This window comes from Triticum aestivum, chromosome 5D (assembly GCF_018294505.1).
Source record: "Triticum aestivum cultivar Chinese Spring chromosome 5D, IWGSC CS RefSeq v2.1, whole genome shotgun sequence".
Classification (NCBI taxonomy): domain Eukaryota; kingdom Viridiplantae; phylum Streptophyta; class Magnoliopsida; order Poales; family Poaceae; genus Triticum; species Triticum aestivum.
In genome coordinates this window covers 58,780,891-58,852,979 of record NC_057808.1, presented here as the reverse complement: position 1 = coordinate 58,852,979, position 72,089 = coordinate 58,780,891, and positions in this window count along the sequence as shown.

Here is a 72,089-nt window from a genome sequence, read left to right as displayed (position 1 = left end):
CTTTAGTCGAAACGGATTCGATGAAAAGGGTCCTTATGAAGGGTAAATAGAAATTGGCATATCACGTTGTGGTTTTGGCATAGGTAAGAAACGTTCTTACTAAGAAACCTATAGCAGCCACGTAAAAACTTGCAACAACAATTAGAGGACGTCTAACTTGTTTTTGCAGCATATGCCTTGTGATGTGATATGGCCAAAAGGATGTGATGAATGAAATATATGTGATGTATGAGATTGATCATGTTCTTGTAATAGGAATCACGACTTGCATGTCGATGAGTATGACAACCGGCAGGAGCCATAGGAGTTGTCTTTATTTTTGTATGACCTGCGTGTCATTGAACAACGCCATGTAAATTACTTTACTTTATTGCTAAACACGTTAGCCATAGAAGTAGAAGTAATCGTTGGCGTGACAACTTCATGAAGACACGATGATGGAGATCATGGTGTCATGCCGGTGACGAAGATGATCATGGCGCCCCGAAGATGGAGATCAAAAGGAGCAAAATGATATTGGCCATATCATGTCACTATTTGATTGCATGTGATGTTTATCATGTTTTACATCTTATTTGCTTAGAACGACGGTAGCTTAAATAAGATGATCCCTCGCAATAATTTCAAGAAAGTGTTCCCCCTAACTATGCACCGTTGCGAAGGTTCGTTGTTTTGAAGCACCACGTGATGATCGGGTGTGATAGATTCTAACGTTCGAATACAACGGGTGTAAGCCAGATTTACACACGCAATACACTTAGGTTGACTTGACGAGCCTAGCATGTACAGACATGGCCTCGGAACATGGAAGACCGAAAGGTCGAGCATGAGTCGTATAGAAGATACGATCAACATGAAGATGTTCACTGATGTTGACTAGTCCGTCTCACGTGATGATCGGACATGGCCTAGTTGACTCGGATCATGTTTCACTTAGATGACTAGAGGGATGTCTATCTGAGTGGGAGTTCATTGAATAATTTGATTAGATGAACTTAATTATCATGAACTTAGTGTGACACCCAAATTATTTTATTTGGATTTTTTTTCAAAAGATTTTATTTGACTTGAGGGAGGTGATTCAATTTTTTTTCTTCAAAGGAACTCTCCCTCTCAAATACTTTTTTTATGGCAAGAGTTTTATTTGGATTCACCCAAGATTTGTTTTTGGTCTTGGAGGTTCTTGCTTTTTATTTGGACTCAAGACAAAATGCTTTTCATTTGGGGAAAATGACTTTTGAAAATCTCTTTGAAAATGCACTATGGCTTTTGGAATAATCCTTTACCACTTTCAACAATTCTCCCTTGCCATGGCCTTAGTGCAAATCCACTCTCCTAACCCTCCCCTCATCTTTGGATCATGTTTTGCATCAAAGCCAGCAAGTTGGACCTCCCCCTATGATTATTTTTTCCATTTAAAACTTATCAAATAAATTTCTGCCTTCTACTCTAGCCCTTGGAGATTTACAAAGGAGCTACCATCTCTGCTTTGATTTTTGCCCCCAAACCAATTCCCCTTCCTAGTCTTTTGAACCCTCAACCAAGATCCATGAAGATCCACTGGTCTTCAGTTCAAATTTTTCAAACTACACTTGCTGCAAGTTTGGACCAGATTTGACAAATTTGGTGAAATTCATTCAAATCCTTCTCCAAAAATTCCAAGAAAAATCAGGCAGCCTCTGGGTGCATTGAGTGGTCACCTCACCAAGTCCCAGCCCCAGGAAATTTTTTCTCATTACCAAATCATTCTGTCGAACACCTGCAATGCATTGTCAAAATCAGGTTCAGTAAAGTTCAGAGAACATTTCAGTGCTACTGTCGTTTTCTTCAGAACTTGTTGTCGATCTCGATAGTGCCCCGATGTCGCCTTGCTCCCCATCCTCTCCCCCTTGTCCCCGCACCGCACGAGCGCCTGGAGCCTTGCGGACGTCGGCGTCGAGCAGGAAGAGGTGCGCCGCCCCGTGACCGACGGCAGCGGCGGCTTTGCGGCCGCCAGAGGGAGGCGCGGCGCAGACGGCGCCACCCAGCGCCGCCCAAGCCACCGGAGCTCGCCGCGTGGCCTTCCACTCCCCAGAACACGCTGCCACTCTCGTCGTGAACCGCAGGGCGCGGAGCGTGCTCTCTGCCGCCGTCGTGCCCGTGCGGCCACCCCACCGTGGACCGACGCCATTACGCCAAGACCAACTCAGTTTAGCAGTGGAACAGCACCAGTGGACCTCACTGATGCTGCCTGGCCACTCAAACCACCTGCTCATCCACGACATCACCGTAATTGCTCGCCGGAGATTCTCCGTTCACGGCCACCCCCTCGATCCGCCTATAAATAGAGGCCCCGAGCTTCAACTCAAACCCACACCATCCCTGCACTCCGCCTAGAGCACGCCTAGCCACTGGAAGAGCCCCGAGGAGGTCTCCTTCCTCGACTCCGGCCGCCGCGACCCGCCACGGGATCCAGCTCGATTCGCCCCCGTGCGTGCACCTCCGCCTCCCATGCCGTGCCAGTAGCTTCCCTATGCATCCACTCTTCTGACCCGCGCTTCAATTCGAGGTTCGCAGCTCACCACCGGAGTTCCCCACCATCACCCGAGCCACCGTCCGCCGGAGAAAGTGTCGCCGTCGACGTGGTGCTCTCCGACGGTCGAGTCCACCACCCACCGATGCGGAAGGACACGCTGAAGCTCTTGGTACCCTCCGATCCCCTAACTCGCCGTGGTTCGACGCCGGCGTCCACCGCAGTCTTCGGGCGCCGGCGAGCTTTTTAAACCTGACATGTGGACCCCCATGTCAGCCTCTGTTCTTTTCTCCCTCGAACCGTTTTCTGTTGGCGCCTTCGGGAAAAATACGCTTTCCCTCTTTAGCTAGCGCATTTCTTTCCGAAGCGTTTTCTGGTTTCTCAGTTTAAACCCTGGAACTTTTCTGTTTCATTACAGATGAGTCCCTGGACAGAAACCTTTATAACTTTTTAATAAAAAGGGGTTTTTGAGTGATTCTTTTTCTGACAGTCTTAAAATTTTGTCTAGTTTTTTATGGGATTTATTTGGAAATTTTTTGGAGAAGTTTCTGTGCACGCGTTGGTTTTCACGTTAGTACCCGTTTTCGTTATGCCGTAGGTTCCGGAAGAGGTGACGGAGCCGCGAACTTCGCCGAGCTAGACTCGGACTTCTCCGAACCAGGCAAGCATGTTTGAACCTTTGATATGATAGGTGTTTTACATGTTTGCGTGAAAGTTTGTGCGTGGCATATGAGTGTCGGTGAGTACCTCGTTGCTTGTGAGGCAACTACCCGCATGTCCCAAAGTTGCGATGATCTCTGATGAGAGATGGCCTAATCATGTGGTGACATGAAGGGCAGCAAGGTGGTACTGTTGTAGCATACCAGCCTTGCGTTATCCGACAAATTCCGATGTTAACGTGGACGGAATCACGTTATCGTTCTTTTCCCTTCCGTGCTACCACGTGTTTCTTTGCCAAGATGCGGTTTAGTAAGTTGGTAACCTCTTTCCGTGTACACACCAAACAGAGGGGCCGGGATGATGGTTCCTTGGCCCAGGATTAAAGCCAGTCATCCCGTCAGGGGGCATGGGTGTTTCCGGTTGGGACCGAGAGGGGGGGCACCCCCTTAGAGCGCGCGTATAGAAATTTTGATCCCATGCTACGCGAGGTTGTAGCCTCCCCGTCTCAAGGTTTTTCTTGAACGTTGCTGAGGGTGATCCTTGGCTTCGGAAGATTGAAAGGGTGTGTACTGGTTAGACGCGTTTCTTCCAAAACACCGTAAAACGGAACTAGTCCCTATGACTACTGAAATCCGTTGGCTGTGGTTAAGTACAAACTCTGCAGAGTCAAATCCTTCCAAGTCATCGTATCCATGATCAAGTAGAGTAATCAGTACATCTATATCTATCCTCGTGGAAATATATTCCCGGTGAACAAGCTTAAGTGGTAAACCCAATTTAATTGTTATTCCTGCGGATGGACTAACCTTATTTTTGTTTCGTAATGGTGATAATTCATGTTCTCAAGCTACTGTATTATTAAGCTACAATATAAGCCCTTTATGTGATGTCGCTCAGACGTCCGACTGTGGCATGCACTGCCTTCATTTTCTGTTGTAAGCCCTTTATGTGGTGTCGCCCCGACGCCCGACTGTGGCATTATTATTCTTGCAGTTTCCTCTCGAGGAGTCATTCAGACCCTCGTTTGGCACCAGTATTACTATTCCGCAGTTTCCTCTCGAGGAGTCATTCAGACCCTCGTTTGGCACCAGTATTACTATTCTGCAGTTTCCTCTCGAGGAGTCATTCAGACCCTGGTTTGGCACCAGTATTATTATTCTTGCAGTTTCCTCTCGAGGAGTCATTCAGACCCTCGTTTGGCACCAGTATTACTATTCTGCAGTTTCCTCTCGAGGAGTCATTCAGACCCTCGTTTGGCACCCAGTAATTATTATCTCTATGTCTGAAGGCACTGGTTAACTTGTTCATATGCTTAATGTTTACATTTGTTATATCTTATGTCCGAACTGTCTTGCGAGTACTTTCATAGTACTCACCTGGCTTGTTGATTTGGCCAGATGTTGACGAAGGCGATCTCTTGGATGAAGAGTTTGATAGCGCGTCCGACGCCTAGAGGAGTCCCAGTCAGTCCTGCGCGATCCCGGATATTGGTCACTTGTATTATATACGCTTCCGCCACCCGCAATAAGTCTCCTCGAGCCTCACTCCGACGCTCGAAGAGCTGTAGTCTTCAGGAGTCATATCACTTGCTTCGCGGTGATATTTCCACCACCGTTATTATCGTGAGTTAGTAGTTATGCCACCCTATCCGCCGCCTTGTTTTATCGGCGTGCATGTAATAAATTGTTGGGCAGTCCCCGCTCAACCTTGTATTATATTCAGTACTCCTGGTATTTTTCTTCTGTGACCAAGATATTGTCTACCAGTGAGAAGGAATTCTTCCTTACTGGTCCGTAAAAGGGATTGGTCTCTCAATAATTATTTTATTGAAAAACCGGTCGTGACACTTAGTCTAAAAATCTTTACAATATGTCTTGTAGATCAAATGGCCCACGCTAATGTTGCCCTCAACTTCAACGCGTTCCTAGAGAAAACCAAGCTGAAAGATGATGGCAGCAACTATACGGACTGGGTCCGGAACCTGAGGATCATCCTCATAGCTGCCAAGAAAGATTATGTCCTAGAAGCACCGCTAGGTGACGCACCCATCCCAGAGAACCAAGACGTTATGAATGCTTGGCAGCAGCGTGCTGATGATTACTCCCTCGTTCAGTGCGGCATGCTTTACAGCTTAGAACCGGGGCTCCAAAAGCGTTTTGAGCAACACGGAGCATATGTGATGTTTGAAGAGCTGAAAATGGTTTTCCAAGCTCATGCCCGGGTCGAGAGATATGAAGTCTCCGACAAGTTCTTCAGTTGTAAGATGGAGGAAAATAGTTCTGTCAGTGAGCACATACTCAAAATGTCTGGGTTACACAACCGCTTGTCTCAGCTGGGAGTTAATCTCCCGGATGACGCGGTCATTGACAGAATCCTTCAGTCGCTTCCACCGAGCTACAAGAGCTTTGTGATGAACTTCAATATGCAGGGGATGGAAAAGACCATTCCTGAGGTATATTCAATGCTGAAATCAGCGGAGGTGGAGATCAAAAAGGAACATCAAGTGTTGATGGTGAATAAAACCACTAAGTTCAAGAAAGGCAAGGGTAAGAAGAACTTCAAGAAGGACGGCAAGGGAGTTGCCGCGCCCGGTAAGCCAGTTGCCGGGAAGAAGCCAAAGAATGGACCCAAGCCTGAGACTGAGTGCTTTTATTGCAAGGGAAGTGGTCACTGGAAGCGGAACTGCCCCAAGTACTTAGCGGATAAGAAGGCCGGCAACACCAAAGGTATATGTGATATACATGTTATTGATGTGTACCTTACCAGCACTCGTAGTAGCTCCTGGGTATTTGATACCGGTGCGGTTGCTCATATTTGTAACTCAAAGCAGGAGCTGCGGAATAAACGGAGACTGGCAAAGGACGAGGTGACGATGCGCGTCGGGAATGGTTCCAAGGTCGATGTGATCGCCGTCGGCACGCTACCTCTACATTTACCTACGGGATTAGTTTTAAACCTCAATAATTGTTATTTAGTGCCAGCTTTGAGCATGAACATTGTATCTGGATCTCGTTTAATGCGAGATGGCTACTCATTTAAATCCAAGAATAATGGTTGTTCTATTTATATGAGAGATATGTTTTATGGTCATGCCCCGCTGGTCAATGGTTTATTCTTAATGAATCTCGAACGTGATGTTACACATATTCATAGTGTGAATACCAAAAGATGTAAAGTTGATAACGATAGTCCCACATACTTGTGGCACTGCCGCCTTGGTCACATTGGTGTCAAGCGCATGAAGAAGCTCCATGCTGATGGACTTTTAGAGTCTCTCAATTATGAATCATTTGACACATGCGAACCATGCCTCATGGGCAAAATGACCAAGACTCCGTTCTCCGGAACAATGGAGCGAGCAACCAACTTATTAGAAATCATACATACTGATGTGTGCGGTCCAATGAGTGTTGAGGCTCGCGGAGGCTATCGTTATGTTCTCACTCTCACTGATGACTTGAGTAGATATGGGTATGTCTACCTAATGAAACACAAGTCTGAGACCTTTGAAAAGTTCAAGGAATTTCAGAGTGAGGTTGAGAATCAACGTGACAGGAAAATAAAATTCTTACGATCAGATCGTGGGAGGGAATATTTGAGTCACGAATTTGGCACACACTTAAGGAAATGTGGAATAGTTTCACAACTCACGCCGCCTGGAACACCTTAGCGAAATGGTGTGTCCGAACGTCGTAATCGCACTCTATTGGATATGGTGCGATCTATGATGTCTCTTACCGATCTCCCGCTCTCATTTTGGGGCTATGCTTTAGAGACTGCCGCATTCACTTTAAATAGGGCTCCGTCGAAATCCGTTGAGACGACACCGTATGAATTATGGTTTGGGAAGAAACCTAAGCTGTCATTTCTAAAAGTTTGGGGATGCGATGCTTATGTCAAGAAACTTCAACCTGAAAAGCTCGAACCCAAGTCGGAAAAATGCATCTTCATAGGATACCCTAAGGAAACCATTGGGTATACCTTCTACCTCAGATCCGAAGGCAAGATCTTTGTTGCCAAGAACGGGTCCTTTCTGGAGAAAGAGTTTCTCACGAAAGAAGTGAGTGGGAGGAAAGTGGAACTTGATGAGGTGATAGTCACCCCTTCCGAACCGGAAAGTAGCACAGTGCGGGAAGATGTTCCTGTGGTGCCTGCACCGACTAGGGAGGAAGTTAATGATGATGATCATGAAGCTTCAGATCAAGTTACTGCTGAACTTCGTAGGTCCACAAGGACACGTTCCGCACCAGAGTGGTACGGCAACCCTGTCATGGAAATCATGTTGTTAGACAACAGTGAACCTTCGAACTGTGAAGAAGCGATGGCGGGCCCGGATTCCAACAAATGGCTTGAAGCCATGCAATCCGAGATAGGATCCATGCATGAAAACGAAGTATGGACTTTGACTGACTTGCCCGATGATCGGCGAGCCAAAGAAAATAAATGGATCTTTAAGAAGAAGACAGACGCAGATGGTAATGTGACCATCTATAAGGCTTGACTTGTCGCTAAGGGTTATCGACAAGTTCAAGGGGTTGACTACGATGAGACTTTCTCACCCGTAGCGAAGCTGAAGTCCGTCCGAATCATGTTAGCAATTGCCGCATTCTATGATTATGAGATATGGCAAATGGACGTCAAAACGACATTCCTTAACGGCTTTCTTAAGGAAGAATTGTATATGATGCGGTCGGAAGGTTTTGTCGATCCTAAGAATGCTAACAAGGTATGCAAGCTCCAACGCTCCATCTATGGGCTGGTGCAAGCATCTCGGAGTTGGAACATTCGATTTGATGAGATGATCAAAGTGTTTGGGTTTACACAGACTTATGGAGAAGCCTGTGTTTACAAGAAAGTGAGTGGGAGCTCTGTAGCATTTCTCATATTATATGTGGATGACATAGTGTTGATGGGAAATGATATAGAATTCTTGGGAAGCATAAAGGCCTACTTGAACAAGTGTTTTTCAATGAAGGACCTTGGAGAAGCTGCTTATATATTAGGCATCAAGATCTATAGAGATAGATCAAGACGCCTCATTGGTCTTTCACAAAGTACGTACCTTGACAAGATATTGAAGAAGTTCAATATGGATCAGTCCAAGAAGGGGTTCTTGCCTGTATTGCAAGGTGTGCAATTGAGCACGGCTCAATGCCCGACCACGGCAGAAGATAGAGAAAAGATGAGTGTCATCCCCTATGCCTCGGCCATAGGGTCTATTATGTATGCCATGCTGTGTACCAGACCTGATGTAAACCTTGCCGTAAGTTTGGTAGGAAGGTACCAAAGTAATCCCGGCATGGAACACTGGACAACGGTCAAGAATATCCTGAAGTACCTGAAGACGACTAAGGATATGTTTCTCGTTTATGGAGGTGACGAAGAGCTCATCGTAAAGGGTTACGTCGATGCTAGCTTCGACACAGATCTAGATGACTCTAAGTCACAAACCGGATACGTGTATATTTTGAATGGTGGGGCAGTAAGCTGGTGCAGTTGCAAGCAAAACGTTGTGGCGGGATCTACATGTGAAGCGGAATACATGGCGGCCTCAGAGGCAGCACAAGAAGCAATCTGGGTGAAGGAGTTCATTACCGACCTAGGAGTTATTCCCAATGCGTCGGGCCCGATGACTCTCTTCTGTGACAACTGGAGCTATTGCCCTTGCCAAGGAGCCCAGGTTTCACAGGAAGACCAGGCATATCAAGCGTCGCTTCAACTCCATTCGTGAAAGTGTTCAAAATGGAGACATAGATATTTGTAAAGTACATACGGACCTGAATGTAGCAGATCCGTTGACTAAACCTCTCCCTAGAGCAAAACATGATCAACACCAGAACTCTATGGGTGTTTGATTCATCACAATGTAACTAGATTATTGACTGTAGTGCAAGTGGGAGACTGTTGGAAATATGCCCTAGAGGCAATAATAAAATGGTTATTATTATATTTCCTTGTTCATGATAATTGTCTATTGTTCATGCTATAATTGTGTTATCTGGAAATCGTAATACATGTGTGAATACATAGACCACAACATGTCCCTAGTGAGCCTCTAGTTGACTAGCTCGTTGATCAACAGATAGTCATGGTTTCCTGACTATGGACATTGGATGTCATTGATAACGGGATCACATCATTAGGATGATGATGTGATGGACAAGACCCAATCCTAAGCATAGCACAAGATCGTGTAGTTCGTTTGCTAGAGCTTTTCCAAATGTCAAGTATCATTTCCTTAGACCATGAGATTGTGCAACTCCTGGATACCATAGGAGTGCTTTGGGTGTGCCAAACGTCACAACGTAACTGGGTGGCTATAAAGGTGCACTACGGGTATCTCCGAAAGTGTCTGTTGGGTTGGCACGAATCGAGACTGGGATTTGTCACTCCGTATGACGGAGAGGTATCTCTGGGCCCACTCGGTAATGCATCATCATAATGAGCTCAATGTGACCAAGTGTTTGGTCATGGGATCATGCATTACGGTACGAGTAAAGTGACTTGCCGGTAACGAGATTGAACAAGGTATTGGGATACCGACGATCGAATCTCGGGCAAGTAACGTACCGATTGACAAAGGGAATTGTATACGGGATTGATTGAATCCTCGACATCGTGGTTCATCCGATGAGATCATCGTGGAACATGTGGGAGCCAACATGGGTATCCAGATCCCGCTATTGGTTATTGACCGGAGAGTCGTCTCGGTCATGTCTGCATGTCTCCCGAACCCGTAGGGTCTACACACTTAAGGTTCGGTGACGCTAGGGTTGTAGAGACATTAGTATGCGGTAACCCGAAAGTTGTTCGGAGTCCCGGATGAGATCCCAGACGTCACGAGGAGTTCCTGAATGGTCCGGAGGTGAAGAATTGTATATAGGAAGTCCAGTTCCGGCCACCGGGAAAGTTTCGGGGGTCACCGGTATTGTACAGGGACCACCGGAAGGGTCCCGGGGGTCCATCGGGTGGGGCCACCTATCCCGGAGGGCCCCATGGGATGAAGTGGGGAAGGGAACCATCTCCTGGTGGGCTGGTGCGCCCCCCTTGGGCCTCCCCTGCGCCTAGGGTTGGAAACCCTAGGGGTGGGGGGGCGCCCCACTTGACTTGGGGGGTAAGTCCCCCCCTTGGCCGCCGCCCCCCTTGGAGATGGGATCTCCTAGGGCCGGCGCCCCCCAGGGGCCCTATATATAGAGGGGAGGAGGGAGGGCAGCAACACCCCAAGCCCCTGGCGCCTCCCTCTCCCTCCCGTGACACCTCTCCCTCTCGCTGAGCTTGGCGAAGCCCTGCGGAGATCCCCGCTACTTCCACCACCACGCCGTCGTGCTGCTGGATCTCCATCAACCTCTCCTCCCCCCTTGCTGGATCAAGAAGGAGGAGATGTCTTCCCCAACCGTACGTGTGTTGAACGCGGAGGTGCCGTCCGTTCGGCGCTCGGTCATCGGTGATTTGGATCACGACGAGTACGACTCCATCAACCCCGTTCACTTGAACGCTTCCGCTCGCGATCTTCAAGGGTATGTAGATGCACTCTTTTCCCTCCCGTTGCTAGAAGACTCCATAGATTGTTCTTGGTGATGCATAGAAATTTTTTAATTTCTGCAACGATCCCCAACAAGATCTTTGTTGCTAAGAATGGATCCTTTCGAGAGAAGGAGTTTCTCTCGAAAAAAGTGAGTGGGAGGAAAGTAGAACTTGATGAGGTAATTGTACCTTCTCTCGAATTGGAAAGTAGCTCATCACAGAAAATCGTACCCGTGATGCCTACACCAACTAGTGAGGAAGCTAATGATCATGAAACTTCAGATCAAGTTACTACGGAACCTCGTAGGTCAACCAGAGCACATTCTGCACCAGAGTGGTATGGTAATCCTGTTCTGGAAGTCATGTTACTAGACCATGATGAACCTGCGAACTATGAGGAAGCGATGATGAGCCCAGATTCCGCAAAATGGCTTGAGGCCATGAAATCTGAGATGGGATCCATGTATGAGAACAAAGTATGGACTTTGGTGGACTTGCCCGATGATCGGCAAGCCATAGAGAATAAATTGATCTTCAAGAAGAAGACTGACGCTGATGGTAATGTTACTGTCTACAAAGCTCGACTTGTTGCGAAAGGTTTTCAACAAGTTCAAGGAGTTGACTACGATGAGACCTTGTCACCTGTAGCGATGCTTAAGTCTGTCCAAATCATGTTAGCAATTGCCGCATTTTATGACTATGAAATCTGGCAAATGGACGTCAAAACTGCATTGGATGTCTTAAAGAAGAGTTGTATATGATGCAACCGGAAGGTTTTGTTGATCCTACAGGTGCTAACAAAGTGTGCAAGCTCCAGCGATCCATTTATGGACTGGTGCAAGCCTCTCGGAGTTGGAATATACGCTTTGATGAGGTGATCAAAGCATATGGTTTTATACAGACTTTTGGAGAAGCCTGTATTTACAAGAAAGTGAGTGGGAGCTCTGTAGCATTTCTAATATTATATGTGGATGACATATTGTTGATTAGAAATGATATCGAATTTCTAGATAACATAAAAGGATACTTGAATAAGAGTTTTTCAATGAAAGACCTCGGTGAAGCTGCTTATATATTGGGCATCAAGATCTATAGAGATAGATCAAGACGCTTAATTGGACTTCCACAAAGCACATACCTTGATAAAGTTTTGAAGAAGTTCAAAATGGATCAATCAAAGAAAGGGTTCTTGCCTGTCTTACAAGGTGTGAAGTTGAGTCAGACTCAATGCCCGACCATGCAGAAGATAGAGAGAAAATGAAAGTCATTCCCTATGCTTCAGCCATAGGTTCTATCATGTATGCAATGTTGTGTACGAGACCTGATGTGTGCCTTGCTATAAGTCTAGCAGGGAGGTACCAAAGTAATCCAGGAGTGGATCACTGGACAACGGTCAAGAACACACTGAAGTACCTGAAAAGGACTAAGGATATGTTTCTCGTTTATGGAGGTGACAAAGAGCTTGTCGTAAATGGTTACGTTGATGCTAGCTTTGACACTGATCCGGATGACTCTAAGTCACAAACCGGGAACGTATTTGTATTGAATGGTGGAACTGTCAGTTGGTGTACTTCCAAGCAAAGCGTCGTGGTGGGATCTACGTGTGAAGCGGAGTACATAGCTGCTTCGGAAGCAGCAAATGAAGGAGTCTGGATGAAGGAGTTCATATCCGATCTAGGTGTAATACCTAGTGCATTGGGTCCAATGAAAATCTTTTGTGACAATACTGGAGCAATTGCCATAGCAAAGGAATCCAGATTTCACAAGAGAACCAAACACATCAAGAGACGCTTCAACTCCATCTGTGATCAAGTCAAGGAGGGAGACATAGAGATTTGCAAAATACATACGGATCTGAATGTGGCAGACCCGTTGACTAAGCCTCTTCAACGAGCAAAACATGATCATCACCAAGACTCCATGGGTGTTAGAATCATTACAATGTAATCTAGATTATTGACTCTAGTGCAGGTGGGAGACTAAAGGAAATATGCCCTAGAGGCAATAATAAAGTTGTTATTTATATTTCCTTATATCATGATAAATGTTTATTATTCATGCTAGAATTGTATTAACTAGAAACTTGATACATGTGTGAATACATAGACAAAACACAATGTTCCTAGTATGCCTCTACTAGACTAGCTCGTTAATCAAAGATGGTTAAGTTTCCTAACCATAGACATGTGTTGTCTTTTGATGAACGAGATCACATCATTAGGAGAATGATGTGATGGACAAGACCCATCCTTTAGCTTAGCATAATGATCGTTAAGTTTTATTGCTATTGCTTTCTTCATGACTTATACATATTCCTTTGACTATGAGATTATGCAACTCCCGAATACCGGAGGAATACTTTGTGTGCTATCAAACGTCACAACGTAACTGGGTGATTATAAAGATGCTTTACAGGTATCTCCGAAGGTGTTTGTTGGGTTGGCATAGATCGAGGTTAGGATTTGTCACTCTGAGTATCGGAGAAATATCTCTGGCCCTCTCGGTAATGCACATCATGATAAGCCTTGCAAGCAATGTGACTAATGAGTTAGTTGCGGGATGATGCATTATGGAACGAGTAAAGAGACTTGCCGGTAACGAGATTGAACTAGGTAGGAAGATACCGACGATCGAATCTCGGGTAAGTAACATACCGATGACAAAGGGAATGACGTATGTTGTCATTATGGTTTGACCGATAAAGATCTTCGTAGAATATGTGGGAACCAATATGAGCATCCAGGTTCCGCTGTTGTTTATTGACCGGAGATGTGTCTCGGTCATGTCTACATAGTTCTCGAACCCGTAGGGTCTGCACGCTTAATGTTCGATGACGATTTGTATTATGAGTTATGTGTTTTGGTGACTGTCGTGGAATTGTCACGGCAGATGTCCTCAAGCTAGGACTTAGTCATGGAGCCATCGCCGCTAGGAAGCTTGAAGGGGTTAACGGGACAAGGAACACGAGGGTTTATACTGGTTCGCCCCCTTACGGTGAAGGTAAAAGCCTACGTCCAGTTGAGGTGGTATTGATTAGGGTTTCGATGACCAGGGAGCTTAACTGCTATGCCCGGCTCTCGATGAGATCTCTCTTGTCCCGAAACCGCTGCCGGGTCGTCCCTTTATATAGAGAGGTTGACGCCCAACAGCCCTCAGAGTCCCGGCCGGCTCATAAAAGTGTCCGGCTCGGACTCTTAACTATTCTTGCCTTATACTACAAGTCTCACCATACGGCAGTTTATCACTACGGGCTTTAAGCCATCTCCGGGTCTTAAGCCCATCTTTGGCCCACCGTCTTCAAGTTTGGCGCCGGGCTTCAAGTGATGACCCTTACGAGTAACCCGGCCTCTTCTGACGGGTGACTCTAAGGTTTATATCCTCAACATTAGGCCCCAGATTGATTTGAGCCGGCTCATGTCAATCTTCAACTCTTTCGACAGAAAATCTCCGGCTTACAATTGTGTGAAGGCCATAACCCGGCGTGACGTCATCCTCTGGACTCCGGGTAATCCGTCATGACGTCATCTTCCATTAAATCCATTTTTTACTGCACCAGATCCGCAACGGATCTTATCTTTACCGCCATCCCGAAAATCGAGGCGCCTCTCGGGCGAGATAACCGCGCCGTGGCCTCCTCGTTTCTCGGGCCCACTTATGAGTCTGGCCTTATAAGTAGCCCGACCCTCGGGTCTTCTCATTCTCCCCCTTCTGTCGTCTCCTTCCTCTCGCTGCTCCCGTGCTGCTCGAGCTCCGCCGCCGTCGCCGCCGCAATAGAACTCCGCATCCTCGTCGTCCTTGGCCGCTGCATCACCCTGAACCGTGCAGAGAACCGCGGCGAACCCCTGCATCCGTAAGTTCCTTCCTTCTCGTAGGATAGATCTACGTTAAGCTCCTGCTGTTCTTCCCGTGTTCTTCGCCGTCGTCCGGGAGTTCTTGGTAGTTTTCATCTTTACTGCCTCTCCTTGATCTTAAGATAGTATAGAACTAACACGACGGCTGTTTAGCACCCATTTCAAATGCAAATAGATCCCCTTTTTACTGCATAGATGCTTCGTTCGAACCCGCAGACTTCTTCTGCGTCCGTTTTTAGGTCTAGGAATTTTCCTTTTCAACCGACCGTTTTGATCCAAATTATTTACTGCGATGTGTGAAACCTGTTTTCACCACACTTAGTAAAAAACTACACCTGTCGAGTCGTGGCGGTTTACGCTTCCGGCTTAAAGATGCCACGTACTGTAAAAATTTCCGGCTCATCTGCAGCAAGGCTGTAGATAATTGAATGGCTCTCAATACCTCGGGCGGCTTAAATAACCCGACGCACCTAGATATATGTGATTAGTCCCCTCCATAAGCCGCCACTTTAACATTGAACTGTAAATTTCCTCCGGCTTATAATTAAACCGGGCATGTTTCCTTTTATCATAGGCTTCCGACTTTCACCATGCCTCCCAAAGCTCCTAAAGCATCCATCACTTGCAATTGGATGAGGTCCAATGTCACCGACGAGACCTTAGCGGATTTTGTAAAGTCGGGTTACCTGCCTAAGAAGGACGTCATGTCCTACCGTGCCCCTGACCCGTCAGAGGAGAGACCACAGCCAAAGGACGGGGAGGTAGTGATTTTTGCGGATCACATGAGCCGGGGCTTCGCACCGCCCGGCTCAAAGTTCTTTAGAGACGTGCTGAATTTCTTTGACCTGCGGCCACAAGACATAGGACCCAATTCTATGTCCAATATATGCAACTTCCAAGTGTTCTGCGAAGTCTATCTTGGAGAGGAGCCCAGCCTGCTGCTCTTCAGAGAGTTCTTCTACCTGAACCGTCAGAACGAGTGCGCCAACGGGCCAAGCTTGGAACTTGGCGGCATCTCCATTCAGCGACGGAGAGACTGCCTTTTCCCTTACGCCGAGCCGCCGAGTCACCCAAAGGACTGGAACCAGACGTGGTTCTATTGCCAAGACACGTCGCCGGCTGACGAGAGCCCGCTGCCCGGCTTTCGCCCTTCACGTCTGGAACCAACTCACCCTCTGTCTGACAAGTTAACTCAGGCGGAGCGGCAACCTCTGCTCCCCACCATTAACAAGATCAAGGCTCTCCTGGGCAATGGTCTCAATGGAATTGACCTGGTCCGAGTCTGGATCTCCTGGCGGGTGATCCCATTGAGCCGCCGCCCCGGCTTAATGTGCGAGTACACGGGCTGAAAGGATGACCCCCTGAGACACAGCCGCAACGATCTTCCTGAAGACGTTGCTGAGGATATGACCAAGGCTCTCTTGAACGAGAGCTTGGCAGACTGCGGGAGGACCGGTTAAGCCCCTTCTGCAAGACCAACCCGGCCCCAGCGGTAAGCCGCTAATCTGAACATCTTATTTTCTTCTGTATATAGCTTTCATCTGAACCTTAGGAACTCGTCATTGTATTTTTCAGGCGGATGACAAATTCTGGAAGGTCAAATATGACCACGAGGCGGCCAAGAAAGCCAGGAAGGCGAAGAAAGCCGCCAAGAGAGCCGCTCCCCGCAAGAAGGGAAGTAGGCCTACTGCTTCAGAGCTGCTGCAACTAAGCGACAACTCCGAGTCAGAGGTAACCCCTGAACCTGTAAGCCCTTGTTGTATTCGTTGTTTATTTTTGTCCACCTTATCAATACTGTTCATCAACAGGATGACACCGGAGCAAGTAACCCGGTGGTTGAAGAGGTAATGTCACTTTCCTCTGACTCGGAGCCCTTGCCAAGGCTGAAAGTCCGAAGGGTAACCCGGAAAGTAAGATTTTCACATCCTTTAGCTTATCAAGATCCTCAATTTCTTTTGAAGCGACAGACTCATGAGAGCCGGCGGCACACCCGGACCAACAAGGACGCTGACCTCTCTTCCGGCTTACCCGACGCATCGAGGAAACGCCGAACCGAGGTTATCTCCAACTTGTACCCTTTTCATCCTTTGGCGGGTGTTATACGTCAACCGCTCAATTCTTCTGATTCAAACTATCAGGAAACCTCACCCTCCTCTGGTGACTCAATGCAATCAAGCCTGCCGGCCTTCAAGACCGTACCCGGGTAACAATGATCATCTCTTTGTTATGCTTATCTTTGCTCATACCTTTGTACTAACCTTTTTTGTCCTTTCAGTGCCCAGGCAAAGCTCAGCAAGCGGGCGAAGAAGAACAAGCCGGTCGAAGAACCGGACTTGCCTGAACCGGAGGTTGCCGCTCAAGAACCGCCAGTTGCCTCTGCCCCTTCAGCTCAAGAACCTCAAGAAACTTCTGCTAACCCGGAGACCTCCAGCTTGGCTCACCCGGTCAATGACCCGGACGTGGTAATCACCCGGATGGAGTTAGTTGAGCCGGGGAGACCTACCGCGCTGGCCAAGTGCTCCGCCAAGGAGGAGTTGCTAGGGCGCCGCCGGACTAATCTGGACCTCACCGACTACGCCAATCTGAACATCGGAGAGATCGTCTCCGGCTATGTCAGTCAGGTGCACAAGAGCCGGGACTTAGAAATCGACATGGTGAATCAGATTCAGCAAAAGTCTGAGGTACCACTCTTCTTGCTTACTGCATAATTATCTTTACCATACTAGCCCCCAAGTCGACGACTTATGATTGAAATATGCTGTAGACTTAAGTTCCGGCTTACTTCCATGAACCGGTAATGTGTAGATAGGAACGTTCGATATGCATTAGCCCCCAAGTGCCAAGTGTCTTTGCTTGGAAAGTGCTTGGGACTTTAAAATTGCATAATAACTGTTCATCCTATAACCCGGAAATTATGCAGGCTGCTTGCAAGAAGTTTGAAGCTGATATCTCCGATCTGAAGACCCGCCTGAGGACGCAAGAAACTGAGACCCGGAAGGCCAATGCCAAATTTGTGTCCAGTATTGCTGCGCAAGAAAAGCTGAAGACGGACATTGACGCTGAATGGAAAGCTTGGGCCAAAGAAAAGGCTACTCTGGTGAACCGGGCCGAACAGGCGGAGAAGGCTCTGACAGAGAAGGCCGCCGAACTCTCCGGCTTAAAGCGCCAAGTGTCCCAGATGGTTGCCGCAATCTTCGGTAAGTCATTTCACCGGCTTTCATCAAGTTTATAATCTTTATATCTCATAACTCATCCTTGTCGGCGGCTTATCTTATTCTGTTAAACAGGTCCCAGAAGCGCCAACCTCAACCAAAGTGTGGTAACTAAGTTGAAGGCCGTGTACACCCTGGTGGAGCAACTCTACACCGGGTCACAGCGTGCTTTGGCTGTGGTGGCCCTATCCAATGAGGTGCCGACTCACCTGGCGGAAGTTCTTCGCCGGCTCGCCGTTCTTCCTCAACGTGTCCAAGAGCTGCGACGGGCCTCTGCAAGAGCAGGAGCCATAGCTGCTCTGAGCCGGGCCAAGGCGTTCCTTCCAGAACTAGACCCGGCGGACATCGCTCTGGGCTACCCCAGTTTGAAGGAAGACGGCACCCCCTTCGACCAAAGGGACTTTGCAGCCTGCGTGAAGATCGTACGCCCGGTGGCCACTCTGATTGGCAATGATACGGATCTGTCTAAGTACCAGCCGGGTTACGATTCAGAGAATCAGAGGATCCCCACACCGTGCTATGAAGCCATCAGCTTAGTCCCGCCGACTCGGAAGCACACCTTTGCCCCGGAGATTGACCCGGCCGGGTTAATTGATGAGGAAGCTCAATTTGAAGCTCTGAGCGGCATTGACTGGAAGTCGTCAACCTTCCAGGTCTTGGGAACAGCCGGAGGAGCGGAGAGGGATGAGCCGGAAACTTCAACCCAGCAAACGTCTTAACTCTGTAGGCGGTTTTATTTGAAACAATGCTTCACCTTTTTGGACTCGATGAGTCTTGTAATAGAATAGGATCAACACTTTAACTGTACCATGCCATCGTGCACGTGTTGAATGCTGAATTCTATGAAAGTTGCTTCCTCATATTTCTCCGGGTCATAGTTGATCATTCATGTTCCTTAAGCTTAAATAGTTGTCTGTAACAGCCTGCAAGCACACTTCCGGCTTAGATAACCCGGGCAATAAGGTTGGTACCTCAATTCCGGTTTACCAGTCTTAATAACACCGATTGTGTTCGACTAGCACTGTAAATCAAAGTTAAGCCGGCAAAGTGAGACCCGCCGTGCACACTTGAAATAATCGGAAGAGCTCGCTATAAATCAGAAGAACTTAGGGGCTTCCGGTTCGAATACGACCAGAGACCTGTCCCAAAGGGGTTATGCTAGGATTCGAATGCGATCATATAGCCCCCAGTGGGTGTGGCGATGCCAATCAAGAGGGTATCGACAGCTATGTTCTCTTTGGTTCGAATATGACCCATGTTTGAACAGGAAGCCCCCAAATGACTTTAAAAATTGTTTAACGACGCTGATTCGAATACGATCCACGTCGGTTCCCAAAGAGGTTAAACTATGATTCAAATATGATCAAAGAAAACTCCCCAATGAGCTCGGCACTTTGCCAATCAAATGGGTATCGACAGCTATGTTCTCTTCGGTTCGAATACGACCTATGTTTGAACAGGAAGCCCCCAAGTGACCTTATTGCCTACGGCTAGATTCGAATACGATCATAAGCCGGATCCTCCTTCAAGTTATCATGTGATCTTGCAATGAAAACAACACGTGCACATTTGGAGGAGGGAGAAGGACAGAGGTCCTGCTTTATTGCTTATCATAATATATACATGGCTTAGAGAAATATGTACATTATGAGAGCCGGTGGCTCAAGTGTAGTAAGGCCGAAGCTGAGCTATATTCCACGGCCGACGGGTCTCTTCCTCCGACTTATGTGAATCTTTGTGCTCCCGAATGTCAATGAGGTAATATGACCCGTTGTGCAAATTCTTGCTGACCACAAAGGGCCCTTCCCAAGGCGGGGATAGCTTGTGCGCATCTATTTGATCTTGGATGAGCCGGAGCACCAGATCGCCTTCCTGGAAGACCCGGGATTTAACCCGGCGACTATGATAACGGCGCAGGTCTTGTTGGTAAATCGCTGAGCGAGCTGCTGCCACATCACGCTGTTCGTCCAACAAGTCAAGAGCATCTTGGCGCGCCTGTTCATTATCCGCCTCAACATAAGCCGCCACTCGAGGCGAGTCATGACGGATGTCACTGGGGAGGACTGCTTCTGCCCCATAAACCATGAAGAAAGGCGTGAAACCTGTAGACCTGTTAGGAGTAGTGTTGATGCTCCATAACACGGAGGGCAACTCCTCCACCCAACAACCCGGCGTCCGTTGCAAAGGGACCAAAAGCCGGGGCTTGATACCCTTCAAGATCTCCTGATTAGCCCTCTCAGCTTGACCATTGGATTGAGGATGAGCCACTGATGAAACATCAAGTCGGATATGCTCTCGTTGACAAAACTCCTCCATGGCGCCTTTGGATAGATTGGTACCATTGTCAGTTATAATGCTGTGCGGAAAGCCAAAGCGAAAAATCACCTTTTTCATAAATTGAACCGCCGTGGCTGCATCACACTTGCTAACTGGTTCGGCTTCAACCCACTTTGTAAATTTGTCAACTGCCACCAAGAGGTGGGTCTTCTTATCCTTGGACCTTTTAAAAGGCCCAACCATATCAAGCCCCCAGACCGCAAAGGGCCAAGTAATTGGGATCATCCTCAGCTCCTGAGCCGGCACATGAGCCCGTCGCGAGAACCTTTGGCAACCATCACATTTACTGACCAAGTCCTCCGCATCAGCATGAGCCGTCAGCCAATAAAAACCATGACGAAAAGCCTTGGCCACAAGAGACTTTGAGCCGGCGTGATGGCCACAATCCCCTTCATGAATTTCACGCAAGATGTCTTGACCTTCCTCAGGGGAGACACATCGCTGGAACGCTCCCGTAACACTGCGGCGATGCAACTCACCATTGATAACAACCATTGACTTAGACCGCCGGGTTATTTGTCTGGCCAAAGTTTCGTCCTCAGGCAAATCTCCCCGGGTCATGTAAGCCAGATAGGGCACTGTCCAGTCCGGGATGATGTGGAGAGCCGCCACCAGCCGTGCCTCCGGGTCAGGGACAGCCAAGTCTTCCTCTGTGGGCAACTTAACAGAAGGGTTATGCAGGACGTCCAGGAAAGTATTAGGCGGAACCGGTTTTCGCTGAGAGCCCAGCCGGCTTAAAGCATCAGCTGCCTCGTTCTTCCTGCGATCGATGTGCTCTACTTGGTAACCCTGAAAGTGCCCAGCAATGGCATCAACTTCGCGGCGATAAGCCGCCATGAGAGGGTCTTTGGAGTCCCACCTTCCTGATACTTGTTGAGCCACCAAGTCTGAGTCGCCGAAGCACCTTACCCGGCTCAAGCTCATCTCCTTAGCCATCCGAAGACCGTGGAGCAAGGCCTCGTACTCAGCCGCATTGTTAGTGCAAGGAAACATCAACTGTAGCACATAATGGAACTTGTCACCCTTAGGGGAAGCCAACACGACTCCAGCCCCCGAGCCCTCCAATTGCCTGGACCCATCGAAGTGAATAGTCCAGTATGTGTTATCCGGCTTTTGCTCGGGAACTTGTGATTCTGTCCAATCATTGATGAAATCCACCAAGGCCTGAGATTTAACAGCAATGCGTGGCACGTATTTCAGACCATGAGGTCCGAGCTCTATAGCCCACTTAGCCACTCTCCCTGTGGCCTCTCTGTTTTGAATGATATCACCAAGAGGGGCAGAACTGACCACAGTGATGGGATGACCCTGGAAATAATGTTTAAGCTTCCGGCTCGCCATGAACACACCATAAACAAGCTTCTGCCAATGTGGATACCGCTGTTTGGACTCGATGAGCACTTCGCTGACATAGTAAACCGGCCGCTGAACCGGATGCTCCTTACCCTCCTCCTTGCGCTCCACCACCACAGCCACACTGACGGCTCGTGTGTTAGCCGCCACATACAGTAATAAAGGCTCCTTATCAACCGGAGCAGCAAGGACTGGGGGCTCTGCCAGCTGCCTCTTCAAATCCTCAAAAGCAGTATTAGCTGCATCATTCCAGACAAAGTCATCAGTTTTCTTCATCAACTGATATAATGGCATGGCCTTCTCACCCAAACGGCTTATAAACCGGCTTAAAGCAGCGATGCGACCCGCCAAGCGCTGGACGTCATTTATACACGCCGGCTTAGCCAGGGAGGTGATGGCCTTGATCTTCTCCGGGTTAGCTTCAATGCCTCTGTTAGAAACCAAGAAACCCAAGAGTTTGCCTGCAGGAACACCAAAAACACACTTGGCCGGGTTAAGCATCATCTTGTAGACCCGGAGATTATCAAAGGTTTCCTTCAGATCATCTATCAAGGTTTCCTCCTTCCTGGATTTAACCACAATATCGTCCACATAAGCATGAACATTGCGCCCAATCTGGTTATGAAGACAGTTCTGCACGCAACGCTGATAAGTCGCCTGTGCACTCTTGAGTCCAAAGGGCATGGACACATAGCAGAAGGCTCCAAAGGGAGTGATGAACGCCGTCTTCTCCTGGTCCTTAACTGCCATTTTAATCTGATGATATCCAGAATAAGCATCCAAGAAACTTAAGCGCTCACAACCCGCCGTAGCATCAATGATTTGATCAATACGGGGAAGGGCAAAAGGATCAGCCGGACACGCCTTGTTCAAGTCCGTGTAGTCCACACACATCCGCCAGGTGCCGTTCTTCTTGAGTACGAGCACCGGGTTAGCTAACCACTCTGGGTGAAAGACTTCAACAATAAACCCGGCCGCCAAGAGCCGGGCCACCTCTTCACCAATAGCTTTCCGCCTCTCTTCATTAAACCGCCGAAGGAACTGCCTGACCGGCTTAAATTTCGGATCAACATTGAGAGTGTGCTCAGCGAGTTCTCTAGGTACACCTGGCATGTCAGAAGGCTTCCATGCAAAAATGTCCCTATTCTCACGGATGAACTCGATGAGCGCGCTTTCCTATTTTGGATCCAGATTGGCACTGATGCTAAACTGCTGAGATGAATCTCCTGGAACGAAATCAACAAGTTTAGTCTCATCAGCCGACTTAAATTTCATTGCCGGCTCATGCTCCATAGTTGGATTTTTCAGAGAGGTCATATCTGTTGGGTCAACGTTGTCTTTGTAAAACTTCAACTCCTCTGTTGCGCAGACAGATTCTGCATAAGCTGCATCGCCTTCCTCACACTCCAGGGCCACCTTCCGGCTGCCGTGAACCGTAATGGTCCCATTGAGACCCGACATCTTGAGCTGCAGATACACGTAACATGGCCGTGCCATGAACTTGGCGTAAGCCGGCCGCCTAAATATGGCATGGTACGGACTTCTTATCTTGACCACCTCAAAGGTCAATTTTTCCACCCTGTAGTTGTGCTCATCTCCAAAGGCCACTTCCAACTCGATCTTGCCGACTGGATAAGCCGACTTACCAGGTACCACACCATGGAAAATAGTGTTTGACTGGCTGAGGTTCTTATCAATCAACCCCATACGACGGAAAGTCTCATAATAGAGGATGTTGATGCTGCTGCCTCCATCCATGAGCACCTTAGTGAACTTATATCCTCCCACCTGAGGAGCCACTACCAAGGCCAAGTGACCCGGATTATCCACCCGGGGAGGGTGATCCTCCCTACTCCACACTATAGGCTGCTCAGACCACCGTAAATAGCGTGGAACCGCCGGCTCAACAGCATTCACAGCCCTCTTATGAAGCTTCTGATCTCGCTTACACAGACTGGTGGTAAATACATGATACTGTCCACCACTAAGCTGCTTTGGATTGGTCTGATAACCCCCTGCTGCTGTTGATGACCCTGGCCAGACTGTTGATTAAAGCCCCCTTGACCATTCTGAGGATTGGAATTTGAGCCGCCGCCCGGGCCATGAAAGCCGCCGGCGCCTGAGCCACCGCCCGGGCCATTGTTGCCGTTAAAAGCGTTGGAATTCTTAAAGGCCTTCATGATTGCACAATCCTTCCACAGATGGGTAGCTGGCTTTTCTCTAGAGCCATGCCTCGGACAGGGCTCATTCAACAGCTGTTCCAGCGTCGGGCCTGACCCGCCGGCTCGGGGAGGGGGCCTCCCCTTGCATCGGTTATTACCTTGTGAACTGGCGTTGGCTACGAACTCTAGGCTGCCATCGGCCTTGCGCTTGCCACCTCCTTGGTTCCCCGGGTTATGCTGAGGACCCTTGCCATTGCTGTTCTTCTTTCCCTTCCCTGTCCTTTCATCATCTGAAGCGGGGTCCTTGGTACCATCAGAATCGGCGTACTTGACGAGAGCCGCCATCAGTGTACCCATATCATTGCAGTCGCGCTTAAGCCGCCCGAGTTTCATCTTCAGGAGCACGAAACGACAATTCTGTTCCAACATTAAGACTGCAGAGCCGGCATCCATCTTATCAGAGGAATGTATTATCTCCTTAACCCGGCGAACCCAATGTGTCGTAGACTCACCCTCCTGCTGCTTACAGTTAGTCAAATCCACAATTGACATAGACTGCCTACAGGTATCCTTGAAGTTTTGGATGAACCGGGCCTTCAGCTCAGCCCAAGACCCGATGGAATTCGGTGGTAGCCCTTTCAACCAAGTGCGGGCAGTCCCATCTAACATCATGGTGAAGTACTTGGCCATTGCCGCTTCACTGACCTCCAGCAGTTCCATGGCCATCTCGTAACTCTCGATCCAGGCTGCGGGTTGTAAGTCAGCCGTGTAATTAGGCACCTTCCTAGGGCCTTTGAAGTCCTTGGGTAGACGTTCATTGCGGAGAGCTGGCACTAAACAAGGGACACCTCCAGTCCTGGTAGGGATACCCACGTCGACGGAAGTCGTCGGATAAGCCGGGGGAGTCTGGTAAGCCGTCAACTGAGGCACCTGCTCCGCCTCTTGCCGCGCTCTGTCTTGGTCTGCTGCGTGAAAGGCTCCGTTATGAGCCGGGCCATGGCCAGGGGGCGGGTCATGGCGTCGGACATTACTTGAGCCGGTCGCTGAGACCATGTGTCTGCTGTAACTCGGGCTCCGGCCTGGACGAGGGGTCGAGTGGATCCTGTCCCGGCTGTAAGAGTACGCCTCTTGCTGCGCCAGTGCTGTCTGAAGGAGTTCCCTGACCCGGCGGGTTTCAATAGCCGTCGGAGAGTCGCCGTCAATTGGGAGGGCCGCCAGCCGTGCTGCTGCGGCAACCATGTTCTCCAGCGGGTTAGCATAATGACCCGGTGGTATTGGCACATACTGAGGCGGGGCAGGGTTCACCCGGGGAGGCCCCATCACTTGTGGCTGAACAGGGGTCCCAGACCCGGGCACTATGATCCCTGTGGGTTACTAGACCCTGCACCTGGCGTGTTGAAGAGGTTTCGAGGATCGTAAACCGGAGGGAGTCGAGATTGGGCCTTTTGATGCCTCCTTCTCATGACCTCATTGGACGCGTTCTGATCCATCGTGAGCCGGAAGGACTGCGCCTGAATCAACTGAGTTTGGGCGTCGAGAGCCGCCCTCTCCGCAGCCATCCTGATCCCTTCCGCTGCCAGATCCTCCTTGGCTTTCACTAGATCTAACTTTAACTGCGCCACCTCCGCGTCATGCTGAGCTTGATCCGCCGGGTCAACCGCGGCGGTCAACAGGGCCGTCATCTTGTCCGTGAGATCCATCAGCACCTGAGCCGGCGAGGGCACCGGGTTTCCCGCTCCAGCAGCAGGGTTCTGAACGGGCTGCGCACCGGCCATGAAGATTCCAACCCGGCTCGGCGGCTCAAACGGGTCCGGAATACTGTCACCATCGGAACAACCCATGAGCCTGCCATCTTGAAGTTGATACAACGAGTTTGACTCATCTGTAGGACGACTCGCCGTCAGAGCCGGCGGCCGTCTCATCACCAGATCCAGATCTGTCAGAGTGCCCTCCATGGACACATCCCACAAAAGCATGCTTCAAGGCAGGCAGGGCCCGGGCGGGTCGTGCGCGCTGAGCCGTCTCGATGAGATCGGCGCAGAGATCCGGCTCAGGGCCCGGCTCACCAATCTTGCCAATGAAAACATGAATTCCGCCGAAGGGGACCCGGTACCCGTACTCAATTGAGCCGGCGTCGGGGCCCCAGTTTGCATCGTCGATGTAGAGCTTGCCGCGACGACTCTTGGTCATCCGGCCCACAGCGTATCCCTTGAGCCCTTCGAAGCTGCCCTTCAAGAACTCAAATCCACCGTGCGCTGGCCCCACGGTGGGCGCCAACTGTCGTGGAATTGTCACGGTAGATGTCCTCAAGCTAGGACTTAGTCGTGGAGCCATCGCCGCTAGGAAGCTTGAAGGGGTTAACAGGAGAAGGAACACGAGGGTTTATACTGGTTCGGCCCCTTACGGTGAAGGTAAAAGCCTACATCCAGTTGAGGTGGTATTGTTAGGGTTTCGATGACCAGGGAGCTTAACTGCTATGCCCGGCTCTCGATGAGATCTCTCTTGTCCCGAAACCGCTGCCGGGTCATCCCTTTATATAGAGAGGTTGACGCCCAGCAGCCCTCAGAGTCCCGGCCGGCTCATAAAAGTGTCCGGCTCGGACTCTTAACTATTCTTGCCTTATACTACAAGTCTCACCATACGGCAGTTTATCACTACGGGCTTTAAGCCATCTCCGGGTCTTAAGCCCATCTTTGGCCCACCGTCTTCAAGTTTGGCGCCGGGCTTCAAGTGATGACCCTTACGAGTAACCCGGCCTCTTCTGGCGGGTGACTCTAAGGTTTATATCCTCAACAGTGACCGAAGATTGTTCTGTGTCTCGGATGAGATCACGGACATGACGAGGAGTCTCGAAATGGTCGAGAGGTAAAGATTGATATATTGGACGATAGTATTCGGACACCGGAATGGTTCCGAAGTGTTTCGGGTACGTATCGGAGTACCGGGGGGTTACCGGAACCCCCCCGGGGAAGATATGGGCCATATGGGCCATAGGAGGGAGGCTAGGAAGCCCACAAGGGGGTGCCCCCCATGGGGAGTCCGAGTTGGACTAGGGGAGGGGGCGCAGCCCGAGGGAGTCCTGGATTGGGGGGTCCCCGGGCGTCCGGGCTATGTGGTATGGGCCGGACTAATGGGCTGTGAAGATACAAGAATGAAGGCCTTCCCCCGTGTCCGGATGGGACTCTCCTTTGCGTGGGTGGCAAGCTTGGCATTCGGAAGATTCCTTTCTCTGTAAACCGAATCTGTACAACCCTAGGCCCCTCCGGTGTCTATATAAACCGGAGGGTTTAGTCCGTAGAGGCAATCACAATCATACATGCTAGACATCTAGGGTTTAGCCATTACGATCTCGAGGTAGATCAACTCTTGTAACCCCTATACTCATCAAAGTCAATCAAGCAGGAAGTAGGGTATTACCTCCATTAAGAGGGCCCGAACCTGGGTAAACATCGTGTCCCCCGCCTCCTGTTACCTTCTGTAATGCCCCGGATCCGATGCGCCAGGTGTCTGCCAGTTATTTGCCGTACTTTCCATGTCGTGTGTTTGCATGTTGCATTTTGCCATGTCATCATCTGCATTGCATCATCATGTTTTTCAAAACTTGCATCCGAGCATTTTCTCCGTTGTCCGTTTTGCAATCCGGCACTCCCACCTCCTCTGGCGCATCCCTCTTGTTTCTTTTCGTGAGCGGGTGTTGAACGTTTTCGGAATGGACCGAGTCTTGCCAAGTGGCCTTGGTATACCACCGGTAGACCACCGGTCAAGTTTCGTTCCATTTGGAGGTCGTTTGGTACTCCAACGGTTAACCGGGTAACCGCAAAGTCCGTTTGTGTGTTGCAGCAAACCCCCCCTCAAAACAGCCCAAAACCCCTCTAAGTCTTTGCCATGCTCTCGGTCATTCGATCACGATCGCGTGGGCGAAAACCGCACCCCGTTTGGACTCTCCTAGCTCCCTCTGCCTATATATTTGTACCTCCCTCCGAAATTTCGCGGATGAAACCCTAGCCTCCTTCCACCTCGCGCCACCGGACAAAACCTCCCCGCCCGGACATGTCCGCCGTCAACTGCGCCGCCGCGCCCGGCGAATCCGCCGCCGCCACATCACCCCGCGCCTCCTCTCTCTCCTCCCCGCCGCCGTGGCCCGCGGAGCCCATCCGGGGCCCGCGTGGGCCCGAGCCGCCGCCGCCCCGAGGCGCTCGCCTTCGCCCGCGCCTGAGGCGACCCGCGCCACCTCGCCGCTGCCACCGCCCGCCGGCGCCGCCCCAGTGCGCCTCGCCGCCGCCGCATCTCGCCTCGCCTCCATGGCTGCCGTCGCCTTGCTCGTCCGCGCCCGCGCGCGCGCCGCCGTCCGCCGCCCGCCGCCGCCAACCGCCGCCGCCGGTGTCCCCCTCCTCTCCCCGCCGGCGCCTCCTCTCCCCGAGCTCCGGCCCGAGCCCGAGCCCTCGGCCCGATCTGGATCTGGTCAACGCCGAAGGTTGACCCCGAGACCCCCCTCAAATTTCGCCAAGTCTTGAAACTTTTACATTCTGGTGAACTTTTCATCATGCTATAACTCCATGCATACTGCTCCGATTCATGCATGTTATATATGAAAATGTTCGTCTCGAGGTGCTCTTCATTTTGATCCATTGTGCCATGTTCGTTTGAGTCCATCTTGATGCCCAAATCTCTGGTGCAAGAGTGCTAGTTGCTGTTATCTGCTGTCTGTTATCAGAACTTGGTGATCTGTTATTTTTGTTGCATTTAATCTGTGCATCTTATGAGTATGAGCTCTACATGTGTTTTGATGTTTGCCATGCCATCTTTACAGAGGTGTATGCCATGTATTTTTGTGATCTCTGTGGTGACTAGCACAAGCATGCAAACTAGGCTCCGTGATGTTTCTGATTTCAGGGACTTGGTAATTTTACTAAGACTGTGACTGCTGTTATTTTGTTGCTATGTATCCATATGGCTACAGAGAGATGCATGCTTATTTTGGAGATGTTCAGTAAGGATGTTTTGTAGATATTGTTGTAATTGATCCATCCATGCCCTTGTTTGCAATTATGGAGTGCCATAGCATGACTCAATCTTGCTCTACTTTTGTTATAAAATGTTCCTGGCAGATTGTTTACATGTTATTCAATTTTGCCAAGCTTGTTGTAGTTGATCCTTTCATGCTATGTTTTTGCTTTTGCCATGGATAGCTTCTTAAACATGCCATATTGCTGTAGGTATGCTTGTTTTGTGATGCATTGCTTTGTGATGTGTGCATCAAGCTCTCAAAGATGCCCTCATATTGTCTGTTTCTGCCATGCTCTGTTTCCTGCTAAGTCTGAAACCTGATAACGAAACTTGCTATGTTTACCTAGTTGCCATCATATCTTCTGTGCCTTTTTGGCTCATGTTCAGTAAGGGACATTTATTATATGCTTTGAGTAGATTCATGCCATGCCTTGGTTTGCTATTATATGTTCCTGTAGCATGTTGTTTTATAGCTCTAAACATTGCAACCTGATGTTATTTCTGCCATGTCCAGTAATTTCTGCCAAGTCTGTGACCTGTTATTATTTGCAATCTTGCCATGTCCTTTTGAGCATGTTCTAGTGATTTCTGGAGATAGCTCAGTGTTCATGTTTTGTTGTGCTTTACCTGTAAATCATGTCCATACCATTTGTTTTCATGTTGAGTTGCTATAGCATATTGTTTTGATGCTTGCTAGATGCCTAGTTGCTGTTTTGGACAGATTGTTGCTATGACTTGTTTGGAGTGTATGTGTTGCACCGTTGCTCCGTTTGGAGTGTGCTCTATATGAAACTTGCTTAGTTTTGCATGTAGTTTCATATTCTCATGTTGCATCTTTGTTTTGAGGTGTTTGCTTGATGTTTGTATGCTTTTTGCATCAATGCCATGTTTAACTTGTTTTGCTCATATCTTCTAGACCGTAGCTCCGAATCTAATGAACTTTATATATAACTTGACTAGAATTTCGTGTAGAACATCTTGGTGCATCTTAACTTGCTGGTTAACAACTTGAACATAAGGTTTATTCAGTTCTGGACCAATTTCGAAATTTGCATATGAGGACTTACCGGAATTGTTATATGTTGTTTCCGGCCTCATTTAAACTTGCTTTGATGTGTTGATTTTGTATGCATCATCTCTTGTCATGAGTAGCTTCATGTAGCCTTGTCATGCGTCATACTTGGTTGAGCATCATGCCTTGTTCATGTGTGGTGTGTTTACCATGTTGTGTGTTTCTTCTCGATAGTTCCCATTTCGTTGCGATCGTGAGGATTCGTTCATCTACGCTTGGTTCGTCTTCGTGGCTTCATCTTCTTCATGGACTCGTTTTTCTTCCTAGCGGGATTTCAGGCAAGATGACCGTCACCTTGGATCTCATTACTATCATTGCTATGCTAGTTGCTTCGTTCTATCGCTATGCTGCGCTACCTATTCACTTGCTTTTCAAGCCTCCCAAATTGCCATGAACCCCTAACCTTTGTCGCCCTTCCTAGCAAACCGTTGTTTGGCTATGTTACCGCTTTGCTTAACCCCTCTTATAGCGTTGTTAGTTGCAGGTGAAGATGAAGATTGCTCCATGTTGGATTATGTTTATGTTGGGATATCACAATATCTCTTATATTATTAATGCATCTATATACTTGGTAAAGGGTGGAAGGCTCGGCCTTATGCCTGGTGTTTTGTTCCACTCTTGCCGCCCTAGTTTCCATCATACCGGTGTTATGTTCCTTGATTTTGCGTCCCTTACGCGGTTGGGTGATTTATGGGACCCCCTTGACAGTTCGCTTTGAATAAAACTCTTCCAGCAAGGCCCAACCTTGGTTTTACTTTTGCCTCACCTAGTCTTTTTCCCTTGGGAGTCGCGCTCTCGAGGGTCATCTTTATTTACCCCCCGGGCCAGTGCTCCTTCGAGTGTTGGTCCAACCTGTCAGTCGCCGGTGGCCACCAGGGGCAACTCTGGTCTGGCCTACCGGAAGCTTGGACAATCCGGTGTGCCCTGAGAACGAGATATGTGCAGCTCCTATCAGGATTTGTCGACACATTCGGGCGGCTTTGCTGGTTTTGTTTTACCATCGTCGAAATGTCTTGTAACCGGGATTCCGAGACTGATCGGGTCTTCCCGGGAGAAGGAATATCCTTCGTTGACCGTGAGAGCTTATAATGGGCTAAGTTGGGACACCCCTGCAGGGTATTATCTTTCGAAAGCTGTCGTGGAATTGTCACGGCAGATGTCCTCATGCAAGGACTTAGTCGTGGAGCCATCGCAGCTAGGAAGCTTAAAGGGGTTAAACGGGACAAGGAACACGAGGGTTATACTGGTTCGGCCCCTTACGGTGAAGGTAAAAGCCTACGTCCAATTGAGGTGGTATTGATTAGGGTTTCGATGACCAGGGAGCTTAATTGCTATGCCTGGCTCTCGACGAGATCTTACTTGTCCTGAACCGCCGCCGGGTCGTCCCTTTATATAGAGAGGTTGACGCCCAGTGGCTCTCAGAGTCCCGGCCGGCTCATAAAAGTGTCCGGCTCGGACTCTCAACTATTCTTGCCTTACACTACAAGTCTTGCCATACGGCGGCTTATCACTACGGGCCTTAAGCCACCTCCGGGTCTTAGGCCCATCATTGACCCGCCGTCTTCAAGCTTGGTACTGGGCTTCGCGCGATGACCATTATGAGTAACCCGGCCCCTCCTGGCGGGTGACTCTAAGGGTTATATCCTCAACATTAGGCCCCAGATTGATTTGAACCGGTTCATGTCAATCTTCAATCCCCTTGAAAGAAAAAGTTTCCGGCTTACATCTATGCGAAGGTTTTAACCCGCCGTGACGTCATCTTCTGGATTCCTGATAACCCGCCATGACGTCATCTTCCATTAAGTTCATTTCTTTATTCCATTAAATCCCAACGGATCTTATCTTTAATGGTCATCCCGAAGATCGAGGCGCCTCTGGGGTGAGATAATCACGCCGTGACCTCCTCGTTTCTCGCGCCCACTTATGAGCCTCACCTTATAAATAGCCCGGCCCATGAGCCTCCAGTCACTCGTCGCCTCCATCTTCTTCCTCCTCTCGCCACTGTGCTGCCGCCCGAGCTCTGTCGCCACCGCCGCCGCGGGTTTCCTCATCTTCACCAACTCAGGTCGCTGCATCAACCTGACGTGACCAGAGAAACGCGACGAACCCCCGCCATAACTCCGCACCTGTAAGTCCCTGCACCTCTCCACTGTAGATCCGCATTAGGGTTCCACTGTTCTTCGCGAGTTCCCTGTAGTTCTGCCACTAAGGTCATGTTTCGATCCAGGAGTAGCACAGAGCTCCTGCGGTAGTTGTTGCACATCCATTTTGACACTAGTAGATCCCCTTTGTTTGAAATAAGGTCCCATTCTGAATCCATGAACTTCTGCTGCGTCAGTGCTAGGTCTAGAAAATTTTCTCTTTAGCCGACTGTTTTGATCCAAAATAATTACTGCGATCTGTGAAACTTGTTTTCACCACACTTAGTAAAAAACTGCATCTGCTGAGCTGTGGCGGCTTATATTTCCGGCTCAAAAGAAGCCACGCGCCGTAAAATTATCCGGCTCAAAAGAAGCCACGCGCCGTAAAATTTTCCGGCTCATTTATGATAAAGCTATAGACAATTTGAATTACTCTCGATACCTTCGGCGGCTTAGATAACCCGATGCACTTAACCATATGTCATTAGGCCCCTCTCATAAGCCGCCATGTTGAGCATTAAACTGTAAACGTCTGCCGGCTTATAATTGAACCGGACATTTTCCTTTTGTCATAGGCTTCATCTTTCACAATGCCTACCAAAGCTCCCAAGGCACCCATCACGTGCAACTGGATGAGGTCCAATGTCACCGACGATACCTTAGCTGATTTCGTAAAGACGGGTTACTTGCCCAAGAAGGAAATCATGTCTTATCGTGCCCCTGACCCGTCGGAGGAGAGACCTCAACCTAGAGATGGTGAGGTGGTAATATTTGCTGATCACATGAGCCGGGGCTTCGCACCGCCCGGCTCAAAATTCTTTAGGGATGTTCTGAACTTCTTCGATCTGCGGCCGCAAGACATAGGACCCAATTCTGTGTCAAATATATGCAACTTCCAAGTATTCTGCGAAGTCTATCTTGGAGAAGAGCCCAGCCTGCTGCTCTTTAGAGAGCTATTCTATTTGAATCGCCAGAATGAGTGCGCCAACGGGCCGATCCTAGAACTTGGTGGAATCTCCATTCAACGCCGGAGAGACTGCCTCTTTCCTTATGCTGAGCCGCCCAGCCATCCAAAGGACTGGAACCAGACGTGGTTTATTGCCAGGACACTTCTCCAGCTGACGAGAGCCCTCTGCCCGGCTTTCGTGCCCTGCGTCTGGAGCCAAATCACCCTCTGCCAGACAAACTATCTCTGGCGGAGCGTCAACCTCTGATCCCCACCATCAATAAGATCAAGGCTCTCCTGGGAAATGGTCTCAACGGTATTGATCTGGTCCGGGTTTGGATCTCCTGGCGGGTGATCCCTTTGAGCCGCCGCCCCGGCTTAATGTGTGCTTACACGGGCCGGAAGGATGACCCTCTGCGGCACAGCCCCAATGATCTTCCTGAGGACGTTGTGGACGACATGACCAAGTCTCTCCTGAATGAGAGCTTAGCCGACTGTGGGAGGACCGGCTTGAACCCCTTCTGCCAAGCTAACCCGGCTCCGGCGGTAAGCCACTGACCTGAATACCTTGGTTTTCCTTTGAGTAATTTCCATCTGAACTTTTAAGAAATCTTTGTTGCATGTTTCAGGCTAATGACAAGTTCTGGAAGGTCAAATATGACCATGAAGCGGCCAAAAAGGCTAGGAAGGCTAAGAAAGCCGCCAGGAGAGCCGCTCCCCGCAAGAAGGGAAGCAGGCCTACTGCCTCAGAGCTGCTTCAGCTAAGTGACAGCTCCGAGTCAGAGGTAACCCCTGAATCTGTAGGCCCTTGTTTTGTTTCTTGTTTATTTCTATCCACCTTATCAATACTGATCATCAGCAGGATGACACCGGAGCAAGTAACCCGGTGACTGAAGAGGTAACGACACTTTCCTCCGACTCGGAGCCCTTGCCAAGGCTGAAAGTCCGAAGAGTAACCCGGAAAGTAAGATTTTCACATCCTTTAGCTTATCAAGATCCTCAATTTATTTTGAAGCAAAAGATTCATGAGAGCCGGCAGCACACCCGGACCAGCAAGGATGCAGACCTCTCCTCCGGCTTACCCGAGGCATCAAGAAAGCGCCGGACTGAGGTTATCTCCAACTTATACCCTTGTCATCCTTTAGCGGGTGTCACTCGTCAACCGCTCAATTCGTCTGATTCCAATTATCAGGAAACTTCACCTTCCTCTGGTGATTCTATGCAATCTACCCTGCCGCCTTTCAAGACCGCGCCCGGGTAATGATGATCATCTTATGTTGTACTTATCTTACTCATGCTTTCGTACTAACCTTTTGTCTTTTCAGTGCTCAAGCAAAGCTCAGTAAAAGAGCGAAGAAGAATAAGCCGGTCGAAGAGCCGGTCCTAACTGAACCGGAAGCTTCAGCTCAAGAGCCGCCCGCTGCCTCTGCTCCTGAAGCAACCGCTCCAACCGACGAGCCAATCACAGAGACTTCTGCTAACCCGGAGATCTCCAGCCCGGCTCAGCCGGCCTATGACCCAGACGTGGTAATCACCCGGACGGAGTTTGTCGAGCCGGGGAGACCCACTGCACTGGCTAAGTGCTCTGCCAAAGAAGAGTTGCTAGAGCGTCGCAGGGCCAGGCTGGACATCACCAACTACGCTAACTTGAGCATCAGAGATATCATCTCCGGCTATGTCAATCAGGTACACAGCAGCCGGGACCTGGAGATTGACATGGTGAAGCAGATACAACAGAAGTCTGAGGTACCACTCTATTGCTTACCACATAGTCATCTTTACCATACTAGCCCCCAAGTCTACTACTTATGATAGAATATGTTGTAGACTTAACTTCCGGCTTACTTCCATGAACCGGTAATTTGTAGATAGAAACTTTCGACATGCATTAGCCCCCAAGTGCCAAGTGTCTTTGCTTGGAAAGTGCTTGGGACTTTAAAGTTGCATAATAATTATTCATACCATAACCCGGAAATTGTACAGGCTGCTTGCAAGAAATTTGAAGCTGATATATCTGAGCTGAAGAACCGCCTGAAGTCTCAGGAAACTGAGACCCGGAAGGCCAACGCCAAATTTGAATCCAGTGTTGCTGCTCAAGAGAAGCTGAAGAAGAAGTTTGAAGCTGAAAGGAAGACTTGGGCCGAAGAAAAGGCTGCTCTGGTAAGCCGGGCCGAACAGGCAGAGAAGGCTCTGACGGAGAGAACCGCCGAACTCTCCGGCTTAAAGCGCCATGTGTCACAGATGGTCGCCGCAATCTTCGGTAAGTCATTCTGCAGGCTTTGAACAAGTTTACAGTCTTTATGTCTCATAACTCCGATCATTGCTAACGGCTTATCTTACATTGTTAAACAGGTCCCAGAAGCGCCAACCTCAATCAGAACGTGTTGACCAAGCTGAAGGTCGTGTAGACCCTGGTGGAGCAACTGTACACCGGGTCACAGCGCGCCTTGGCCATTGTGGCCCTATCCAATGAGGTTCCGACTCACCTGGCGGACGTACTTCGCCGGCTTGCCGTTCTTCCTCAGTGTTTCCAAGAGCTGCGACGGGCCTCTGCAAGAGCCGGAGCCATAGCTGCTCTGAGCCGGGCCAAGGCTTTCCTCCCGGAGCTAGACCCGGCAGAGATCGCACTTGGATATCCCAGTCTGAAGGAAGATGACACTCCCTTTGACCAAAAAGATTTTGCTGATTGTGTGAAGATTGTGCGCCCCGTGGCTACCTTAATTGGAAATGACACCGACCTCACCAAGTATCAGCCGGGTTATGACTCGGAGAATCAGAGGATCCCCACTCCACGCTACGAAGCAATCAGCTTGATCCCTCCGACTCGTAAGCATACCTTCGCCCCGGAAGTTGACCCGGCCGGGTTAATTGACGAGGAGGCTCACTTTGAAGCTTTGAGCGGCATTGACTGGAAATCGTCAACTTTCCAGGTCATAGGAACAGCCGGAGGAGCGGAGAGGGATGAGCCAGAAGCTTCGACCCGGCAAGCATCTTGACTCTTTAGGCGGCCCATGATTATGCTTGTTAAACAATGCTTCACCCTTTTGGACTCGGGGAGTCTTGTAATAGAGTAGGACCAACATTTTAACTTTGTCGTGCCATCGTGCACGTGTTGAATGCTTAACTCCATTGAAGTTGCTTCCTTATATTTCTCCGGGTCATAATTGATCATTTATTTTCCTTAAGCTCGAATAGCTGTCTTTAACCATCCCGCATAGAAAAACAAGTCACAAGTCTCTAGGCGGCTTACCGCCCTGAGAATCATAATCACATACCTATAACCCGGAATATGAATCTAAGTCACCAAAGACTGGCCCTCAATTATATCCTTGATGTAACCATAATAGCATACTTACAGGCCTTCAAGTATACTTCCGGTTTATGTAACCCGGATAATAAGGTTGGTACCTCAACTCCGGTTTACCAGTTTTGATAATGCTTATTGTGTGTGACTAACACTGTGAATCAAAGTTAAGTCGGCGGAATAAGAACCGCCGTGTACACTGTTGATACAACCAGAAGAACTTGTTGTAAATCAGAAAATCAAAACTTAGGGGCTTCCAGTACGAATACGACCAGAGACCCGTCCCAAAGGGGTTAACCTAAGATTCGAATGCGATCATATAGCCCCCAGTGGGTTTGGCGATGCCGATCAAGAGGGTACCGACAGCTATGTTCTCTTTGGTTCGAATACGACCCATGTTTGAACAGGAAGCCCCCAAATGACCTTAAAAGTTGTTTAACGACGCTGATTCGAGTACGATCCACGTCGGTTCCGAAAGGGGGTTGAGCTATGATTCAAATATGATCAAAGAAAACTCCCCAATGAGCTCGGCACTTTGCCAATCAAGTGGGTATCGACAGCTATGTTCTCTTTGGTTCGAATACGACCTATGTTTGAACAGGAAGCCCCCAGGTGATTATATTGCTTACGGCTAGATTCGAATACGATCATAAGCCAGATCCACCTCCAAGCAACCATGTGATGTTGTAATGGAAATAACACGTCTACCTTTGGAGGAGAAAAGGACAGAGGTCCTGCTTTATTATTTAACATGATATATACATGGCTATAGAAATATGTACATTATGAGAGCCGGTGGCTCAAGTGTAATAAGGCCGAAGCTGAGCTATGTTCCACGGCCGACGGGTCTCCTCCTCCGACTTGCGTGAATCTTTATGCTCCCGAACGTCAATAAGGTAATATGACCCGTTGTGCAAGTTCTTGCTGACCACAAAGGGTCCTTCCCAAGGCGGGGATAGCTTGTGTGCATCTGTTTGATCTTGGATGAGCCGGAGCACCAGATCACCTTCCTGGAAGACCCGGGACTTAACCCGGCGACTGTGATAACGGCGCAGGTCTTGTTGGTAAATTGCTGAGCGAGCTGCTGCCACGTCACGCTGCTCGTCCAACAAGTCAAGAGCATCTTGGCGCGCCTATTCATTATCCGCCTCAACATAAGCCGCCACTCGAGGCGAGTCATGACGGATGTCACTGGGGAGGACTGCTTCCGCTCCATAAACCATGAAGAAAGGCGTGTAACCCGTAGACCTGTTAGGAGTAGTATTGATGCTCCATAACACGGAGGGTAACTCCTCCACCCAACAACCCGGCGTCCGTTGCAAAGGGACTAAAAGCCGGGGCTTAATGCCCTTCAAGATCTCCTGATTGGCTCTCTCAGCTTGACCATTGGATTGAGGATGAGCCACTGATGAAACATCAAGTCGAATATGCTCTCGTTGACAAAACTCCTCCATAGCGCCCTTAGATAGATTGGTGCCATTGTCAGTTATAATGCTGTGTGGAAAGCCAAAGCGAAATATCACCCTTTTCATGAACTGAACCGCCGTGGCTGCGTCACACTTACTAACTGGCTCTGCTTCAACCCACTTTGTGAACTTGTCAACTGCCACCAAGAGGTGAGTCTTTTTATCCTTGGACCTTTTAAAAGGCCCAACCATGTCAAGCCCCCAGACCGCAAATGGCCAAGTAATTGGAATCATCCTCACCTCCTGAGCCGGCACATGAGCCCGTCGCGAGAACCTCTGGCAACCATCACATTTACTGACCAAGTCCTCCGCATCAGCATGAGCCGTCAGCCAATAAAAACCATGACGAAAAGCCTTGGCCACAAGGGATTTTGAGCCGGCATGATGGCCACAATCCCCTTCGTGAATCTCACGCAAGATTTCTTGACCCTCCTCAGGGGAAACACAACGCTGGAACGCTCCCGTAACACTGCGGCGATGCAACTCACCATTGATAACAACCATTGACTTAGACCGCCGGGTTATTTGTCTGGCCAAAGTTTCATCCTCAGGCAAATCTCCCCGGGTCATGTAAGCCAAGTATGGCACCGTCCAGTCCGGGGTGATGTGGAGAGCCGCCACCAACTGTGCCTCCGGGTCAGGGACAGCCAAATCTTCCTCTGTAGGTACCTTAACAGAAGGGTTATGCAAGATGTCCAGGAAAGTATTAGGCGGCACCGGTTTTCGCTGAGAGCCCAGCCGGCTTAATGCATCAGCCGCCTCGTTCTTTCTGCGATCGATGTGCTCTACTTGGTAACCCTGAAAGTGTCCAGCAATGGCATCAACTTCACAGGGATAAGCCGCCATGAGAGGGTCCTTGGAATCCCACTTGCCTGATACTTGTTGAGCCACTAAGTCTGAGTCGCCGAAGCACCTTACCCGGCTCAAGCTCATCTCCTTAGCCATCCGAAGACCATGGAGCAAGGCCTCGTACTCAGCCGCATTGTTAGTGCAAGGAAACATCAACCGTAGCACATAATGAAACTTGTCACCTTTAGGGGAAGCCAATACAACTCCAGCCCCCGAGCCCTCCAATTGCCTGGACCCATCGAAGTGAATAGTCCAATATGTATTATCCGGCTTTTCTTCGGGCACTTGTAGCTCTGTCCAATCGTTGATGAAATCCACCAAGGCTTGAGATTTAACAGCAGTGCGTGGTACGTATTTCAGACCATGAGGCCCAAGTTCTATAGCCCACTTAGCCACTCTTCCTGTGGCTTCTCTGTTTTGGATGATATCTCCAAGGGGAGCAGAACTAACCACAGTGATAGGGTGACCCTGGAAATAATGCTTAAGCTTCCGGCTTGCCATGAACACACCATAAACAAGCTTCTGCCAATGTGGATACCGCTGTTTGGACTCGATGAGCACTTCACTGACGTAATAAACCGGCCGCTGAACCGGATGCTCCTTACCCTCTTCCTTGCGCTCCACCACCACAGCCACACTGACGGCCCGTGTGTTAGCAGCTACATACAGTAATAAAGGCTCCTTGTCAACCGGAGCAGCAAGGACTGTGGGCTCCGCCAGCTGTCTCTTCAAATCCTCAAAAGCAGTATTAGCAGCATCATTCCAGACAAAGTCATCAGTTTTCTTCATCAACTGGTACAATGGCATGGCCTTCTCACCCAAACGGCTTATAAACCGGCTTAAAGCAGCGATACGACCCGCCAGGCGCTGGACGTCGTTTATACACACCGGCTTAGCCAGAGAGGTGATTGCCTTGATCTTCTCCGGGTTAGCCTCAATGCCTCTGTTAGAAACCAGGAAACCCAAGAGCTTGCCTGGAGGAACACCAAAAACACACTTGGCCGGGTTAAGCATCATCTTGTAAACCCGAAGATTATCAAAGGTTTCTCTAAGGTCATCGACTAGAGTCTCTTTTTCCCTGGATTTAACCACGATATCATCCACATAGGCATGAACATTGCGCCCAGTCTGGTTATGAAGACAATTCTGCAAACAATGCTGGTAAGTCGCCTGTGCGCTCTTGAGTCCGAAAGGCATAGACACATAACAGAAGGCTCCAAAGGGAGTGATGAATGCCGTCTTCTCCTGGTCCTTAACTGCCATTTTAATCTAATGGTATCCAGAATATGCATCCAAGAAACTTAAACGCTCACAACCCGCCGTGGCATCAATGATTTGATCAATACGAGGGAGAGCGAAAGGATCAGCCGGACATGCCTTGTTTAAGTCCGTGTAGTCCACACACATCCGCCAGGTGCCGTTCTTCTTGAGCACGAGCACCGGGTTAGCTAACCACTCTGGGTGAAAGACTTCAACAATAAACCCGGCCGCCAAGAGCCAGGCCACCTCCTCACCAATGGCTTTCCGCCTCTCTTCATTAAGCCGTCGAAGGAATTGCCTGACCGGCTTAAATTTCGGATCAACATTGAGAGTGTGCTCAACGAGTTCTCTAGATACACCTGGCATGTCAGAAGGTTTCCATGCAAAGATGTCCCTGTTCTCACGGATGAACTCGATGAGCGCGCTTTCCTATTTCGGATCCAAATTGGCACTGATGCTGAACTGCTGAGATGAGTCACCTGGAACGAAATCAACAAGTTTAGTATCATCAGCTGACTTAAATTTCATGGCCTGCTCATGCTCCGTGGTCGGCTTTTTCAGAGATGTCATATCCGTTGGGTCAACATTATCCTTGTAGAACTGCAGCTCCTCTGTTGCACAAACAGACTCTGCGTAAGCCGCGTCGCCTTCCTCACATTCCAAGGCCACCTTTCAGCTGCCATGAACCATAATGGTCCCATTGTGACCCGGCATCTTGAGCTGTAAGTATACGTAACACGGCCGTGCCATGAACTTGGCATAAGCCGGCCGCCCAAATATGGCATGGTACGGACTTCTTATCTTGACCACCTCAAAGGTCAATTTTTCCACCCTGTAGTTGTACTCATCTCCAAAGGCCACTTCCAATTCGATCTTACCAACTGGATAAGCCGACTTACCAGGCACCACGCCATGGAAAACAGTATTGGACTGGCTGAGGTTCTTATCAATCAACCCCATACGACGGAAGGTCTCATAATAGAGGATGTTGATGCTGCTGCCTCCATCCATGAGCACCTTAGTGAACTTATATCCTCCCACCTGAGGAGCCACCACCAGGGCCAAGTGACCCGGATTGTCAACCCGGGGAGGGTGATCCTCCCTACTCCACACAATAGGCTGCTCAGACCATCTTAAATAGCGTGGAACCGCCGGCTCAACAGCATTCACAGCCCTCTTATGAAGCTTCTGATCTCGCTTACACAGACTGGTGGTAAACACGTGATACTGTCCACCGTTAAGCTGCTTTGGATTGGTCTGGTAACCCCCCTGCTGCTGTTGATGACCCTGGCCGGACTGCTGATTAAAGCCCCCTTGGCCATTCTGAGAATTAAGATTTGAGCCGCCGCCCGGGCCATGAAAACCGCCAGCGCCTGAGCCGCCACCCGGGCCATTGTTGCCATTAAAGGCATTGGAATTCTTAAAGGCCTTCATGATTGCGCAATCTTTCCATAGATGAGTAGCTGGCTTCTCCCTAGAGCCATGCCTTGGACAAGGCTCATTCAACAACTGCTCAAGCGTTGGGCCTGAACCGCCGGCTCGGGGAGGTGGCCTCCCTTTACGTCGCTGGTTGTTACCCTGTGAGCTGGCATTAGCCACAAACTCCATGCTGCCATCCGCCTTACGCTTGTTACCTCCTTGATTTGCCGGGTTATGCTGAGGGCCCTTGCCATTGCCGTTCTTCTTTCCCTTCCCTGTCCTTTCATCATCTGACACGGGGTCCTTGGTACTATCAGAGTCGGTGTACTTGACGAGAGCCGCCATCAGCGTACCCATATCATTGCAGTCGCGCTTGAGCCGCCCGAGTTTCATCTTCAGGGGCAGGAAACGACAATTCTGCTCCAACATCAAGACTGCAGAGCCGGCATCCATCTTATCTGATGAATGTATTATCTCTTTGACCCGGCGAACCCAATGTGTCGTAGACTCACCCTCCTGCTGTTTACAGTTAGTCAAATCCACAATTGACATAGACTGCCTACAGGTATCTTTGTGTTTTGGATGAACCGGGCTTTCAGCTCAGCCCAAGACCCGATAGAATTCGGCGGCAGCCCTTTCAACCAAGTGCGGGCAGTCCCATCTAACATCATGGTGAAGTACTTGGCCATCGCCGCTTCGCTGACCTCCAGCAATTCCATGGCCATCTCGTAACTCTCAATCCAGGCTCCGGGTTGTAAATCAGCCGTGTAATTGGGCACCTTCCTAGGCCCTTTGAAGTCCTTGGGTAGACGTTCGTTGCGGAGAGCTGGCACTAAACAAGGGACACCTCCAGTCCTCGTAGGGATACCCACGTCGACGGAATTCGTCGGATAAGCCGGGGGTGTCTGGTAAGCCGTCAACTGAGGCACCTGCTCCGCCTCTTGCCGTGCTCTGTCTTGGTCCGTTGCGTGAAAGGCTCTGTTATGAGCCGGGCCATGGCCAGGCGGCAAGTCATGGCGTCGGACATTACTTGAGCCGGTCGCTGAAACCATGTGTCTGCTATAACTCAGGCTCCGGCCTGGACGAGGGGTTGAATGGATCCTGTCCCGGCTGTAAGAGTACGCCTCTTGCTGCGCCAGAGCTGTCTGAAGGAGTTCTCTGACCCGGCGGGTTTCAACAGGGAGAGTCGCCATCAATTGGAAGAGCCGCCAGCCGCGCCGCCGCGGCAACCATGTTTTCCAGCGGGTTGTCATAATGACCCGGTGGTATTGGCACGTACTGAGGTGGGGCGGGGTTCACCCGGGGAGGTCCCATCACTTGGGGCTGAATTGGTGCCCCTGCCCCGGGCACTATGATCTCCGGCGGGTTACTAGACCCTGCAGCTGGCGTGTTGAAGAGGTTTTGAGGATCATAAACCGGAGGGAGTCGAGATTGGGTCTTCTGATGCCTCCTTCTCATGACCTCATTGGATGCGTTTTGATCCATCGTGAGCCGGAAGGACTGTGCCTGAATCAGCTGAGTCTGGGCGTCGAGAGCCGCCCTCTCTGCAGCCATCCTGATCCCCTCCGCCGCCAGATCCTCCTTGGCCTTTGCTAGATCCAGCTTTAACTGTGCTACCTCCGCGTCATGTTGAACTTGATCCGCCGGAGCTACCGTAGCGGTCAACAGGACCGTCATCTTATCTGTAAGATCCATCAGCACCTGAGCCGGTGAAGGCACCGGGCTCCCTGACCCGGAGGCGGGGTCTTGAACAGGTTGCGCTCCGGCCATAAAGATTCCAACCCGGCTCGGTGGTTCAAAGGGGTCCGGAATGCTGTCACCATCGGAACAACCCCTGAGCCTGCCATCTTGAAGTTGATACAACGAGTTTGACTGATCCGTGGATGACTCGCCGTCAGAGCCGGCAGCCGTCTCATCGCCAGATCCAGACCCTTCAGAGAGTCCTCCATGAACGCATCCCACAAAAGCGTGCTTCAAGGCAGGTAGAGCCCGGGCGGGTCGTGCACGCTGAGCCGTCTCGATGAGGTCGGCGCAGAGATCCGGCTCAGGGCCCGGCTCACCAATCTTGCCAATGAAGACATGAATTCCGCCAAAGGGGACCCGGTACCCGTACTCAATTGAGCCGGCGTCGGGGCCCCAGTTTGCATCGTCAATGTAGAGCTTGCCGCGATGACTCTTGGTCATCCGGACCACAGCGTATCCCTTGAGCTCTTCGAAGCTGCCCTTCAAGAACTCAAATCCACCGTGCGTTGGCCCCACGGTGGGCGCCAACTGTCGTGGAATTGTCACGGCAGATGTCCTCGATGCTAGGACTTAGTCGTGGAGCCATCGCAGCTAGGAAGCTTAAAGGGGTTAAACGGGACAAGGAACACGAGGGTTATACTGGTTCGGCCCCTTACGGTGAAGGTAAAAGCCTACGTCCAGTTGAGGTGGTATTGATTAGGGTTTCGATGACCAGGGAGCTTAATTGCTATGCCTGGCTCTCGACGAGATCTTACTTGTCCCTAAACCGCCGCCGGGTCGTCCCTTTATATAGAGAGGTTGACGCCCAGCGGCTCTCAGAGTCCCGGCCGGCTCATAAAAGTGTCCGGCTCGGACTCTCAACTATTCTTGTCTTACACTACAAGTCTTGCCATACGGCGGCTTATCACTACGGGCCTTAAGCCACCTCCGGGTCTTAGGCCCATCATTGACCCGCCGTCTTCAAGCTTGGTACTGGGCTTCGTGCGATGACCATTATGAGTAACCCAGCCCCTCCTGGCGGGTGACTCTAAGGGTTATATCCTCAACAAAAGCCGTGCCCGCAGTTATGTGGCAGATGGGAATTTGTTAATATCCGGTTGTAGAAAACTTGACACTGGACCTTAACTTAAAACGCATCAACCGCGTGTGTAGCCGTGATGGTCTCTTCTCGGCGGAGTCCGGGAAGTGAACACGGTTTCTAGGTTATGTTTGACGTAAGTAGGAGTTCAGGATCACTTCTTGATCATGGCTAGTTCACGACCGTTCCTTTGCTTCTCTTCTCGCTCTTATTTGCGTAAGTTAGCCACCATACATGCTTAGTCGCTGCTGCAACCTCACCACTTATCCTTTCCATACCCATTAAGCTTTGCTAGTCTTGATACCCATGGTAATGGGATTGCTGAGTCCTCGTGGCTCACAGATTACTACAACACCAGTTGCATGTACAAGTTATGTGATGATCATGACGCGAGAGCGATGTTTACTTGTTTTGGAGTTTTCCTTCTGCTTCTTCTTCGATCAGGGGATAGGTTCTAGGTCGGCAGCCTGGGATAGCAGGGTGGATGTCGTTGGAGTTTCTGTTTGTGTTTCATCCGTAGTCGGATGTTGATCTCATGTATGATGTATTGATGTATTGATGTATTCTTGCGGCATTTGTATGCCTTGTATGTATCCCCATATATTATGTAATGTTGATGTAATGATACCCACCTTACAAAAGCGTGTCAATATGCGGTTCTATCCTTGGTGGGACCTTCGAGTCTCTTTAGGATAGTATCGCATATTGGGCGTGACACCTTCGATCCTCAGACGCATAGTTCGGGACCCCCTACCCGAGATCGGCCGGTTTTGACACCGACATTGGTGCTTTCATTGAGAGTTCCACTGTGTCGTCGACAGAAGGTTCGATGGCTCGATCGATCGTCTATAATGATGCTGTTTCGGAGGAGACTTTCCTCCCCGGTCAAATTTTCGTATTCGGCGGCTTTGTGCTGCGTGCCAACTCGATTGGCCACCTTGAGCAGATCGACAGCTACGCCCCTGGTCATCAGATCAGTTTCGGGAACCTAATTATGTCGCCGATATCCAAGGAGACTTGATCTTCGAAGGGTTCGCGGCCCCGATTGCTGCTCTGGCCTTAGATCCAGAGCAGACTGTCAGGTCCGAAGACAGGAGTTTAGAGCCCGCCGGACTCCCTGCAACTATGGAACTTGCTACCGGAGATCCGGAGGGGACGGCGTTATCGGCAAACCCAAAGACGAACTGAGCTCCTCTTGTTGCTAAAGTGCCGGACTCTCCCTTGGACTCTAAATTCGAACTTTCAAGGTCTGCGTCGAGCGGGCGCGGCCAGGAGGCTCTCACCCCGGTCAGCCCTGCGGACTCTCGCTTCTTTGTCTGAACCTCGCTCCTAAACGACGCTCTGGACTTAATGCGATCGCTCGCCATTACAGAGGAATCGCTTCCGAATTACGCCCAGCCCGGACTAGGGGCTGAGAGCGGGGAATTGTACGCCCCACCCACCACCCACTTCATAGCCACTGTCGAAGATCTAACAGACATGCTGGACTACGCCTCTGAAGACATCAACGGCATGGACGACGATGCCGGAGACGAACAAGGCCAAGACCCTCCGTTTACCGGACGTTGGACGGCCACCTCCACACACGACGTGTACATGGTGGACACACCCAAAGAGGATGACGACGAGAAGGATCCAGTTGAGGGCAAGCCTGCTAAAGCACCTCCGAAGCGTCGACATCAGCGGCGCCGCTCAAAATCGCGTCGCGACAAAGACAGCAATACCGACACCGGAGAGAATAACACCCCGGAGAATGCCGAAGACCCAGAAGCCCCTGTCGAACCAACATCCAAACATGACGATTGGGAGGATGGGCAAGTTAACCCCGACGATCCTGTCGGGAACGAGCACTCGGAGGATAGTAATTACCTACCGATCTCCGAAGAGGATGTGCGCCTCGGCGACGAAGACTTCATCGACCAGAGGAACCCCTCGAACAAGAGCGCTTTAAGCGCCGGCTAATCGCCACTGCGAGAAGCCTAAAAAAGAAGCAGCAACAGCTTCAAGCTGAACAGGATTTACTCAATGACAGATGGACTAATGTCCTGGCAGCCGATGAATACGGCCTCGAATGCCCAACTAAGAGTTACCCAAAGCGCAAGCTACTACCACAATTTGACGACGAGGCCCTTGAGCCAATACCGCCAAAGCATAAAACTGCTGATGAACCCGACCGACCACCACGTGGACGGGACAGACCGACTACTTATGCCGAACACCAGCCCGCGCCACCCCGCCGTCGAGGCAAGGAGGCAACGGCCCCGGGCTATACCTATGACCTACGCAAGGACCTGGACAATAGAGCCGGTCAGACGAGGTCAATCTATGGATAGAGGGGGCGTGCTCCAACGCGAGAGGACGGCCATCAGGCCTGGCATGACATGCACAACCTCACCCGGGCCGAAAACCGCATACGGACTTCATCCGAACTGTGCCGCGACATCGCCTGGTACAGAGGCGCCGCACACCCCTTATGCTTCACCGACAAAGTGATGGAACATCAGTTCCCAGGAGGGTTTAAACCCGTGAACATTGAATCATACGATGGTACGACGGATCCCGCAGTATGGATCAAAGATTTTCCTCTCCACATTCACATGGCTCGCGGTGACGACCTCCACGCCATCAAGTACCTGCCCCTAAAACTGAAGGGGCCAGCACGGCACTGGCTGAATAGCCTCCCAGGAAATTCTATTGGTAGCTGGGAAGACTTGGAAGACGCCTTCAGAGACAACTTCCAAGGTACCTATGTTCGGCCTCCAGACGCCGATGACCTTAGTCACATAGTCCAGCAACTCGGAGAATCAGCCAGGAAACTCTGGACCAGGTTCCTAATTAAAAAGATCCAGATTGTGGATTGTCTGGACGTCGAAGCCCTTGCGGCCTTTAAACACAGCATCCGGGACGAGTTGCTCGCCAGACACCTCGGCCAGGAAAAGCCGAAGTCCATGGCAGCCCTTACCGCACTCATGACCCGCTTTTGTGCGGGAGAAGATAGCTGGCTAGCTCGTAGAAGCAACAGCACCAGCGACCCTGGCACCTCCGAAGCCAGAGGTGGCAACGGTAAGCCACGACACAACACACACAAGCATCGAAGCAAAAATGAAGATACCAAAGATACGGCGGTCAACGCCGGATTCAGTGGCTCTAAACCCGGTCAGTGGAAGAAGCCATTCAAAGGAAACAAGGATGGTCCATCCAGTTTGGACAGAATACTCGATAGGCCTTGCCAGATTCATGGCACCCTTGACATGCCTTCCAATCATACAAACAGAAATTTTCGGGTCTTCAAGCAGGCCGGTAAGCTAAACACGGAACATAAGGGGAAAGGGCTGCCCAGCAAGGACGACGACGAAGAGCCTCGCCCACCGAACATAGGGGGGCAGAAGAAATTTCCCCCTGAGGTCAAAACGGTGAATATGATCTACGTCACTCATATCCCTAAACGGGAGTGCAAGCGTGCATTAAGGGACGTCTATGCCATAGAGCCAGTCGCCCCAAAATTTAACCCATGGTCAGCGTGTCTGGTCACTTTTGATCGCAGAGACCATCCGACCAGTATTCGTCACAGAGGTTCGTCCGCATTAGTCCTCGATCCAATTATCGACGGATTCCACCTCACACGAGTCCTTATGGACGGCGGCAGCAGTCTTAACCTGCTTTATCAAGACACTTTCTGTAAAATGGGTAATGATCCGTCAAGAATCAAGCCCACTAAAACCACCTTTAAAGGAGTTATACCTGGCGTAGAGGCCTGTTGCACAGGATCCATAACGCTGGAGGTCGTCTTCGGCTCACCGGATAACTTCCAAAGCGAAGACTTGATCTTCGACATCGTCCCCTTCCGCAGTGGCTATCATGCACTGCTTGGACGAACCGCCTTTGCACGCTTCAATGCAGTCCCGCATTACGCTTATCTAAAGCTCAAGATGCCTGGACCACGAGGTGTCATAACAGTCAATGGAAACATGGAGCGCTCTCTCCGTACTGAGGAGCATACCGCGGCCCTCGCAGCCGAAGTACAGGGTGGCCCCATTAAGCCTAATACTGCATCAGCAGTTAAGCCCACGGACACTGTCAAACGAGTCCGGTCTACCCTGCCGAATGGAAGTCCGGCTCGTTCAGAGCTGGACTAGCAATTCAGCCTCCGTCAAGGCCTCAACCTGATAGCGGCATACGTACCACGCGTACATCACTACGCACTAAAGATATCATGGGCAAGGACAGAGGCCTACCAAAAATAAAGGTCCACATTACGGTTTGACCCTATCTGGACCCTCATATTTTTCTCTTTTCTCTTCTCTTTATTTTTCAGGTTTTTACAACCCACATCACCTTTCGATGGTACCAAGGGCCCTTTTTCCAGGCCCCTTATGAATACCCGATCATTGATCCTCTCAAAGGATCATACACCAAGGCGCAAAGCGGCGCAGATGTGTGGCAGAGTATCCAAAGGATCTTCAAGATCATCTTTTTAATTTTAGGACCTGTACACAACTTTCCCTTGTCATCTGCATGTAAAATAGCCATGATGCTTATCGCATCTTCTGTAAAAATACGTTTTGACATATCAATCCGACTATAATGGAAACAGTTTCGCCCAACCCTGTTCGGTATCGGCTTATTTTTTAATCTGTTTTTCCACTTCACGTCCGAATTGGCATATACACCTTGGTACGACTTAAATCGCCAGGGGCTCTATTCAAGCCATATATATCTTCAACAATAGAAAGTCCGAACACTCTTAGAGTACACTTCGGTGTCCCGAATACTGCATTATATGCATCGGCTTTGAATCACGTCTTTGGTCAATAGTTGGGTTGCCCATCTCCTGTGCTTGCTACCTTACGTTCCGTTTTCAGCTGTAGGTAGTAAAGGGAGAACTACTGCGATTGTGTTTCCGACTGGCCCAGTCAAGTGCCTCAGTAGAGAAAGCCAAAAACTGACTGTCGTGATGCGGCGAGAGCTGGTCAGCAATTTGGTGACTTATTAAATCTCTAGCAATTTCTTCCGTATTACACGAAGGGTGGCTTTTTTCAGTCACGCGTCTAAAGGCATCTAAGTTCGATAGCCGCATATGCACCAGGGGCTATCCTACAACCCCATTGTCAAACTCCTATGACTACGTGAGAGTGGTAAAGCCACATAGTCCAATTGCGTCGTTCACTACACTGACACCTCCTTCACGGACCAAGACGTTGGGTCAAGTGTGATTATGTGCTAGCCCAAACACCCCCATAATATCTACAGGAGGGCTGAAGCCGACGACTGGCAAACTCTCAGTGATAAAAATGGCCGCACAAGATGAAAAGCACTTTAAGATAAACAACATAAATATATTACAAAATCCCTGGTTTATAATACATCGTCTGGGCGGTTCGGATACATTTACTCGAACATTATATCCTTCGAACATTGAACCTCTATCAAATGGGCACCCTCAAGGACGTCTTCGAAGTAGCGCTCTGGCTTGCGGTGGTCCTTGCCTCCGGGCGGACCCTCAACTGCTACGTCGACGGCCTTCATCTTTACCCAATGCATCTTGACACGGGCAAAGGCCATCCACGCACCTTCTATGCACGCCGAGCGCTTGACAGCGTCAACTCGGGCCAAGGTGTCGCCGAGCCGCTTGACCAAGCCGAAGTAGCTGCTCGGAATGGGTCCGGCTGGCCATAGCCGGACTATGATGTCCTTCATGGCCAAGCCGGACATCCTATGCAGCTCCGCCAGCTGCATCATCTAGTTGTTTAGCAGCGCTGGCCGCTCCGGCGCCAGGTGAAGGAAATATGCCCTAGAGGCAATAATAAAGTTGTTATTTATATTCCCTTATATCATGATAAATGTTTATTATTCATGCTAGAATTGTTTTAACCGGAAACTTAGTTGTGTGAATACATAGACAAACAGAGTGTCCCTAGTACGCCTCTACTTGACTAGCTCGTTAATAAAAGATGGTTAAGTTTCCTAGCCATAGACATGTGTTGTCATTTGATGATCTGGATCACATCATTAGAGAATGATGTGATGGACAAGACCCATCCATTAGCTTAGCACTATGATCGTTTAGTTTATTGCTATTGCTTTTTCATGACTTATATATGTTCCTATGACTATGAGATTATGCAACTCCCGTATACCGGAGGAACACTTAGTGTGCTATCAAACGTCACAACGTAACTGGGTGATTATAAATATGCTCTACAGGTGTCTCCCATGGTGTTTGTTGAATTGGCATAGATCGAGATTAGGATTTGTCACTCCGTGTTTCGGAGAGGTATCTCTGGGCCCTCTCGGTAATGCACATGACTATAAGCCTTGCAAGCAATGTGACTAATGAGCTAGTTTCAGGATAATGCATTACGGAGTGAGTAAAGAGACTTGCGGGTAACGAGATTGAACTAGGTATGATGATACCGACGATCGAATCTCGGGCAAGTAACATACCGATGACAAAGGGAACAACGTATGTTGTTATGCGGTTTGACCGATAAAGATTTTCATAGAATATGTAGGAGCCAATATGAGAATCTAGGTTCCGCTATTGGTTATTGATTGGAGATGTGTCTCGGTCATGTCTACATAGTTCTCGAACCCGTAGGGTCCGCAGGCTTAACGTTCGATGACGATTTGTATTATGAGTTATGTGTTTTGATGACCGAAGTTTGTTCGGAGTCCCGGATGATATCACGGACACGACGAGGAGTGTTGAAATGGTCGAGACATAAAGATTCATATATTGGAAGGTTACATTCGGACACCGGAATGATTCGGGTCATTTCAGATAAGTTTCGGAGTACTGGGGGTTACCGGAATCCCACCCCCCGGGAAGTTATTGGGCCTCATGGGCCTTAGTGGAGAAGAGAGAGGGCCGGCCAGGAGGTGGCGCGCGTCCCCCTTGCCCCAATCTGAATTGGACAAGGGGAGGGGGCGGCGGGCCCCTCCTTCCTTCTCTCCTCCTCCTCCTTCCCCCCTTCTCCCACTTGGAATAGGAAGGGGGGGGGCTGAATCCTACTAGGTTTGGAGTCCTAGTAGGACTCCCCCCATGGCGCGCCTCCCCCTTGGCCGGCCTCCTCCTCCCCCTCCTTTATATACGTGGGGAGGGGGGCACCCTAGGACACACAAGTTGATCTCTTAGCCGTGTGCGGTGCCCCCCTCCACAGTTACACACCTCGGTCATATCGTCGTAGTGTTAGGCAAAGCCCTGCACCGGTAACTTCATCATCACCATCGCCACGCCGTCGTGCTAACGAAACTCTCCCTCGGCCTCAACTGGATCAAGAGTACGAGGGACGTCATCGAGCTGAACGTGTGCTGAAGACGGAGGTTTCGTACGTTCGGTGCTAGGATCAGTCGGATCGTGAAGACGTATGACTACATCAACCACATTGGTAAAATGCTTCCACTTTCGGTCTATGAGGGTACGTGGACACACTGTCCCCGGACGTTGCTATGCTTCTCCTAGATAGATCTTGCGTGATCGTAGGATTTTTTTTGAAATTATTGCGTTCCCCAATAGTAGCATCAGAGCCAAGTCTATGCGTAGATGTTATATGCACGAGTAGAACACAAAGAGTTGTGGGCGATAATAGTCATACTGCTTACCAGCATGTCATACTTTGATTCGGCGGTATTGTTGGATGAAGCGGCCCAGACCGACATTACATGACCGCGTTCATGAGACCGGTTCTACCGACGTGCTTCACACACAGGTGGCTAGTGGGTGTCTGTTTCTCCAACTTTAGTTGAATCGAGATTGACTACGCCCGGTCCTTGTTGAAGGTTAAAACAGCACACTTGACGAAAAATCATTGTGGTTTTGATGCGTAGGTAAGAACAGTTCTTGCTAAGCCCGTAGCAGGCACGTAAAACTTGCAACGACAAAGTAGAGGACGTCTAACTTGTTTTTGCAGGGCTTGTTGTGATGTGATATGGTCAGGACGTGGTGATATATAAATTGTTGTATGAGATGATCATGTTTTGTAAAAGTTATCGGCAACTGGCAGGAGCCTTATGGTTGTTGCTTTATTGTATGAAATGCGATCACCATGTAATTTATTTACTTTATCACTAAGTGGTAGCGATAGTCGTAGAAGCAATAGTTGGCGAGACGACAACGATGCTACAATGGAGATCAAGGTGTCAAGCCGGTGACGATGGTGATCATGACGGTGCTTTGGAGATGGAGATCAAAGGCACAAGATGATGATGGCCATATCATATCACTTATATTGATTGCATGTGATGTTTATCCTTTATGCATCTTATTTTGCTTGGTACGGCGGTAGCATTATAAGATGATCTCTCACTAAATTTCAAGGTACAAGTGTTCTCTCTGAGTATGCACCGTTGCTACAGTTCGTCGTGCCGAGACACCACGTGATGATCGGGTGTGATAAGCTCTACGTTCACATACAACGGGTGCAAGCCAGTTTTGCACACGCAGAATACTCGGGTTAAACTTGACGAGCCTAGCATACGCAGATATGGCCTCGGAACACTGAGACCGAAAGGTCGAGCATGAATCATATAGTAGATCTGATCAACATAGTGATGTTCACCATTCAAAGCTACTCCATCTCACGTGATGATCGGACATGGTTTAGTAGATATGGATCACGTGATCATTTAGATGACTAGAGAGATGTCTATCTAAGTGGGAGTTCTTAAGTAATATGATTAATTAAACTTTAATTTATCATGAACTTATTACCTGATAGTATTTTGCATGTCTATGTTGTTGTAGATCAATGGCCCGTGCTACTGTTCCTTTGAATTTTAATGCGTTCCTAGAGAAAGCTATGTTGAAAGATGATGGTAGCAACTACACGGACTGGGTCCGTAACTTGAGGATTATCCTCATTTCTGCACAGAAGAATTACGTCCTGGAAGCACCGCTATGTGCAAGACCCGCTGCAGGAGCAACGCCAGACGTTATGAACACCTGGCAGAGCAAAGCTGATGACTACTCGATAGTTCAGTGTGCCATGCTTTACGGCTTAGAACCAGGACTTCAACGATGTTTTGAACGTCATGGAGCATATGATATGTTCCAGGAGTTGAAGTTAATATTTCAAGCAAATGCCCGGATTAAGAGATATGAAGTCTCCAATAAGTTCTATAGCTGCAAAATGGAGGAGAATAGTTCTGTCAGTGAACATATATTCAGAATGTCTGGATACCACAACCACTTGACTCAACTGGGAGTTAATCTTCCTGATGATAGTGTCATTGACAGAGTTCTTCAATCACTCCCACCAAGCTACAAAAGCTTTGTGATGAACTATAATATGCAAGGGATGGGTAACACAATTCCCGAGCTCTTCGTGATGCTAAAAGCCGCGGAGGTAGAAATCAAGAAGGAGCATCAAGTGTTGATGGTTAACAAGACCACTAGTTTCAAGAAAAAGGGTAAAGGGACGAAGGGGAACTTCACGAAGAACGGCAAGCAAGTTGCTGCTCAAGTGAATAAGCCCAAGTCTGGACCTAAGCCTGAGACTGAGTGCTTCTACTGCAAAGGGACTTGTCACCGGAAGCGGAACTGCCCCAAGTATTTGGCGGATAAGAAGGATGTCAACGTGAAAGGTATATTTGATATACATGTTATTGATGTGTACCTTACTAATGCTCGTAGTAGCGCCTGGGTATTTTATATTGGTTCTGTTGCTCATATTTGCAACTCGAAACAGGGGCTACGGATTAAGCGAAGATTGGCTAAGAACGAGGTGACGATGCGCGTGGGAAATGGTTCCAAAGTCGATGTGATCACCGTCGGCACTACCTCTACATCTACCTTCGGGATTAGTTTTAGACTTGAATAATTGTTATTTGGTGCCAGCGTTAAGCATGAACATTATATCTGGATCTTGTTTGATGCGAGAGGGTTATTCATTTAAATCAGAGAATAATGGTTGTTCTATTTATATGAGTAATATCTTTTATGGTCATGCACCCTTGATGAGTGGTCTATTTTTGTTGAATCTCGATAGTAGTGACCCACATTTCATAGTATTGAAGCCAAAAGATATAAGTTTAATAATGCTAGTGCAACTTATTTGTGGCACTGTCGTTTGGGTCATATTGGTGTAAAGTGCATGAAGAAACTCATGTTGATGGGCTTTTGGAATCACTTGATGCTTGTGAACCATGCCTCATGGGCAAGATGACTAAGACTCCGTTCTCCGGGACTATGGAGCGAGCAACAGACTTGTTGGAAATAATACATACTGATGTATGCGGTCCGATGAGTGTTGAGGCTCGCGGCGGGTATCATTATTTTCTGACCTTCACAGATGATTTGAGCAAATATGGGTATGTCTACTTGATGAAACATAAGTCTGAAACATTTGAAAAGTTCAGTGAATTTCAGAGTGAAGTGGAAAATCATCGTAACAAGAAAATAAAGTTTCTACGATCTGATCATGGAGGAGAATATTTGAGTTACGAGTTTGGTCTTCATTTGAAACAATGTGGAATAGTTGCACAACTCACGCCACCTGGAACACCACAGCGTAATGGTGTGTCCGAATGTTGTAACCACACTTTATTAGATATGGTGCGATCTATGATGTCTCTTACTGATTTACCACTATCGTTTTGGGGTTATGCTTTAGAGACGGTTGCATTCACGTTAAATAGGGCACCATCTAAATCCGTTGAGACGACACCTTATGAACTGTGGTTTGGCAAGAAACTCAAGTTGTCGTTTCTTAAAGTGTGGGGCTGAGATGCTTATGTGAAAAAGGTTCAACCTGATAAGCTCGAACCCAAATTGGAGAAATGTGTCTTCATAGGATACCCAAAGGAGACTGTTGGGTACACCTTCTATCACAGATCCGAAGGCAAGATATTCGTTGCTAAGAATGGATCCTTTCTAGAGAAGGAGTTTCTCTCGAAAGAAGTGAGTGGGACGAAAGTAGAACTTGATGAGGTAATTGTACCTACTCCTGAATTGGAAAGTAGTACATCACAGAAAACAGTTCCAGTGATTTTACACCAATTAGTGAGGAAGCTAATGATGATGATCATGAAACTTCAGACCAAGTTACTACTGAACCTCGTAGGTCAACCAGAGTAAGATCCGCACCAGAGTGGTACGGTAATCCTGTTCTAGATGTCATGTTACTAGACCATAACGAACCTACGAACTATGAGGAAGTGATGATGAGCCCAGATTCCGCGAAATGGCTTGAGGCCATGAAATCTGAGATGGGATCCATGTATGAGAACAAAGTGTGGACTTTGGTTGACTTGCCCGATGATCGGCAAGCCATCGAGAATAAATGGATCTTCAAAAAGAAGACTAACGCTGATGGTAATGTTATTGTCTGCAAAGCTCGACTTGCTGCGAAAGGTTTTTGGCACGTTCAAGGAGTTGACTACGATGAGACTTTCTCACCCGTAGCGATGCTTAAGTCTGTCCGAATCATGTTAGCAATTGCCGCATTTTATGATTATGAAATTTGGCAAATGGATGTCAAAACTGCATTCCTGAATGGATTTCTGGAAGAAGAGTTGTAAATGATGCAACCAGAAGGTTTTATCGATCCAAAGGATGCTAACAAAGTGTGCAAGCTCCAGCAATCCATTTATGGACTGGTGCAAGCCTCTCGGAGTTGGAATAAATGTTTTGATAGTGTGATCAAAGCATAAGGTTTTATACAGACTTTTGGAGAAGCCTATATTTACAAGAAAGTGAGTGGGAGCTCTATAGCATTTCTTATTTTATATGTGGATGACATATTGTTGATTGTAAATGATACAGTATTTCTGGATAGCATAAAAGGATACTTGAATAAGAATTTTTCAATGAAAGACCTCGGTGAAGCTGCTTATATATTGGGCATCAAGATCTATAGAGATAGATCAAGACGCTTAATTGGACTTTCACATAGCACATACCATGATAAGATTTTGAAGAAGTTCAAAATGGAACAGTCAAAGAAAGGGTTCTTGCTTGTGTTACAAGGTGTGAAGTTGAGTGAGACTCAATGCCCGACCACCGCAGAAGATAGAGAGAAAATGAAAGTCATTCCCTATGCTTCAGCCATAGGTTCAATCATGTATGCAATGCTGTGTACCAGACCTGATGTGTGCCTTGCTATAAGTATAGTAGGGAGGTACCAAAGTAATCCAGGAGTGGATCACTTGACAGCGGTCAAGAACATCCTGAAATACCTGAAAACGACTAAGGATATGTTTCTCGTTTATGGAGGTGACAAAGAGCTCGTTGTAAATAGTTACATCGATGCAAGCTTTGACACTGATTCGGATGACTCTAAGTCACAAACCGGATACGTGTTTATATTGAACGGTGGAGCTATCAGTTGGTGCAGTTCTAAGCAATCAGTTGGTGCAGTTCTAAGCAAAGCGTCGTGGCGGGATCTACGTGTGAAGCGAAGTACATAGCTGCTTCGGAAGCAGCAAATGAAGGAGTCTGGATGAAGGAGTTCATATGCGATCTAGGTGTCATACCTAGTGCATCGGGACCAATGAAAATCTTTTGTGACAATACTAGAGCAATAGCCTTGGCGAAGGAATCCAGATTTCACAAGAGAACCAAGCACATCAACAGACGCTTCAATTCCATCCGCGATCTAGTCAAGGAGGGAGACATAGAGATTTGCAAGATACATACGGATCTGAATATTGCAGACCCATTGACTAAGCCTCTCTCACGAGCAAAACATGATCAGTACCAAGACTCCATGGGTGTTAGAATCATTACTATGTAATCCAGATTATTGACTCTAGTGCAAGTGGGAGACTGAAGGAAATATGCCCTAGAGGCAATAATAAAGTTGTTATTTATATTTCCTTATATCATGATAAATGTTTATTATTCATGCTAGAATTGTATTAACCGGAAACTTAGTACATGTGTGAATACATAGACAAATAGAGTGTCCCTAGTATGCCTCTACTTGACTAGCTCGTTAATCAAAGATGGTTAAGTTTCCTAGCCATAGACATGTGTTGTCATTTGATGAACGGGATCACATCATTAGAGAATGATGTGATGGACAAGACCCATCCGTTAGCTTAGCACTATGATCGTTTAGTTTATTGCTATTGCTTTCTTCATGACTTATACATGTTCCTATGACTATGAGATTGTGCAACTCCTGAATACCGGAGGAACACTTAGTGTGCTATCAAACGTCACAATGTAACTGGGTGATTATAAAGATGCTCTACAGGTATCTCCGATGGTGTTTGTTGAGTTGGCATAGATCGAGATTAGGATTCGTCACTCTGGGTTTCGGAGAGGTATCTCTGGGCCCTCTCGGTTATGCACATCACTATAAGCCTAGCAAGAAATGTGACTAATGAGCTAGTTGCGGGATGATGCATTACGGAACGAGTAAAGAGACTTGTCAGTAACGAGATTGAACTAGGTATGATGATACCGACGATCGAATCTCGGGCAAGTAACATACCGATGACAAAGGGAACAACGTATGTTGTTATGCGGTTTGACCGATAAAGATCTTCGTAGAATATGTAGGAGCCAATATGAGCATCCATGTTCCGCTATTGGTTATTGACCGGACATGTGTCTCGGTCATGTCTACATAGTTCTCGAACCCGTAGGGTCCGCACGCTTAACGTTCGATGACGATTTGTATTATGAGTTATGTGTTTTGATGACCGAAGTTTGTTTGGAGTCCCAGATGAGATCACGGACATGACGAGGAGTCTTGAAATGGTCGAGACATAAAGATTCATATATTGGAAGGTTACATTCGGACACCGGAATGGTTCAGGTCGTTTCGGATAAGTTTCGGAGTGCCGGGGATTAACGGACCCCCCCCCCCCGCGAAGTTATTGGGCCTCATGGGCCTTAGTGGAGAAGCGAGAGGGCCGGCCAGGAGGTGGCGCACGTCCCCCTTGCCCCAATCCGAATTGGACAACGAGAGGGGGTGGCGCCCCCTCCTTCTTTCTCTCCTCCTCCTCCTTCCCCCCTTCTCCCACTTGGAATAGGAAAGGGAGGGGGCGAATCCTACTAGGTTTGGAGTCCTAGTAGGACTCCCCCCATGGCGCGCCTCCCCCTTGGCCGGCCTCCTCCTCCCCCTCCTTTATATACGTGGGGAGGGGGGCACCCTATGACACACAAGTTGATCTTTTAGCCGTGTGCGGTACCCCCCTCCACAGTTACACACCTCGGTCATATCGTCGTAGTGCTTAGGCGAAGCCCTGCGCCGGTAATTTCATCATCACCGTCGCCACGCTGTCATGCCGACGAAACTCTCCCTCGGCCTCAACTGGATCAAGAGTACGAGGGATGTCATCGAGCTGAACGTGTGCTGAAGACGGAGGTGTCGTACGTTCGGTGATAGGATCGGTCGGATCGTGAAGACGTACGACTACATCAACCGCGTTGATAAAACGCTTCCGCTTTCGGTCTGCGAGGGTACGTGGATACACTCTCCCCACTCGTTCTATGCTTCTCCTAGATAGATCTTGTGTGACCGTAGGAATGTTTTTAAAATTACTGCATTCCCCAACACCAGGTACTCCGACCAGAAGAGATTCTCCGTCGTGTTCCCTTCTTGGGCCCGGAAATACTGTGCGGCGTCGACTGCACTCCTCGGGAGACCCGCAAAAGCGTCTGGAGCACTCCACAGTCAATTCAGCAAAGCATATCTTTGACCGCCAAATATACTCTGTAAAAGAAAAGGCTTACCAGCCGCTATCTGTCCGGCCTGCTTATCTCCTCGTGAGCCGCTTGGGACTCGCCCCGCGCATCCTTCGCCTCTTGAAGAGCCTTGTTGAGTTCGGCCGCTTGGTCTTTATTACTCTCCTCTAAAGCCTCGCACTTGTTGGCGGCGTCTTGAAGTGCCTGTTCCACTTTGGTCACCCGCTGCTCATACTTGCGACGGGTGACCTGCTCGGCCTCTAAATCCGCAGCCGCTTTGTCAACGGCCGCTTTGCTTGCTTTCACCTCCTTCTTAGCTTCGGCAAGAGCACTTTTGAGGGCCTCGACCTCGGTCGCGTTCCCTACAATCATATACATAGCAACACATGAGCGTAAACTCTGAGTTTGCATTATAACTTAGGCTTGTAAGGGGTCTTTTAAAATCATACCTTGGGTCTCATCGAATCGCTTGTTAATGCGGCCGATCTCCTCATCAGCCAGCTTCAGTTTCCGCTGGAGTTCGGAAACTTCAGCGTCCTTGGCTGAAGCCGCCAACATTGAAGCCTGTTTGCCAAAATAATTAACGGCGTTATCTCCTGCGAATTTTGATCCTCTGTCCGACTCCTTTTTCCAAAGAACCGAACAGAGTCCCAGGGGCTACTGACTATATACAGGCATATTCTTCCAGTGTGAAAAAACGGCTAAGCATATTATATCACATACCTCAAAGCTTGTTAACAGGCTAGTGAAAGCTTCGTTCAGTCCACTTTTGGTGGACTGAACCTTCTCAGCCACCGTACCCACCAAGGTACGGTGCTCCTCAATGACGGAAGCATGCTGAAGTGCTTCCCTCAATGTATCCGGCGCCTCCGGATTGATAGAGGTCGCCGATGGAGTCAGCACTCCCCCTCCCTTAAAGGGGGCTGCTCGCTCGACTCCGGAGCCATGTGGGTCTCCGGAGCTTTATTCGGCTAGGGGCCGGACTGATCTAGGCCCCCGTCATCAGTTTCGATGGGGATTGTGCTCCCCATGTTTTCGGCAGCCGAGGCATTACCCTCAGGCGCCGTTTCAGCGGTCTTTCGCACCTCTCCCCGGCCTGGAGAAGTCCTTTAGGACAACACCTCGGTGTCATCCATGGCATGTGGCGGGGAGGTTCGCGGAGGCGTTTCGCTCTCCATCATCTCCTGCGCCAACGAGTTCCCCGAAGACGACGATTGTTGGGGGAGATCACGGGCCGGACTGAAATACGTAAATAATATGTTACCCTACAATTTGAAAAAAGGCCGAACATCTGCGCAGTATCTTCGAATACTTACGATTCGGCTAGGGGCTTCGCCCTGGGGCACCACGGGGGGATGGTCTCGGCATCCGAGTCCGAGCCATCCGAGAGGGATATCTTCCCCCGTTTTGACGCCTCCGCCTCTGGATCGGCAGAGGCCGCCCTCTTCTTCTTCTTCTTCTCCTTGAGAGGAGAATTGCTCTCTTCCTCCTCCTCTTCGTCCTCATCTCCTTCGTGGGAGGAGAGAACTTCGGTATCTCCGGACACCACGTCCGAAGCACCTTTACGACGAAGGCCACTTCTGGCCTCCTTGCCCTTCTTCTCCGGTGCCTGGTACGACGCCGGGACCAGCATCTTCTTTAGCAAGGGAATGGCTGGGTCTTGGGTAACGGAGCCAGACATCAAATCCGCTTCGCCTTCTTTGTCCAGCCCTGAGGGAAGAATGGAGAGCTCAGCATACTCCTTGGGTTTACAAATCGAAGTTGTATTCGGATATCATAAAACTTACTAGAGTGGCTGGATGAGTGCAGTCGAAGCCGATGTCCTTGGTCGTCTCCGGCCACGACTTCTGGGCCTTGAAAATCAGCTTCCAGATCTCTTCGCGCGTCGTGCCGAAGAATCGCTGCAGGGTCCGAGGGCCGGCCGGATTGAACTCCCACATATGGAGAGTCCAGCTCTGGCAGGGGAGAATCCGGCCAAAAAGCATCACCTGAATCATGTCGGCGAGACTGGTGTCCTTCTCTATCATACTCTTGATGCGTGTCTGCAGCGTCGTCACCTCATCGGACGATGCCCAATCCAGGCCTTTGTTGATCCATGATGCAAGCCGCATTGGAGGCCCAGATTTGGACTCAGGGGTGGCGGCCCATTTGGCGTCATGAGGTTCTGTGATATAGAACCACTCCTATTGCCATCCCTTCACGGTCTCCACAAAGCACCCCTTGGGCCAGGTGACATTGGGGAGCTTGCTCACCATGGCGCCGCCACATTCCGCATGTTGACCATCGACCACTTTCGGCTTCACATTGAAGACCTTGAGCCATAGGTCGAAGTGGGGAGGAATGCAGAGGAACGCTTCACACACGATGATGAAAGCCGAAATGTTGAGGAAGGAATTTGGGGCTAGATCATGGAAATCTAGACCGTAATAAAACATGAGGCCGCGGACGAAAGGATGGAGGGGAAACCCTAGTCCACGGAGAAAGTGGGGGGTGAACACTACCCTCTCGTTGGGCTCCGGAGTTGGGAAGATTTGCTTTTTGGCTGGGGGCCGATGCGTGATGTCCGCGGCCAAGTAGCCCGCTTCCCGGAGTTCCTTGACGTTCCTCTCCGTAACGGAGGAAGCCATCCACTTGCCCCGTGCGTCGGATCCGGACATGGCTGGAGTGTTTGGTGGGGGCGCAAAGGATTGAATCTTGGGCGTTGGAGCTCAAGGACGGAAGGGCTAAGGAGGAAGAAGGCGTGGGGTAAAAAGAAGGATCCTTATCTTCTTATAAAGGTAGTGGATATCAAGCGTCTCCCCATGAGCCTTAAAACTCGCCTATTCCCAAGGGGTCGTGCAAACGGCACGGTTGGGTTACCCAAACCCGTATTGATGAGAATCCCGCAATAAGGGGACATGATCTCTGCTTTGACAAGATGTGTCAATGAGGACCGCGCCTCGAAACGCGAAGCGGTAGGCTGGAAAACGGCTCGAAATAATAATAAGGCCAGAACATAATGTCTCGCCGGAAAAGTTGTCAGTAGACGTGACTTGTTTTGTTTAAGTATTTTGCCCTTGTGGTTCAGGGTTGTAACTATTGTACAGAGCCGGATATAGTTCTTTGGAAGTATTCGGAGGAGGAACCCACCTTGCAATGCCGAAGACAATCTGCGTGCCGGACACATCGTCATTGAAGCCTGGTTCAGGGGCTACCGAGGGAGTCCTGGATTGGGGGGTCCCCGGGCGTTCGGGCTATGTGGTATGGGCCAGACTAATGGGCCGTGAAGATACAAGAAAGAAGGCCTTCCCCCGTGTCCGGATGGGACTCTCCTTTGCGTGGGTGGCAAGCTTGGCATTTGGAGGATTCCTTTCTCTGTAAACCGACTCTGTACAACCCTAGGCCCCTCCGGTGTCTATATAAACCAGAGGTTTAGTCCGTAGAGGCAATCACAATCATATAGGCTAGACATCTAGGGTTTAGTCATTGCGATCTCGAGGTAGATCAACTCTTGTAACCCCTATACTCATCAAAGTCAGTCAAGCAGGAAGTAGGGTATTACCTCCATTAAGAGGGCCCGAACCTGGGTAAACATCGTGTCCCCCGCCTCCTGTAACCTTCGATCCTCAGACGCACAATTCGGGACCCCCTACCTGAGATCGGCCGGTTTTGACACCGACACCCCCTTTCCTTCTCCCTCTCTCTCTCTCCTTCCCCCTTTCCCCTCCGATAGAAGGAAGGGGGGCGAATAGGACTAGGAGTCCTAGTGGGATTCCTCCCCACTTGGCGCGCCCCTAGGCCGGCCTCCTCTCCTCTCCCTCGTTTATATACAGGGGCGGGGGGGGGGACCTCTAAGGTACATCAACTGTTCTTAGCCATGTGCGGTGCCCCCCTCCATCGTTTACTCCTCCGGTCATATTGTCGTAGTGCTTAGGCGAAGCCCTGCGCAGATCACTTCACCATCACCGTCACCACGCCGTCGTGCTGACGAAACTCTCCCTCGACACTTTGCTGGATCAAGAGTTCGAGGGACGTTATCGAGCTGAACGTGTGCAGAACTCGGAGGTGCCGTACGTTCGGTGCTTGATCGGTTGAATCGAGAAGACGTTCGACTACATCAACCACGTTAAGTTAATGCTTCTGCTTTCGGTCTACGAGGGTACGTGTACACACTCTCCCCCTCTCGTTGCTATGCATCTCTGTAACACCCGGATAATTATGGTACAGTAATCCCATGCTAGCGATGCCACGTCATCATGTTTCCTGTTGTTTAACCTTGCAATGATCCAATCTCGTTCGGTTTCATTTTCAAAATTTAATCAAACGGCAAAGTATACAAAAGAAAAGGTGAAAACAAGCAGCAAAAAAAATTAAAAATACAACAAGGCCCCTGGCCCAACTGGGCCAATCAGCCCAGCCGACCGGCCCAACTCCCCTGGACTATAGACCACACCCGACCGAACCCTATCCCCATCTCCCCCAGATCCCCCACGACCCCCACTCTCTCCCTCCCCACTCGCCTGGATCGGGGAGGAGCCCGATCCCACGCCTCCGCCGGCGCCCATCCCCGGCGCGGCCCCAGCCGCGCCGCCCGACGCCACCGCCAGCCGCTCAGTCTCCTCCTGCATGGCGCCTGCCTCCTTGACACGAGCTGGATCGGGGGCTCGACCCCGCGGCGCCCCGAGCCCCGACACAGCACCGTCGCCGCTCACGCTCACCACCAACTCGTCGGCGTCGCTTCCCCGTCCGCCTCCCCGAGCACACTGCCGCCTCCCTACGCTCCGCTGTGAGCCTCGTCCGCCCTCCTCTCTCTCCCCCATCGCCGGTTCTGTGGCCGTCGCCGCCTGACCGAGCGCCCGCTGCACCGGATTGTGCCCTGCCTCTACTCGTCGCATCGCCATTGCACAACACGCCGCCCGCAACCCACGACCGTCGCCGAGCGCTCCGGTCGCTGCCGCAATTGCTGCTCGCCGCGCGGCCGCCCCCTGGTCGGCCCTCCGCCCATGCCCGCGTGCCCACCGGTGGCCTCGCCGGATGTCGCGCCCGGCCGCCGGAGCACGAGCCGCCCCTGGTGCCATCCGTGCCCAGGTCCGGCCTCCATGGGCGCCCGCTCCCCGGCGCCCGCACCCGTTAGCCCGTTTGGCCACATGGGCCTATGACAGTGGGGCCCGCCCCCAAAACGAAATTAAAATTAGTTAAAATCAATTAAATATTAATTAATTAATTAGTAATCGAGTTAATTAGCTTAATTAGCATAATTTCCTAATTTAGTTAATTAACACTGTTAGTTTAGTTAGGTCAATGACAAATGGGCCCCGCTGCCCTGTTGGACTAGTCAACGGTCAGTGTTGACCGCTGGCGTCATAATGACATCATGATGATGCAATATCCTTGTTTTAGATTTATATTTAACTCCAGAAATGCATAAAAACTTTGAAAATTAATATAAAATAATCCGTAACTCGGATGAAAAAGTTTTATACATGAAAGTTGCTCAGAACGACGAGACGAATCCGAATACGCGATCCGTTCGTCCGCCACACATCCCTAGCATAGCGAACATGCAACTTTCCCCCTCCGTTTCATCTGTCCGAAAAATGCAAACTTTGGGAAAACTTTCCCGGATGTTTCCCCCATTCCACGGTACCGCGTAGCACTGCGGTAGAACACCTCTAGCACCGCTTATTGTCTTGTCATGCATCTGTTTGCTCTGTATTTACTGTTTCTTCCCCCTCTTCTCTCCGATAGACCCCGAGACCGCTGCTGATGCCGCTGTGATCGAATACGTCGACGACGACCCCTCCTTCTCGCCTGAGCAACCAGGCAAGGCACCCCTTTGATCATCCTGATATCGCCCATTCCATTCTCTCATGCTTGCATTAGATTTTGCTACTGTATTTGATTGCTCCTATTCTGATGCATAGCCTGCTTTTGTAACCTGCTTATTGTTACCTACCTGCTTATCCTAAACTGCTTACTATAGGTTGGTTAGTGATCCATCAGTGACCCCCCACCTTGTCCTTGTTGCCCCTGCTTCATCATCGACGACTCGATCAAGGTGATCGACGACCAGAGCCCGACACCTCACATCACATCACGCCCCTTTTGTTGCTCGACTCTGCAGAACTACTATCGAGTGCCGAGGGTGATCCCTCATAACGCACTCCTGATAATAATTCTGTAGTGTAGCTATTCAGTCGTGGTCATCAAGGGCGATTTCCTCTTTCACCATTCCCGATACGGCTCTGTCGTTCAACACCTCAAGTGTGAACCTCGAGGGTGGTCCCTCTTACGTTCACCTTGATGATTACATCGAGTGGAATCCTTCGAGGGTGATTCCTTGGGTTTTCCCCTTGATGTTTGGACACACGGTTACCTTGAATTTACTGGAGACCTTGGTGAAAGTCGGGCGGGCCCGGAGAGCACCCGCAAGATGGTTACGAGGCACGGCCGGGAAGTCAGGCAGCCCTTGAGTGGGCTGGGCTTGCCCTTGCCGTATTTCCTCGAGACGGGGCGACGGGATCACATTATCGTGAGTCTCTGCTCGTCTCCGCAAACTAATAATACGCTATGGTTTGGGTATTTGTTCTGAATTGGCCTTTGGCCTTTTCGCACTAACCACCACGCGAGAATAGTTATGGGCCTCGACGTCGCAGTATCAGCCGAAGCTTTGTCAAACGTCCAGTTCAGCATTGCGGCACGGCTGGGCCGGCACCATCCTGTAGTGGTGGAGCCTGGACCCGCCCTGCACGTAACGACCCGGAGTGCAACGGGCGATGGGCCCAGACCCCGGAGTGCTTAGGATGTAGACCGGCGGGGACCTCTCTGCTGAGCCTAGGTGGGGCTACGATGTGTTGATCTTCTGAGGCCGGGCATTGACCCAGAAAAGTGTGTCCGGCCAGAGTGATCGAGCGTGGTGGAAAACGTGGTGCACCCCTGCAGGGAAGATCTTTATTCGAATACCGTGTCCACGGTAATGGATGTTCAGACTTATATCTTGATCTAATACAACTAGAAATGGATACTTAAGTTATGTGGCTCCGGGATTGCTTTCTCGCAGGGAGTCAAGGAAGGATCTCTGGGCATTATTGCTACAACATGCTTGATAATTAAACTGCTATTCTTTACTCTTCTTTATGTTGCAAGATGCTTGGAGCTGCTTGAAGATGCTATAGGCTGGGACTCCCCCCCTATTCTGGCATTCTGCAGTTCAGTCCACAGATACAGCCCTTTCATTTGATACCAATGCATACTTAGTATAGATCTAATGCTTGCGAGTTCTTTGGAGGAGTACTCACGGTTGCTTGCTACCCCTTTTTCCCCTTCCTTCTTCTTTCCGGTTGATGCAACCAGATGGTGGATCCTTGGAGCCAGATGCCACCACCGACGGATGCTGTTACATGGAGGCCGCCGAAGACAAGGAGTAGTTAGGAGGTCCCAGGCAGGAGGCCTTGCCTCTTCGATCATCGATGTTTGTGCTAGCCTTCTTAAGGCATCCTTGTTTAACTAATGTCTGTACTCAGATCTTGTTGCTTCCGCTGAATCTTGTGTATCGAGCTTGTATTCGAGCCCTCGAGGCCCCTGGCTTGTAATATGAAGCTTGTATTATTTCATTTTGTGTCTAGAGTTGTGTTGTGATATCTTCCCATGAGTCCCTGATCTTGATCGTACACATTTGCGTGTATGATTAGTGTACGGTCGAATCGGGGGCGTCATAAGTTGGTATCAGAGCCGACTGCCTGTAGGATCCCCCTTTCCAACTCTTTGGCCGAAGTTGTGTCTAGTCTTTGAAAAACTGATTTACTAACAGGGCTGTGTGGCTTACGGGCCCACGTCGCCATTGGGTGGTATTAGGATCTTTTACTCCTCGACCTTTACTCTGGGACTCTGATCTCTCTTCTATTCGGGTTAAATGGTTTTGCTAACTCTAACCTTAGGGTCTCGTGATTACATCCATCTGGAGATTTGTATTATGCCTTTCTTGAATTGGAAGCCAGGATCTGCTTCACATTGTTCACGGGCCGCAGGATCCTTTTATCGAGGGCACCCTGCGTCGTCCCCTACTGATTCCTCGCTCTAGTGGTTTTCTCCGACATGGATGTAGCCTTTGCTATGTCTCGTTGTTGTATCCCTCCATCGCGTGCCACCGTGCCGCCTAGTATATCTAGGATGATTCTCTTGTCCGAACTCATGCTAACAACATGTAAATGGCTCTGTATATGTATATGTATGTCTTTAATGACTACTGATTTGTACATATGTGCCTTTGCTCATGTTCAAGTTACATCATGAATGTCTCCATACACCTGGTCCAACCTCTTGTTAAAACCGCTCCCTGATGTTTTTAGCAGGATGGCTGACGATCCTCCACCTCCACCCTATATTGCTGCAATGATGCAGCAGTTTGAACTGAATCGTCAGTTTATGACGGGGGTAATGGCCCAGTTCCCAAACCAGAATGCTCATCAACAGCCTGCTCTATAACACTGCCAGAATTTGTGCGCCTCAACCCGTCCATTTTCCGCAACTCCACCAATCCTATGGATGCTGATGATTGGCTTCGTGACATCATGTTTGAGATGGAGTTAGCTAATGTTGCCCCTGCCAGTTATGTCACCTTTGCGACATTTCACCTGAAGGGTTTAGCTGCTCAATGGTGGGAAAGCCACAGGGGTATGCTGCCTGCAGAAACTGTAACCACTTGGCAGGAATTTCAGTTAGCCTTTCGTGCACGGCACATTCCCCAAGGTCTGATGGACCAGAAGAAGGAGTTCCGCAAACTCTCACAGGACACAATGACTGTGGATGAATATCAGAGGAAGTTCCTTGAATTATCTTGCTATGCTACGGATGACGTCTGCACTGACGCTCACAAGCAGGAGAAATTCCGTGAAGGACCGCATCCCGATATAAAGCTCGCACTTGTTGCTCATGATTGCACAGACTTTGCGACGCTTGTCAGCCAAGCTTTTCGAACTGAAACTGGTCTGACTGAGTACCAGGAGTCGCTCAAGCGTACCAGAGATGTTGGCCCATCCTCGAGTCAGCCTGCTCAGAAACGTCGAGTCTGGATCCCACATAATGTTCATCACGGACCTGCTCCAACACAAAGGCCGTCTTATGTTGCACCTCATCTACCTCCGCCGCCGAGACAGCTAACGATTCAAGGTGGACAGGCTAATGTTGTAGCTCCTCCCCCTAATGATGGTTTAAGCCGCAAGTGTGGTCAGCTAGGGCACCGTGCTTTCAACTGTCGCCAGGGTCTGCCGCATGATTCATCACGTCGTCCTGTTGACCGTAAAAAGGGCCGTCGAAACCATCATACCGGTAGTTGTAGTGCCAGACCACCTGCTATGAGTGGTGGTCAAGTCACCCATGTCAAGATTGAAGAAGCTCGTTAGTCCCCAAAAATCGTGATGGGTACCCTTCGCGTTAATTCAGTGCCAGCTTCCGTTCTCTTTGATTCAGGAGCATCACATGCTTTTGTGTCCCAGCAATTTGCTCAGTCACATGAGTTATACTTAGAAAAATTGCCCACTCCTCTAACGATTCAATCTCCGGGATCCAAGTGGCAAACCACAATGTTAAGTCCTCGCAACCAAATTGAAATTGGAGGTCTATTATTTCCGGCTTCTCTCATTGTACTCGGACCTTCCAACATAGACATCATTCTTGGTATGGATTGGTTGACAGCCCATAATGCTTTGATTGAATGTGCTACCAAGACAGTCCAGCTCACTCATTCTTCTGGCCAGGCAGTCCAATACTCAGCCCGAGCACCTCAGGATGGCGAGAATCAGATATATGTTTTGAATGCATTGAATGCTTCACCTCTTGAGGGAATAGAGAACATTCCAGTCGTTCGTGAATTTGAAGATGTCTTTCCAGAAGAACTTCCAGGAATACCCCCTGCTAGAGCTGTCGAATTCGTCATAGACTTGAAACCGGGCACAACTCCTATTTCCAAGCGACCCTACAAGATGCTGCCGCATGAACTCCTTGAGCTCAAGGAGGAAATCGACACTTCACTTCGACAGGGTTTTATCCGTCCAAGTTCCTCTGCTTGGGGAGCACCTTCTCTCTTTGTCAAGAAGAAGGATGGTACGAATCGTTTGGTCCAAGATTACCTACCTATCAACCAGGCAACAATTCAGAACAAGTATCCGCTTCCCAGAATCAACGATCTGTATGATCAACTTGCTGGCTCCTCTATTCTCTAAACTTGATTTGAGGTTGGGTTACCACCAGATTCGGGTTCGTGAAGAGGATATTCCCAAGACCGCCTTCGTTACTCGCTATGGTTCATACGAGTACACCGTCATGTCCTTTGGTTTGACAAATGCCCCAGCGACATTCTCTCGTCTGATGAACTATATATTCATGGAATACCTCGACAATTTCATCATGGTTTATCTGGATGATATCCTTGTATATTCCAATAACAAAGAAGAACATGCTGAACATCTTCGACTTGTTCTGGAAAAGCTTCGAGAACATCAACTATATGCTAAGTATTCCAAGTGTGAATTCTGGCTACCCGAAGTGACCTACCTTGGGCATGTCATCTCCAAGGATGGTATTTCCGTCAACCCCGAGCGAGTTCAGGCTATTCTCGACTGGACTCCTCCGAAGAATGTCAAACAAGTCAGAAGTTTTCTCGGGCTCGCCAGCTATTGCCGTCGATTTGTCGAGAACTTCTCCAAGATAGCCAAGCCCCTGACTGGTCTGCTTCACAAAGGCGTCAAGTTTGAGTGGACAGAAAAATGTCAGGAAAGTTTCCAGACACTCAAGGACAAGCTGACTTCTGCCCCAGTGCTTGCTCCTCCCGATACTAAGAAGGAGTTCGTCATTTATTGCGACGCTTCATGACAAGGATTAGGCTGTGTCCTAATGCAAGAGCGCAGAGTGATTGCCTATGCCTCTCGTCAGCTGCGCTCACACGAAGAGAACTATCCACTTCATGACCTCGAGCTTGCTGCTGTCATTCATGCACTGAAACAGTGGCGACATTACCTCCTCGGCAATCGTTGCGAGATCTTCACCGACCATCAAAGTCTGAAGTATCTATTTACTCAGCCAGATTTGAACCTTCGTCAGCAAAGATGGATGGAGATTGTAGCAGACTTTGACATGGGAATTTCTTATACACCAGGCAAGGCTAATGTAATGGCTGATGCTTTGAGCCGCAAGTCATATTGCAACCATATCGAGGTTCGCAAAGTTCAGCCCTCGCTTGTTGAAGAATTCAGGAAGCTGAACCTCCATATTGTTCCTCTGGGTGCACTCGCTCCCCCTCCTCCAGGGTACCGCAAAGTGAACCTCCACGTTGTTTCCCAGGGTTCTCTCAATACCCTGGTTGCTAAACCAGATCTCATGGATAGCATCAAGGAACTGCAGAATTATGACTCTCAAGTTGAGAAGATTAAGCGCTACCTCGCAGAAGGAAAGCCCTCATTCTTCACTGTTACTGATGATGGTACTTTGTACTTCAAAGGCCGCCTAGTGGTGCCGTGTAAGGAGAAAAACCTGGATATGACTAAGGAGGTTATGGAAGAAGCTCATGACACTCCGTTGTCTATTCATCCCGGTAGTACCAAGACATTCGTCAGAGATTCTGGTGGTCTAATATGAAGCAAGACATTGCTTGTTATGTTGCTGAATGTGACGTTTGCCGTCGTATCAAAGCAGAACATCAAAGGCCTGCTGGAACTCTGCAACCTATCTCTATTCCGGAATGGAAATGGGACCATGTTGAAATGGACTTTGTCACTGGATTTCCCAAATCGTAGAAAGGTAATGATGCTATAATTTTCGTCATTGACCGGCTTTCCAAAGTTGCACACTTTCTGGCCGTCAAAGAAACGATCACTGCTAGTCAGCTGGCAAACCTTTACATGTCCAGAATTGTCTCACTCCACGGTATTCCATTGGTTATCAGCTCAGACCATGGCAGCTTATTCACTTCAAGATTCTGGGCAAGTTTCCAAGAAGCTATGGGAACTCATCTGTCTTTCAGCACTGCTTTTCACCCTCAGTCTCAAGGACAAGTTGAATGCGTCAATCAAGTTCTCGAAGACATGCTTCGAGCTTGTGTCATTTCCTTTGGCAAGAAATGGGAGGAATCTCTCCCGTACGCTGAGTTCTCCTACAACAATAGCTATCAAGCTAGTCTGAAGATGGCCCCATTCGAAGTGTTATATGGACGAAAGTGCCAAACCCCTCTGAACTGGTCAGAAACTGGGGAACGTCCATTCTTCGGTCCGGATATTATCCAACACGCCGAAGAACAAGTCCGCGTCATTCGCGAGAATCTCAAGACTGCTCAGTCACGTCAAAAGAGTAATTATGACCGTCATCATAAAGACATGGTCTATCAACCTGGCGAAAAGGCTTACCTTCGAGTCACACCAATGAAGGGTGCACACCGCTTCAGGATCAAGGGCAAGCTAGCTCCTCGCTATATTGGTCCTTTCACTATTCTCGAAAGGCGTGGAAAAGTGGCATACCAGTTGGAGCTTCCGTCGAACCTTTCTCAGGTTCACGATGTGTTCCACGTGTCACAACTCCGCCGCTGCTTCAAGGACCCAATCCAAGCAGTGGATCATGAAGTGCTTGAGTTGCAACAGGACCTCTCCTATAAAGAGCATCCAGTCCGCATTCTCAACCAAGCTAAACGCCGTACACGTCAGAAGGCGATCAAGTTCCTCAAGGTCCAGTGGTCGCATCACTCTGAAGACGAAGCCACTTGGGAATGCGAGGATCGTCTTCGTGAAGAATACCCCGCTTTGTTTCCTTCTACCTCCTAAATCTCGGGACGAGATTTCTTGTACTGGAGGAGAATTGTAACACCCGGATAATTATGGTACAGTAATCCCATGCTAGCGATGCCACGTCATCGTGTTTCCTGTTGTTTAACCTTGCAATGATCCAATCTCGTTCGGTTTCATTTTCAAAATTTAATCAAACGGCAAAGTATACAAAAGAAAAGGTGAAAACAAGCAGCAAATAAAAAAAATACAACAAGGCCCTGGCCCAACTGGGCCAATCAGCCCAGCCGACCGGCCCAACTCCCCTGGCCTATAGGCCACACCCGACCGAACCCTATCCCCATCTCCCCCAGATCCCCCCATGACCCCCACTCTCTCCCTTGTCTCTCCCTCCCCACTTGCCTGGATCGGGGAGGAGCCCGATCCCACTCCTCCGCCGGCGCCCATCCCCGGCGCGGCCCCAGCCGTGCCGCCCAACGCCACCGCCAGCCTCTCAGTCTCCTCCCGCACGGCGCCCGCCCCCTCGACACGAGCTGGATCGGGGGCTCGACCCCGTGGCACCCCGAGCCCCGACGCAACACCGTCGCTGCTCACGCTCACCACCAACTCGTCGGCGTCGCTTCCCCATCCGCCTCCCCGAGCCCACTGCCGCCTCCCTACGCTCCGCTGTGAGCCTCGTACGCCGTCCTCTCTCTCCCCTGTCGCCGGTTCCGTGGCCGTCGCCGCCTGACCGAGCGCCCGCTGCACCGGATTGTGCCCTGCCTCTACTCGTCGCATCGCCGTTGCACCCCACGCCGCCCGCAGCTCACGAC